The following is a 72,089-nucleotide window of genomic DNA, read 5'->3' on the forward strand; positions in this document are numbered from 1 at the left end:
AAGGTGAAGCCCATGTCTTGTGGCAGACCTTAAATTAGTAAAATTAATAATTAGATATAACCAAATATTAAATACCCCTTGAAGTATCTGTACTGTCTGTAGTTTCACTGCCCAATACTGCACTGATCCAGTGATCTCAGCATTAAAGTAGCATTAAAATATTACCCTAAAGGCAGCCAAAGTTTGTGAGACATCTGTAGATAACTCCAGTAAACTTCAGCAAGATTTGTTTCCCATCTACCAAGATAAGACAGCACTAAAAAACCTCTAACATTACAGCAGAAGTACATCATTAGTTACCAGACAAATCTTAGTTTACAGGCACCATTATACTCTTTAATACAAAATTAGCTGAAAAAAGTTTACAAGCACCATATTACTGATAAAAATTCTTGTCTGCTGTTTACATAGGTTTTCTCTGTTGTTGAGCCCATTCACAGCTCCTGTTTTTATCACATTAGATGCTAAATACTCAGGGCTGGCAGAGCAAGCCATCCATAGACTTGTCTATTCAAGACTGCATTGAGTTATAATCTTCAAGGACAAACCATAAATTTCTCTATAGCTGGTCTGACATAGTGAGCTAAAGAAACCTGCTAGGAAACTCTTAAGTTCTCTCCTTCACCCTCTTGTGACCATTGCCCAGCCTCTTCATTGTTTGTCCTTCCCTTTGTCTCAGTACAGGCATGCTGTAGTTCTCTATGCATTTGAGATAACAAGTTTTCATGCATGTATTGGCATGGAGAAATTATTTCATGTCATAATCACAGTGGTAAAAGACATGCCAAAGTAGAGGGCATCTGAGATAGGATTTTTTTTCTTGGACGACTTTTCTAGTCATGCTGGTATGGTTTCCCACCTTCCTGAAGAAGCCAATCATCATCTTTTTCCTGGCCCACTCATTTCCCACTCATCTGTTCCTCCAGATCCAGGGATGGTGTCCTTCATTTATTTATACAAAGACAGATTTACCACCAAACTGTCATCTCTCACTCCCCTGCACTATCACCAGTCTTTCCAGTTCCTAAAGCCTGAATACCACAGTTAGAAAGCCCTAGGAAAAATGTAGTGCAGATTACCAGCCTAGGAGAGGTGGTGACAGACAGCCTGAGGATAAGAAGTGAAAACCTCCTCTGGACAGCATTTTGCCCACAGAAACATGTCCCCCTCACATGACAAACTTTGAGGGAAGAAGCACTTCAGCCTCCTAGCTTCCAATATTCAGCCCATGGTTTCCTCTTCTGGGCATTCCTACCCACACTACCAGTGTGTAAATTCAGACATCAAGAAATCCTAGCCACAGGAGGGCAGAGATTTGCAAGTCTGCGTGTCATCTCATCCAGTAGAAGGAATGGGGGAGGCTATTACACGCAAGGACAATAAATGCCATTTCAGTTGGTATTCACAGGGTGACATTTCTGACTAACAGAGGAGATTGCTTAAGCCTGTGAAAGTTGATTAGGATGTTCTCCTTTTTGTCCCAGTCACACTGCTCACCATCCAGCCCCTAAAACAACACAGTTTGTAGCCTACTGTTCAAAGACAAGCAAAAATCTGTGAAGTTTACCCTGAAACAAACATCATGTTGTATATACTGCACCAGTTAGAAGCTTATTGACAGTGTCTCATATATTCATGCAGCAAGGGCAGAGCAGAGCCTGGAGGACACAAGCATTTGTCTCTTATAAACCTGAGATCCAAGCATGGATCAGTGATGTGCTTAGCATCTTTTGCAGATGACACCAAGTTGGGCAGGAGTGTTGATCTGTCTGAGGGTAGGAAGGCTCTACAGAGGGATCTGGACAGGCTAGATCAGTGGGCCAAGGCCAATTGTATGAGGTTCAACAAGGCTCAGTGCCGAGTCCTGCACTTGGGTCATAACAACCCCATGCAACACTACAGGCCTGGGGAAGAGTGGCTGGAAAGCAGTCCGGCAGAAAAGGACCTGGGGGTGTTGGTTGACAGACAGCTGACTATGACCCAGCAGTGTGCCCAGGTGGCCAAGAAGGCCAATGGTATCCTGGCTTGTATCAGAAATAGTGTGGCCAGAAGACTAGGAAAGTGATTGTCCCCCTGTACCTGAGTACTGGTGAGGACACACCTCGAATACTGTGTTCAGTTCTGGGTCCCTCACTACAAGAAAGACACTGGGGTGCTGGAGCATGTCCAAAGAACAGCAACAAAGCTGGTGAGGGGCCTAGAGCACAAGTCCTATGAGGAACAGCCGAGGGAACTAGAGTTGTTTAGCCTGGAGAAAAGGAGGTTCAGGTGAGACCTTATTGCTCTCTACAACTACCTGGAAAGAGGTTGTAGTGAGGTGGGTGTTGGTCTCTTCTCCCAAGTAACAAGGAAATGGCCTCAAGTTGCACGAGGGGACATTTAGACTGGATATTAGGAAAAATTTCTTTACCGAAAGGGTTGTCAAGCACTGCAACAGGCTGTCCAGGGAAGTGGTTGAGTCACCATTCCTGGAGGTATTTAAAAGACATGTAGATGTGATGCTTAGGGACATGGTTTAGTGGTAGACTTGGCAGTATTAGGTTAACAGTTGGACTTGATCTTAAGGGTCTTTTCTAACCTAAATGATTCTATTCTGTGATTTGATTCTGTCCTATGATTCTATGATTCTGCATGCTCTCCCACTACTTGTCTCAGACCTCACCTTGAGTAGCTAGATTTTCATTACACCACACAGCAACAGAAGTTCAAATGACTTTCCCAATACATCAATTCCCTGTAACTTGCTGGCTGTCCCCCAGCCCAACTGGTTGTCTTCTGAGAAGTTCAGACTGTCATTGTTCCTACGCAGCAGGCTATGCCACCTCTAGCCACTGCCTGTTCCAAGTCCTGCTTGGAAATCCCCATCAAGTAGCATCTTCATTGCACACAAGTATCACCCCCCTTTTACTGGCTTATCATCCACCTGATAGTTCAAGAAGACTGGTGACTGTGCAAGAGTTCGCACTGCCCTCAGCAAAACTCTCAGCAACCTGTCCAGTATGAAAGGACCTAAAACAATCTGGAAACAAGACTGGAAATCTACTTGTAAGATGCGTTGGCATCACCATCAAAAGTCCCTCTCACTACTTCTCACATATGCCAATGAATGACGTGTTGCTTTCTCAGTGCTCCTCTCTTATTCCAGAGAGAAGTACTTTCCCATCTGAAAATGCTCAGTCTCATTTTCCTGCTCCTACATAGTGCTTTTTCTACCTTGAAACCACTGTCTGCCATCCGTTATAACATTCACTTATGGAAATCAAATGATTCTCAGATACACTGCAGGTAACACATCCAGCATGCATGCAAAAAGTAATCTCCTCCCGGTCCCCTTTAGGAGATATTATTATGAAATACAGCAAAATACCAGACAAAGGCAGAACTCAGCTAAAGCTACAGGATCACATACTGGAGTAGGAGCTGTCTGTCCTGATCACTACACAACATTTAAAGAGCTGTACAACTGTAGTAACAACGCTTGCAGCAAGACTGTGATGAGGCAGCTTCCGATGCTCAAGGAGCATAAGGGAGAAAAGGCTTTCTTCCTGAAGTCCATCTGGTTTCTAGATGCCTAAAAAAGGTTGCAAATGCACAAGCAGAAGAGAGGCAATCCTTTTCTCACAGTAACAGGAGGCAGAGAACATGCTGTACTCTTTCTGACATAAGGAAGTGCTGCCTGTGGTCCCCACACAAGAAGGCACTTCTGTTTTGGAGCTCTCTCTGCTGCAACATCTTGCAATTTCCGAGTCTCATATATCTGATAGTGCCTAGGAAACAAAGCAATCCCATAGCAAACAAGAATCCAAGCAGCTCTATAATGTATTAATAACTTGAGAAGACAGGTGGGTTCTGACCAAAACCCCACATGAGAACACCCACGGGATCTGCAGAAGTTCTGATGCAGATCAAATACTTTGCTGAGCTCTACAAAAGCAGGAAAAATTTTAAGCATGAAGAAAATCAGTAGGAAAGTTGGTGCTGTAACACAGGATGCATACAAACTTCTGTCTGTTACTAAGAAAAAAGAACTACCAACTATTTTTATATTTACACTTCAACGGCTGAGATTTGTATACCGATCCACATGAACCTCTCAACTTGCAGCCCCATCCTAGGCTTCATAGACAGTAGTAGGTAACTCACTGACATTTGAAAGTGAGAAGAACAAGTACAAAATAGCAGTTTTAAATAATTCCATGTTTTTTTAACGCTATTTTTAAAGACGTTTTTGTTTATTATCTCAGTTAGTATTCACCAACAACAACTGGGTTTTGAATTAATCCATCACTTCTGAACAACCAAAACCAAGGTTCTCCCAACTCAACATAAAAACACTTCACTACTGAGATTATCACAAAGGGACGTAGCTCACTAACATCAAAGTCAATGAAGTTTTTGCCATCAAAGCTGTTGAATGCTTATATAATTATACACTAGTAACACTGTATTCACCATTGCGTAAGGAATTCTTTCCATAGGGAGAATTTCCTGCTTTGCAAATTGTAAGCCTAAACATTCAGTACACATGAACACCAGAGGAGAGACAGTGTTTAGAGACTAAGTGCAACTGGAAAATACATTAGAAGATATTTTATCTTTGGCTACCAGAAAAACAGTGTCAATGAGATCAAAGACAGCCTAAGTAAAGGACTTCATATGCCACTATGTCTACAGAGTGGTGTTAAAATGTAGAGCCTTCCAACAGAGCATTTTTTTACCTACTATAGATACTTTTGTGATACACCTACATACCTTGGAAAAGACAACTGGTCTATGTTATAGAAATCTCTCAGTACACTCGAAAGAGTATTGTTCTTTACTATTTTGCAATGGCTCTAGTCCCAAGATGTTTACAGTCAATCCCAAAGACAGTCACATGTGTCTAAGGTAAAAGCATGCTGGCAACTTACTCCTTCCACATGCCCAAACAAAAAAGAATTATTTTCCTGGTAGAAAGCAAGCCATCTTTGGAAGACCAGACTGCACAGCATTTCCTAAAGCTCTTTAAAGAACTTCTAATCCAAAGGAAGATATAATCAACCCAACAGTAAAGCAGACTCCACAGTTCATGGGTGTCTTATACTTTATATCTAGCTCCAGCAGCAGATGTTGTGACTATTTTCTCCAGTAGAAGCACCTTTTCTTGGAAGACAAGAAGAGTGGAAGGGCAGCCTTCCTTGGGCTAGACAAACATGAACCTGTTAAGCACAGCTTTAGCTAGTTACAGAATTTTAAAGTATACAGCTGCTTGTTTACAATTAGAATATGTTTTAAGATCATTAAAAAGCAAGTCCCTCTGTAGCAGGCCAACACCTTCTTTGCAGTTGCAAAAAGTAATAAACACATAAAACAACAAAAATTAAACTGATCCATAGCCATCTATAAATAGACTTATTTCTATCTGTAAAATTGTTTTTGGGATATTTAGATCCCCCACTTAAAAAAAAATAAATTTGTCTTTAAACCCCCAAAGACGTTTCATTTTGGAATGTGAACATTTGAAAATATCAGCTGAAAGCCATGTTGTGTAAGAACATTAACTCTAGACATTAGAAATGTTAATGCACTTGGGAACTTTCAGGAATCTTTGCACCAGATTTAGTGCTTCCAGGTACACAGATCTTCTCATGACCCTTTTTTTACAGTTTCCTCTTCCATTAAGAATAAGAACTTCTACAGTCACTGTGAATGTACATGGGGATTTATAAAACACAGGAGAACACAGGCTCCACTCCAAAGACCTAACATTTAACAAAACAAAATTGAGTACTCTTTGAGCATCTACTTTTTGTATTACAGCTGTTGGATCCTACTAAATAAATGAATTCACACAGAGTAAAAAAAAAAAATAAATTAGAAAAAGCAGCAGCTTATCTTACTGTTTCTTCTGTTTCCACACCACCCACACAATAACAGAAAAAGTCTCCAACACACAGAGCTGACCTAAAGCCAACCTCAATAGCAAACACAGGACCTGACCACCACCCCTGCAGGAGGGAAGCACAATTTAGCAGTCTGTATGCACACTGTCCTTTCTTTCTGTGGTAACGGTTTCTAGGGATAAGAATTTGCAGCAAGAAGGTCCTGGTCCACTGGCAATTTCTGGCTTCTGCAGCAGTAGTTTGCAGCACAGGAATGTGTTAAAACCTGCAGTGGCTGCATGTAAACTGGCCTAGCTTCTGCCTAAAGATGATGCATTACAGTGACCCCAGGATTTTGTGCCTCTAAGGCATGTTTTACATTTTATAACCAGTTATGGTTATCTTTCAGCTGCACGTTGCAATACGCAAATGAGTCAATGGAAAAACTATGACTCATCCCCAGCAGTGAAATGAATGGACAAGGCATATAAAGGCCAAACTCAAAAGAATAACTTTGGAATATAGTTCAGATACTAGTGGTAATGTCCCCAGGGACAAGATCTGGGAATTTCACAAAATCATTCATTTGAGTATTTAACCTCTTTCATTTAGGGGAGGAAAAGCTAATCTCAAACAAACGTAATAGGCTTCAGTACCTGTCCTAAAGCTACTTCAAAAATTTGACTACTGCATTTGAAATCTTGCAAAGCCTCACTTAATTGTTGCTTCAGTCTTTTGCAACTCTTGAATGCAAAAGTCTATGTGATTGGAAGTGGTGCCATGCTAATTTATAGCCTTTCATTTGTTTCTTAACCTCTCCCAAAGTCAAGACACAAAGATACAAGTCTGTTAGATAGGTGATAAAATACCTGTAATAATCAATTCTAAAATCCTTTTACAACCTGACACTTTGTAGTTTAATTTGATGCCCTTAGGGTTCTGTATTATGTGGAATAGGGAATATTCACCTTTTTTATGGTAACTCACAATTTTCCTGGCCTCTCTCTTATCCCCACCAGCTTTCTACTTTCTTCTTCTACAGAAGCAAGTCTGTGCTTTTGTTCATCATTGTCGTTTTTTTAAGTTGTTGTTCAAATGTTTCCTTTTGTCTGAACTGCACACAGTATTCATGATATGGACTTATGGTGAAATTATACATTGACATAGTGGGAAAGGAGGAACATAGGAGGAAAGAAGGGGTGGGGAGATAAATGCCTTGCTTAATATAAGTGTAATTATGAAGATCTACAGTATCTCTGAATAAACATTAAATTCCGTAGGCCAAAATGTCTTAATTCAAATTTATAGGCTAGATTTGAAAGTGGAATCTAGGCACTGTAATATCCAGATGGCTGCTGCCCAGTTTCTTTTATGTTCATTTTATGTCATATATAGGGAGAATTAATAGCCAAAAAAAATGAGCTTTATGGAAATCAAGATATTGATTCAATCTGCTGCTTAAATGTGTTGGGAGGAAGTGCCAGGAAAGGAATGAGACTCTAATCCCATTTGTAAAGAAATGTTAAAGGTCTAGCTTCACACTAGAGAAAGGTAGTATCTTCTGTTTGGGAGTCATGGCTGCAAATCCGTGGGTCTGTGACAAGCTGGATGGTCTCTTTCCTCGCTGAGGAATTCACTGATGCAAAATGTTGTGGATAACAAAGGCGTATTAAAATTCAAAAAGAAAATGGACAAATCTATTGGTAAAAAAATAAAATGTTTAGAGTCAAAAAGCCCCAAACCATACTACTTCTAGACCAGAAAGTCTTTCAGCCTCACACTGCTGGAAAAGCATATTGAGGAAGTATCACCACACTCCTACCTGCCTTTCTTAACTTTTTCATAAGCATTGGCCACTTTCAGGAACAGAGTACACAGGCAGCTCAATAACAGCCTATTCCAATACTTAAAACTATAAATGTATCTTGAGAAGTTTTACAGTCTTCTTGGCTGAAGAAATGGCACTAGAAAAGAAAAATCTCAACAATGGAAGAAAGATGACCTTACACACTGGGTTCTTAAAGTCATTCAGGAAACCTAGCCAGCTTGTTTAGAAAAGGTTAATTAATGCAGTTTCCAAAAAGTTGGCCAAGATTTTTGGATAGAAGACACTCTGAAGAGATACTGAAATATTAAAAGAAAATATTTATAGGAGTGAGCATCAGAAAACTGCCAATGAGATCGCAAATTGTCTATTAGAAAATAAAGCAAGGCAGACACGCTCTAGTCCATATTTAAGTCAGAGGCTTAGGAGCACTGAGGTCAAGCTGGTTTTATTCACGCCGTTTCATAAGAATAATGAGTTGTGTGCATATCCAAATCTGTACTTGTGAAGCATCCTTTCAGAAAAACACACACAACACACACAAATCAGAACAGTTAATTTTTTCTGTCACTGTTCTTTTCTGTTTAATGCCTGTTAGACTCCCTTTTCTGAGCATCTGGAATTCACACTTACTTGTTGCAATACCTGCAGAAGTTAAGACTGATTAGCTAACTAAGGGCATTGAACTATTGAGTGTCATAGCATTGAGCAGCAGATTAAACGGGTTTGTAAGTGACATCATGCCAATTAATATCAGAACCTGGTAATGACAGGGTTGTATTAATTCCATGTACTTGTTTTACTACCCAAAATTTCTGGATAAGGAGCCTAAGACCAGGGCAAAACACTCAGACTTCATTTCTTACTTGAACTGCACTCCAATGCAACTCGCTGGCTGCAGACCAGTTAGTATGTATGCCACCACATCAGCGGCCTCAATGAGGAGGGCACACTGACCTAAGTTGCAAGCCAGCATCACCATACAGATATGTCCAGAGCAACAAAGCCCAGATCATCTACTCCCCCTTAAAATCTCCTCCTTTGTCTCTGCCCACAAAAACTCTTAACCTATTCCATGAGGGCAGAGAGAAGAGGTAACATGCATCTTATTCTCCCTCATTTTGCATTTCTGTCAACACACAGGAGTCAGTAATTGTATGATTCGTTAGTGAGCTAGAACTGCCTCAACAGAGAGCAGGTAGATTCACTGCAGTTCTCTCTGTGCCCAATTCCCTCTGTGGGAGAGGCAAACCTCTAATATATTCCTTGTCTCCTATTGATCTGGTCCCAAAGGAAGCTGCAGAGAATTGGGTTGAATTTATATCTTCCTAGATAAATTATAATGGATATTATGCAGTACTAGGGACATCTTGCAGAGCTGTGCAAATTACTGTGACTTTTACAGCCTTATTTTTTATAGTTGGTTGTCAAGAATAGTAATGATATTGTACATCACCAGAAATAGAAAAATTATAATTTAAATTTGCAGATGACCATTTGTCCACAAATGCAGCTATGGTGCACATGAAAACACTACTATCTTCATCACAAGGTGTATTGCTCCACCCACATGTAACACAAATACTGTATTTCCTTCACTTTAGTAATGCATGTAAGATGTGTCCATTATCAGTCCTGAAAACAAAATCCTAAAAAAGACCTTTCTCTTTATGCCTTTATTAATGTATTTGAAAAACAACATGAGAATGTCACTTCAAGGGGCTGCACATTAGTTCTCAATCAGAAATCAGAGAATCACTCACTCTTCAACCTTTTCTTTGTTAAGCTTGTCGACGTGAAGCTTGTTGACTTCTCTGAAGGTCAAATTTTTCTACAGATATGGAGACATCAGTGCAGATCAGATTATCTCTGCACTCTGTCCCATGAAATAAGGATGTCCAGAAGCCAGAAAGAAAAATTAGGGCTTCCTTACACATATCCAGCAACTCTCACCTTCACCGAGGAACTACAGCAAGCACAAGTATGTCTCCAGCATTATGCTCTTTAACAAATATTTTAACTTTCTTTGCCTCCTTCCCAGACCCTAAAGATTTTGGTTTCTGTATTTCCCTCTGTGGTTGACCAATATGGGCAACTATGAAAGAAACCCTGATCATTTCAAACAGCTGAGGGCACAAGAGCTAATTCTAAAGTTGTTCCATATGTCAAATGAAAATTAGAATTATTCTTTTATGTAATACACTTTAGAAAAGGTTTGTCTTCATTCAGACATTAGCCCCGATATGCTCTAAAATATTAAGAATCAGGCTTGATTTAACACATTTCTTTCCTATTAAACTTTATTACTGCAGCTGGCAGCCGAGACACTTTTCACTTATTTGTGGTTTGACCCCATCATAATCAGACAAACCAGTGATCTAGAACAAATTCTGACAGGTAAGTCATAACCCTAAAATGTACAGTATATTATTGCTCCCTGAGGCAAAGAAGGAAAAAAGGCTAAGCGGCACATTCTTACACACTGCCAAAATGCTGGCAAAAAACATATGCAAGGACTGAGCTAATCAAAGAAATCTGCATAGTGTTAGCAATATAGATCTACTCAGAAGTTCCTAGAGATTCTCCTTGGAAAATAAAATTATCTTCTTCTTTTTTAAGCATAAGTGTTTCTGAGGTAAAATCGCTCTGACCTTTAAAACTTCGATCCAGTAAAGGCACATGTTTCATTTTAAGTGCAGTTTACCTAAAGGCTATCCTTGATGTAGGAAGTACACACATAGTTGGATCAGGACCTGCACACCGATGCCACAAGGCATAGCCAGCTGAAACCTAACTGCAGTTGTCCTCAATAGAAAGCAGAGTTCATCAGTTTTTCCAGATATCAGAAAGAAAAAGGTCAATTAAAGAAATTTCATCTTAAATAAGGGAAGTAAGAGCAGATGGAGCTTGAGAAAAATCCAAGTTAGTTAACCAAATGAAAAAGTCAATTAAATAAGATAGAGAATTACCCAGATGCACTCCCTATGACTGGTCTTGCATAAAAATATTTTGCAAGGGATTAAGGCTTCAATCTAACCTGAATACTAGCACTACTTTACCAGTAGTCATCTAGTCAGATAGTGACTGAGTTTCCAGGAAACAATCATGCATTAATTATGACAACATGTACAGATAGATATCATCACTCTCTTGTGCAAATGTACAAATGTATGAAGAGAGACAGCCCCTGCTAACATGGAGCTAAGAATCTCAGTCTTAGGTCTACAGAAAGGATGGTGCAAATGACACAAAATCACACAGAAAACAAAAGGAGAGTATTAGCTTAATTCTAGTTTACCTAGCCACGTGCCCTGTCCCATCAGACAACAGTGCCACCATCCTGACTCTTTTCAGATCAAAGTTTTCACTTTTTTGAGAAAAAAAAACAAGTAACCAGGAACTTGATGTCATTTTCCCCCTTCCCCTTCTGCCATCACCCAAAAGATAACCCATTCAATGACAAAGTGACAATGAGTATACAAAATGAAAAAAGAGTCTGTGAGGAATCTGCGGTTTATGAATAGCCTAACTACCCACAGTGCATCTGGCATTATGAAAACATTATGGATTCAAAACAGTAAAATCTGTTCATGAACAACTAGAGAACAGAAGAAAAATGAGAGGCTACAATTTGTCATCTGTAATTTGCTTTACCAATAACATGTCATTTAGTGGGTCTTAATGCTCATCCAGTATTTCCAGTTTCTACACAAATAGGAAATTACAAAGGCTTATATGACATGTATTATTTATTGTCCACACCTCAGCCAAAGGTAGCAGTATGGTGCCACAGCAGTCTCAGGCATTTTAAATCCTGAAAGCAATGGTCCTGCACTCCCCTCCTGGCCCATCTTCTGACCTCTTCTGCACTGGCTCTGTGTGGTAAGCCAGTGCAGAAAACAAACCCAGGAAAAAGATATATATATTTAAGTGGCAGTAGTACAGTTTTTTAGCCTAGTCACTTCCCAGTTCATCATGCAATGGAACCAGTGTGAGTACTGGCACAATAAGAGGGACCAGAAAGCATAAAGAGGGGCAGGTTCAAAACATGACAGCTTAGACGTGGACAGGCTTAAACTGATCTGGACTTGTACTCTCAGCTGTACCAGCACAACTGAGAAGGTGACTGGCATGGGGCACATGAACTGTTGGGTTTGGCCAACAAATCCCATAGCTGCATCTCTAGAGGTCCTGTATTTTTCCCAAAGTAACATAGAAAATCTGAGCCAAAGTCAGAATGGACATCCCAGTGCCTAGATACTAGGTCATTACACCTTTTTTACAAAAAACAAAAACAAAAACAAAAACAAAAACAACAAAACCAAAACCAAAACCCAAACATCCCTTACTTTCTTCTGCATTATTCTCTTGCTTAGAAGACCAATGCATTCATCTGTACTCCTGTAGTCACTAAGTTACACACTGAAAAGGTCAGTGGACTACAGACATGACAGATCCACAAAGAAATGAGTGCTAATGGAACACAAACCTTGCTGTCTTGGAAAATACCTGGAAAAAAACATATATAATTGTAAGGTTGAAAATCAGGAAAGAAATAGAATACTTCCAACAACTACAGTATTACAAACTGAAGTGTGTCCATTGAGTCTTATCTAATTCACTATCACAAGAAGATGCCCAACATCTTTCTTGAACTTTCTTAGAAGATTTGACTGGACAATGTTTTAGCTCCCTGTTAAAGAATATTTGTCAACAGAAACATTTAAAACACAAGCTGCAGTTTCACTCTCTGTGATTGGATGAATGGTATCCTGGGTAAGGCTAGAGTGAAACATTTTCTAGCCTCCAATAACAAAAATGAAAGCATACAAAGCCCTAATATTCTACCACTCCTTTTGCAGAAAGCCAACTTTACCATGTTGTTTTCTGTGTTGCAACACTACGTCAAAGTAAGCATGAACACGACTCCTTGCCAGAATTCCTTACATTTCTGACAGATGTTTCTCAAAAAAAGTCACACCCCTACATTTGACTGGAGGATCACAGAGCAGAGGTAGGCTCATTGAATAGATGTGGAAGAGTAACACAGAAAGTGATTCCTGAAGCAATTGTGTTCTGAGCGAGTATTCATTTCTGCATGTGTGAAACAGCTGTTGGATATTAAAGATGCATCTTAAAATCTCATGAATTTGAGTAGAACCAGGTTAATGTTAAGAAGAATCACCCCTCGACACAACTATCCAACATCCCTTACTTTCTTCTGCATAATTCTCTTGTTTAAAAGACTCTCATTTAAATTTTGTGTTACTTAATTGGATATAGTGCAAATTTTTATGAAACACCAAAGTTTCTTAAGTTGGAAAAAAGTGGAACAGTTACAAAAAAAGAATATTTTTATTTTCAAAACTTCTAAACACACATTTAGAACTCAGTTTAGCATAAGTACAGGAGACACTTTCAAATCTTTGTAAGATATTCTATTATTTATGCCCATTTTCAGGTGTTCCATGTTAAAAGGATTTCAAATTATTTAAAATGTGTCACCGTATGTTGGATCACTACATGGTGTCAAAACATAACAACAGCAGCCAAAAAAATAAATTACTTTTTGATTTGGTCTCCTAATGAAGATCAAAAAGACTCCTATTTATAATAAGAATAATGCAATAAAAGGAAGATCTGACAGTTCTCATAAGTCATGACAACATTTAGTCCCTTGGCAAGATGCTTATATAACCCAGTTAAATTGTACCTATCTTAACCACTTATTCCCATTTTTACACATACTCAGTTTAAGGTTATCACTCATCTGGAAAGGATGCAAAATTTTCTTTAGAGGAAAGATAGGATGGGAGCTGCAATTCCCTTCCATCAGTGGAGGCTGTCTCTTTCTGGTGTTAAGATAATGATACTCAGCCTTACAAAGAGACAATAGTTCAGAGCTAACAAAACAATAATCTAAAATATTTTGCACAATAAACACAATTCTTTCTTACAACACAAGCCAGATGGACTGCTTCAATGGCTTAACCAACAGAAGGAAACAATACCAAAAAATATTTGGAGAAGTCCAATATATATTGTCCTCAGCACCATATCATAAAAACAAGGTAGTTCAGTACACTGGGTTCAATACAAATAGACAGTGTGGTCTATGGAGCCCTTATGCTAGGAACTATTCAGGGCTCACAGCACAAACCAGTCAAATACCACGCTAGATGGATGAGACCAGCTTTTGTTTAACGGTGAATTTCAGTTGCAGGATGGTAGGAGTATAGCTGAAATACTGATAAACAAATGCTAGTCTCGTTCCTGTAACACTGAAGCTTGTCTAATTATTTTGTTTATTTCCACCTTGATGACTGCACTGTCTATAAGTGATCAGAAATCAGCTGTGCTTCCTGTGGATTGACTAATTTTCAGGAAATACTATGAACAAATTTTCATATCAGAACCATACAGTAAACCTGAGCTTTAATGTTTTATTCATCACCCTTGCCTAGCACTTTCACTTGTGTCTGTAGGAAAACACCAGTCATGGTCTAGCATACAGATTTTAAGAAAGAGTATTTCCCTAAATTATGAAATTCCTTAATTTCTGCCAGCAAGGCAGATAGGGGATAAAATTCTTCCCCAGACTAAAAAACATAGTTGCCATTATTCTTACTGGGAGAATCTCAGTCACAGTCTCTTTCCTCACTACCACTGGGCTTCATTTACAGAAACTTGCTATCAGAAAGTTGTTGTCAAAACAAGTAGCAATAACACAGGCAGATACAGAGTGGCCTTAGAAACTGAGCAAGATGCAGTTCAGCTCCTCTATTAGGCATGATGCAGAATGAGCTGCACAAAAGCAACAAATAACCTGGGAAAGGATGTTAAAATTGCTTGAGAGCATTTTTCAACCTTCTGATTCTCTGCTATTCTGCAGGGACAAAGAAGGACTTTTTGTAAATCAGACAGTCCTTGTTGTTATCAAAATCACAGCAGCATCCCAAAGCTGCTCTAATTGCAAGTTGTCAGGTTAGAACGGAGGCTGCTTTTCACATACCTTTCCAACTCCCAACTCCACCTCTGGCTCACCCCAAATATTCCTAGATGAGGTCCCCCATAATCTGCCTTACAAGGACATCTAACAGTCTGACACAGGGTCTCCATGCTGCCCTGAGCCTTTTGATCAGCACTTTCAAGCCCAGAGGAATTAACTCTTTCTTTCCATTTTTTAGCAACTACATCCCTGAACGGATGGCAAAAAAAAATTCACCTGTATCAAACAGACTGGTAAACTTTATCACTGACACTACATGGCCAGTGGTGGCAGACAGGTCAAGAACTGAAGCATTCATTAACTATTCACTCTAATGATCAAGTATATTGCGAAGCAGCATAAGGAAGCCTATACTAATTGTAAAAGGAACAAGCTTTAGAAAACTCTTTTCTCTTAGGACATTATTAATAGCAGGAATAATTAATAAATAGATATTGGTTTATAAGTTTAATTAACAGAGCACAGGTGCTCTAGGAACAATACTGACAGTTTAAGCAAATTAGAAAGGCTAGGTAATGAAAAACTAGACATAGATTAAGTATATGTTAAATACAACATTTTGAGTCTTTTCTCAGAAGTCTAAAAGTGAATTATAATGAAGATTGTTCAGAAGATAAGTAACCATGATGACCGAAGACTGCATCAATGAGCAGTGGTGTCCGAAGAGAAATCGGAACGGAATCATAAGAGCTAGTCAAAACTGTGGAATACAATGGACTTTTGAAATTGATGATGAATTGAGAGCTGAAAGTTCCTGGAAAATCACCAAAGATTCCTTGTATTGTATTGTATGTTATGAAGAATCATATATATATAGAGGGCGCTTTTTGTTAGCTGTTGTCACTCACAGAGGTGATGGCCCAACTCTGAGTTGTTAATAAAGCCAGCCTAGACATACCCACAGTCTGGTGAAATCCTTTAACACTAATATACTTCTTTACATACAGCCAACCAAAACCTTTCAGTAGGCTCAGCATTCTGGTCAGCATCTCTGAAATACCCCAAACTAATTCCAATTACATAAAACAGAAATTAGCAGTGAAGCACCTAGTATTAAATCACACACCTAGTTTCCATAGTAATACCTGATACTTTGGTGGATATGGATACATCAACACTCACTTTAAAAGCAGCATAAAAATAAATAGAAAATAATCCATAGCTTGTGTGTGTGTATAAGAGTCCTATTTACAATAGCTATCTGCTGTTTTCTGGAAAAAGCATTCTCAAAATAGCTGTAATATGTGAAACACTCTTAACCCTGCTAACAGCCTCTTTATCGCAAGTGCTATAACTTCCACTTATTAGTAAGACAAAGCTCTTACTAAGGTAATTGTCTGTCTCCTTTCTGATCTCAAGTAGTGCTCTGCTCATTTCCCTGCCAGGATCTGGTGTTAACAAGGTCCTGGTTATTTTCATTTATTAGCAGCGCTGAGTTCTGAATGTCTTACAAAGATTTCTTGTAAGCTCAAATCGCTTCTGACCTGTAAGTGCACATTTTTTTGACACTCCTACAAATGTAGCCTCATGAAAGCTGCCAACAGGATACAAAAGAGGAATGACTCCTATTTTCCCACAGAGGCACTCTGCTAGTATCCGAATACAAAATTTACAAATCAGCTAACAGTTTACTATCAAAATTACCTCAACTGATGATAAGAAAAAGTGTTTTATATTTTAAAAGGCAAATTGAATGCAAAGACTATCCAAAGGCTGCCTAGTAAAAAACTGATTCCTGAACTTCTCAGTTGGTGATAACAGCTCACCAAAAACACCTCTACTATAAAATAATTTTAGTCAGTTGGGCTACTTCAAAATCCATTTCCTGTAAGAGAGTAAGGCTTGGTACAGTCCAAGCTCCTGTTTGATTCAGAGCATACCTACAAGAACAGCAAGCAGCAGCAGCAGTCTTGCTCAGGTCCACACCACTGGGAGAAGAAAAGGGAGTCCAGTATCTTTAAGTATTTAGATATGAACACTGTAGCACAGTCAGTCCTTTTCAAAAATGAGGCAGAAATGAGCAACAATGTGGAGACTCACACATTCCAGCAAGATGTGAAATAGAGCTGTGGCTTTCTGACTGAATTTTTCATGGGAGAGAAACCAGAAGTTTGAGCAATCATTCTTCAGGTCAGCATACACAGGCACTGCCTCTCACAACTGCCCTCTTTCCTGGATTGACAGGCATCTCAAGACTGCATTGTATTTCCCTAGGTGTCCAATGCCTTCATAATTTATTTAGAGGTTCTAGGTAAATGAAAAGTTACTGTTTTCAAATAAATGTTCCGCTTTCTATCTCTCATCCGTATCTGTCCTCCATGAAAACATAAACTTCGCTGCAGCTGAACAGTAATTTTCCCTATTATAGTCATCAAAAGTGTCAAAGCTAAACCAGTGGGGTTTTTTGTTCTGCAGCTTGCACTTAATCTAAAGTAGAAATCTAAAGAAGAAAATGCAACCATTTTATATTTGCAGTTCATTAAACAGCTTATTACAAAATCTGTTCTTTAGTCACAGGCACAGATAGTACTTAAAATAAATTCACTTCCTGCTAGTGCTATTACAAAGCTGAGAAAACCTCAGAGTTTACACTGTTCAGCTAAGGCAATCACAGCCCGGATGTACTGAGCAAAATGGTGGGAACGTGACTCTGTTAATATTTTTGCTAATTCTGACGCTGTCTTCCTTATATCCAATCTAAACCTACCCTCTTTCAGCTTCAGAAAGTCTTTATCTTTCTAGTAAATTGCCCCCTTTATATATTGAAAGGCCACAATAAGGTCTCCCCAGAGCCTTCTCTTTTCCAGGCTGAACAACCCCAGTTCTCTCAGTCTGTCATCATAGGAGAAGTGTTCCATCCCTCTGATCATTTTTGTGGCCCTCCTCTGGACCCACTCCATGTCCTTCTTATGTTGGGGACCCCAGATCTGGATGCACTACTGCAGGTGGGGTCACACAAGAGCAGAGTAGAGGGGCAGAATCACCGCCCTTGACCTGCTGGCCACGTTTCTCTTGATGCAGCCCAGGACACAACTGGCTTTCTGGGCTGTGAGCGCTCATTGCTAGCTCGTATCTAATTTTCCATCTACCAGTATCCCCAAGTCTTTCTCTGCAGGGCTGCTCTCAATCCATTCACCACCCAAACTGTACTGATACTAGTGATAGCCCTAACCCAGGTGACTACCCCAATCCATGTGCAGGACCTTGCACCTCACCTTCTTGAGCTTCACAAGGTTCACACTGGCCCACTTCTCCAGCCTAAGGTCCCTCTGGATGGCATTCCTTCCCTCTACTATATCAACTGCACCACTCAGCTTGGTGTCATCTGCAAACTTACTGAGGGTGCACTTAAACCCACTGTCTATGTTATTAATAAAGATATTCAATAGTACTGGTCCCAATACGGACCCTTGAGGGACACCATTTGTTACTTGTTTCCATTTGGACATTGAGTCACTGAATTAGTGACTACATCTGCCAGTTCTCTTAAGACCCTGGGATGCATCTCATTGAGTCCTATGGACCTGTATATGTTCAACTTCCTCAGATGGTCTTGAGCTTGATCTTCTCCCACAGTAGGTGGGACTTCATTCTCCTAGTGCCTGCCCTGACATGAAGGGACTCAAAAGCTGGAGGAAGAGCAACTGACAGTGAAAACTCAGGCAAAGAAGTCACTGAATACCTCAGCCATCTCCATGTCAGTTGTCCCAAGATCTCTTGTGTCATTTATCCAGACGGGGAGGTAGTTTACAATTTCTTTTGTCTTCTTTTCTGACTAATGTACTTGTAGAAGCCCTTACTATTCTTCACAGACTGCCAGATTTAGCTCCAGATGTGCCTTAGATTTCATGATCCCATCCCTACACTCCCAGCAGTATCCATGTATTCTTCCCAGGATGCATGACCCTGCTTCCACTGCCTATGCATTTCCCTTGTGTTTCAGTTTGACCAGGATGTCCTTACTCAGCCATGCTGGTCTCCTGCCTTCCTTGTTATGATCTCTTGCACATTGGAATCAAGATTTTTTGTGTTCTGGGAAAAATGTCTTTAAATAGATGACAGCTCTCTTCTGCTCCTTTATCCCTGAGAGCAGTTTCTCAGAGTGCCCCAGCCACTAGTTCCTTAAACAACTGAAGTTCACTTTCCTAAGGTTTGGGTTCTTGACTATACTTTTCACCTGGCCCGTATACCTTGAGATCTTGAATTCCCACCAGGGCATGATCACTGCAGTTCAGGCTACCACCAGCCCTGACCGCTCCAATAAGTACCTCTGTGTTGGTAAGCAACAGGTCCAGTAATGCATCTCCTCTGGTTGGACTTTTTATCATCTGGATTAGGTTGTTAATGCAAGTAATCATATAGTAGAACACACTTGCACAAACACTTCTACAGCTTTTACACCAAACATGAAGAGAGCTTCTGAGAACAAAAGCTGGTCTGTTTCTTCCCCATATCAGCTGCTTTAATATAAATGCTAAAACCTCCCTATAACACTTCTTATTTTACTAACCACACTACTTTGTAAAGAGACACTGGCTATTTTTGAAGCAGCTGGGTAAAATTAAAATTGTAAGATCTTACTTTGAGGCCCAAATATAGTTGAGATTTCACCTTTAGTTCGTACTGCACCGACCATGTACAAGTAGGAAATAAAATTACACTCAGACATTAGCTTCACCAGCAGCATCTTTTAACGGTTTTTTAAAGGATTACAAATGCTAAGTGGAAAATACTTTTCCTGAGCTGCTGTTACACCTCAAAGTTAGATGCCTTTAAGTTTCACCTATTTCCCAAGTCTTTCTTGCTTGTCACCTACCACTCTGTGACATTCTGAAAGCACCTGCACTACAGAGAATGGAAGATCTTGACTTAGGGTATTTAAAGCAATGCATTTTCTTTCGAACCGTTAGGAGCTTTGTTGAGTGCAGGACACATGTATAAATGAAACAGCAAGCCCTGACGACCTTTGTAAATCAGGTGTCTGAAAAAGCTGCAAGGAGTCAACAAATCCCCACAGTGAGGGAGGGGAAGCCACAGAAGTCATTCCTGGTATTATAGGGTCAAACTGTACATATCAGGTTTCACTACCTTTTTTTTTTTTTAATAACAAAACTCTTAAAACAAGGCACATCTTGACAGAAGTATTCCCAAGGTATTTTGAATTAAGATTCAGAAAATATATCCTTTTCTACTTCTTTTTTACCTTTTTTAATCATTGGCATCCTAAAGCCAGACATGAGATATGCATTGTGTTAAAAGTCTCATCCAGTTTATGATTCCATGAATAAGTCTTATGTTGTTGGTTTTGCTTTTTTAACAACAGCAATGTACAGAAATGCATATACATGCAGCAATTAGGAAAAAGCAAAAGAAAACAGAATATATTTTTCTTATACACTGAAAAGGATATTTACAGATGATGAAGCAGTGTAGCCTGAAATACAACTCTGTCATTAGTTTTCATTACTTATTGTTACAACTTTCAACTTCAGAATTACAAAAGACTTCTTCACTGTGCTTTCTACTTAAATACAGGGCTGCAGCTAACTTAAAGCTAGCACTCCTGCATTATTTTTTCCGTTAATCTGGTGTAATTTATTTAGCACCACATATACTCATGATGCTCTGGCAAACAAACATCTGCTTAGAAGAATATACAACTCAAGGACCTCATCTTGCAAGCTGCCCCATACTTGCAAATCTCAATGTGAACATGAAACTTACTGAGAAAAGCAGACTGACAACTCCAAAACTTCACTGGCCAGCAACAGGTAGGTAGGTAGCAAGGGATCATCACTAATAGTCACAATAGCCACAGACAGGATCTGACTGTATTCAAGCAGATGTTCTTCCTGTTCGCAGAAGTTAAGGCCCAGCCCATGCAGCACAGAGTTCAGGCAACAATTTTTTATCATTTAGATCTTAGAAAGTTAATTCTTTATAGTGAAACTTCAGAAGAAGAGAGCCAGAATATGGTCCTTTTTACTCTAAGCTGTAGTTTCCCAAGACAATGGGACTTCTTACGGGATAAAATAGTCTCTGATTACTTGAGTTACTAAACCTTGGCAAAATAACAAGAATTCTAGTCAAACCTGACTCTTATCTGGTTCTAGATTCATATTCCTATTCCTGCTTTAGGCTACAATATTTATTTGTTTTCACTTTCTCATTCTCTCTCAAAACCAAAACTGTTTTCACACAGCAGCTTTCTTGTTCAATCCTTGTAGCCCAAAACCTTTGCATACAATCATCACTGTTTAGCAGATACTATAAATTGAATTATTTCTTCCCTCAGTTAATTGAAGTGTTTGCCCATGAAATACACAGGATTTGTTCCTGTTTCAGTAAGGTTCTGAGGCATGCATGGCACCACCAGCAGTTTAATCCAAAACGTATGGAAGGAGCTAGTAAATCAGATACCAGCAGCCCATTACAGGGAGGGAGGGAAACCAAGCCATTAAAAGAGCCAATGAGATTCAGTGGCATTCAGTCCCTCATTTTATACTTTAATGCTCCTCCTGATTGAAATGCAACCCTCCATCTAAAGAGTGATTTGAAAAAACTTGATCAATGTTAAGTGACTGACAGCATTATTCAGTAGGAGTTTTTATAATACTGTGCATAAATCCAAAGCGTTTCTGAAAGAAAGATTACGTTGATATATATAATTACAGTTAAGAAGAAAACTACAGTTAAGTGGTTGTTAGTCTACTTCTAGTTATTACTCAGATATTTTTTATGACTCTTTCCCTATGAATGTTCTGAATACAGTCTTAAAAATGTAATGATACACTGCAATAATCCAGTACTTGCCTGAATAATGAGACAGCAACGGCAGCATTTCTACAGGAAAGTGTTATGTAACCACCTATGTTTTATGTGCCTGCAGTGATGATTTATTAGATGTGAAGATAAGTTTTTTTACACGTTCCACCTCTAAAACATGAATCTATAATTTTGGTTAGCACTTACATTGATAATTCTTGGAAAGGACCCTCCAGAAGACATCAAGTTCATATAAACACAGTGTATGCAATAAATTCTCAAGGACAATCAATGCACCGTGCACGAGGACACCAGCAAGATTTTTTTCTGAACTATCACACAGCAGTTCTTAAGGTTGCCTCAAACTAATTAAAAGCTAAAACCCTGAAAAAGGCTATCTATCCATATTAACCATGCTGAACTGATGCATGCTGTTCTGCAAACAAGAAATTTTGTGCATCAGAGAAGAGGCCATTTAAAAAGCTGAATCACTTTTTACCTTTGATATTACTATTCACATTGTGTTACAATGAAGTGAAAAGTCAAGACACTCAAGGCCCCGGTTGAAACACCAGAGGCAGAATTTAACAATAGTATTACGCTGCCCTCAAGTGGTCCGCCCTAGGAAGTACATTTAGGAAAATGCTCAGAAAAATTATCTGCTGTTTTAAGGGATGATTCTTTCACTGAAAATACAGCATGATGATTTGTAACAAAGAGACAAGGACATTTCACCGTGGATACTTGAGTGTGGCATTTTTCATTTTACCCGCTTACAAAGTACACATTATTTCAATTATAGAACACACACTAGAATCAGATGTCCTTCATTGGGTACCTGTATGTTTTTCACTGGGTACCAATATGTTTTTCACTATCACAAGAATTTTATGTTTCAATATGCCATGGTGTAGTCAAACAGGACACCAGGAATTCTGCTCAAGGAGAGCTGAATGTGGTTCCCACTGAAACCAGTGTGTCAAAGGCCAAAATTTGTTAAGTGCCTTTGAAAAATACTTCAATAAAATATACATAAAAATTATACTTACTGCAATACTCTAACATCTGGACTGGAATTCAAGTTCAGTAAACCATATTTATTTAATCTCCTATCGCTCAATCTCAATTTCCCATCATCCCATTATCTGTCTTGAAATTCACCACCTTCTTTTTCATTACACCACATAATTATTAGAGCTGTGATTGTCCTAGTCTTTCTTATCCCATTTTGTTCGGTTACAAACTGTTCCATTTACAGTGCATTCATTCTTTATAATGTATTACTACTTTTTTACCTCATTTTGTCACATTACCTTTGAAACACATCAGATCCAGTTCATTTCATAAGTTTTAGCAGCTTAAGATAAACAACTAATAAAATATTTCCTTGTGAAAGACTGATTAAAAGTTATTTTGTTTTTAAATCTATCCCAGTGTTTCTCAAAATAAGAACTGCAAGAAAGTTCAGACTGATCACAATGATCATCGTAAAAAATGTAGTGCTAGCCAGCAATAACTTATTCTGTTTGGGGCAAGAACAGAAGAATTTTAATGGCTGGCCACAATGTCTAGATTAGCCAGGGAACTGCCACAGATCAGTTCCTTCAGGACAGTGAAGAAAATTTTAAACAGCTGCACCCACCAAATACTGTCATTTTTCAATTCCTTAATCCAGGTAAACTACACAGCTTCCTGAATTAGAAGTTCAAAGACAGAAAAATCCAGGTGACAGAGGAAATAATAATTTTTCCTGTTTGATTACATCACAATACCAACTAACCAAATTAACTTTGTAAATCTTTGCAGCACAACTTACAATATTGGCAAGTATATTTACATGATGTGTACACCTTTGTTTCCCCTTTCTCCTAAATATAAGCAAAATAGGAGCTAACTTTTCTAAATAGTCTAGATTCAAGAATACACAAGAGAACTAAGATTCAGCCTGAAGTTTACGGGTTGGAGCTTCAGACTCCAATACTAACAGAAAAGCTTTTTGTTTGGCTGTAACCACTCCCAGACAGCTTATCATTAATAAAACATCAAATTCATCCGCTTTCTGTCTTTTAACAGTCAAATTAAGTATACGTGCTGACACTTCATCATGCGTATTTTATAGAAGTTTATTATAAAAGTATTGTGAAAAAAACCTACCCAAGAATCTACCCACATGTAGCCATTCACTCATTTTTTCCTATAAAAATTTTACCATTTTGATGTCATAATATTTAAGTCTATGCAGCTATGTAAAACAACAAAGGCTGGGAAAAAAACAAGAACGCCAGACAGAAGATCTTAAAACTCAAACACATAAAACTGACCAAAACCTTTTCTTCCAAGATCTGCTTCTCTTGTCAGCCAGAAATTTTGACCTGACTTGGCAGCAGAAATGTTGAGGTTCTCTTCAATGCGGGCAATCTGGCAAGCAGTGCAGAACTGGCCTCTTGCTATCCAAACAGTAATCAGCTGTTTGGATAGCAAAATCCAAAAGTCCAGACATTACTGTATAAAGCCAAACAAGAACTCATATATATTATATCCTGCTTCACTTTTTAAGTCAAGTAACATGTACATTTTACACATACATTTTAAACCAAGCAAGCATCTGAGATGGGCACCACCTCACACAACTCTAAAAATCTTTTATAAAATGAAAATTTTAGATAGACTAGAAGTTGCACCATTTTAGGTTTGGTTTTTGGTTTTTCAGTCACCATCACTAATTATCTGAGCCTGACAACTTTATCAGTGTCAGCATAGTTTCACATATCAAGGTCTTTCAGCTGAGAAAATGAGAGAGCACTCATTTCCAGGTAACAAGGTTGAAAATTGCACTACTGTCTGAGTTCACGCAGGGATTAACAGTGGCTGACTGACATCCCAAGACAGCTGCAGTCCATCAGGGGCTGAAAAGAGGGAAGGGGACATTATCCACACTTCTCTTACTACTTATGTCCTGTAAAGCAAGAAACAATCATGCATTTTTCAAGACAAAAGATTCAGTCTGTTCATAACAGCTTTGATTCTTTTTTGTTCCATTTCTTTTCCTCTGGTGTTCAAAAAGAAATGCATTCCACATTCTGATTAATAGTTTCCAGTCACTGATTTCTAATTAATTGTGGATAACAATGAGCCACTTAATATGGCATTTCTCCCACTCTCGAAACAAAAGGAGTAAGACACGTCATAAATTCTATACAAACATATGAAGTCTTATAAATGCAAATTTATACTTTCAAAATTACAGGATTTCAAATACAGCTGACTCTTCTCTCTCACATGCTTTTTATTTCCATTCTGCAATTTTGGTTTTTTGCTTTTTTGCCTTGTGGTTTTCTTGTTGTTTCCATCACTTCATTTTGAATCTTCTTTGAAGACATTTATGCTGCTGTTAATGGAACCACGAAACAATGTTGGAAGACTGACTAGTTCACTTTCCTGCTCAGACAAGAGCCCACTTTGAAGTCAGATTCACATTGCTCAGCGCCTTATCAAGTCAAGCTTTGAGCATCTCCAAGGATGAAGACACAGCCTCTCTAAACAGCCTGCTCCAGAATTTGACCTTCCTCACTCTGAAGATTTCTTTTTTAATATCTATTCAGAATTTCTCCTGCTGCAACATCAGCCCATTGCTTCTCACTCTTTCCATCTGCACCTCCAGGAGCCTGTCTTCTCTACGACCACCCATTAGATAGCTGAAAACAGAAACTTGAAAGGTCCTGCCAAGCCATCCCTTCTTCAAGACAAAACAACCCAGTTTCTCAGACTCTCTTTGTATATCAAGGGCTCCAGCCTCCATCTCAGAGGCCCACCACTAGACTGTCTCCAGTATGTCCGCATCTTTCCTGCACTGGTGAGCCTAAAACTGCACACAGCCCTCCAAATGCCATCTCACAAGTGCTGAATTGAGGGGATTATCGAATTCCCTCAATTAAGATGCTGTTAATGCTGCCCGAGGTGGGCTTGGCCTTCATTGCTGCAAGGGCACGCTGCTGATTTTTGCTCAACTTTTTGTCCACCAAAATTCGCAGATACTGATTTGCAAAGCAGCTTTCTAGCCATTCAGTCCCCAGTGTACCTGTTGCATGATGCTGATCCCTTCCAAGTGTAGAACTCTGTGCCTGACTATTGAACTTCAAAAGGTCCCCATCGGTCCGCTTCTCCAACCTGCCGAAGTGCCTCTGAATATCAGCCCTGACCTTCAGCTCATCAGTCATTCACCTTCTCAGTTTGGTGTCATCTGAGGACTTCCTAAGGATGTATTCCTCCCATTTTCTAGGTAGCTGATGAAGACATTAAATTTTAGCATCCCTAATATAAACCCCTGAGGAATGCCATGCCTAACTAACCATCTGAACTCCTACTCTTTGAGCCCACTGAAACCAGTCAGTTTTCCGCTCACCTGGTAACCTGCCAACCCAGTGCACATTTCTCCACTTTGGATACAAAGAGGCTGTGTCAAACGTTTTGCTCTCCCCACACCCACACTGCTAATCACACCATTGTACAAGGCAATCAGGTTGGTCAGGCACAACTTGCCCAGGTAAATCTGTGTTTGCTGTTCCTGATCACCTTCTCCTGATGTGTCTGGAAATAGCTTCTAGGCAGACTGGCTCCACAATCCTCCTGGGGACTTCGATTAGGCTGCCTGGCTTGACATTCCCCAAATCTACCTTATCTTTCTTCAGGATAGCTGTGATGCTTGCCTTTTCCCAGTCATAATGTACTTCACTCAGTCATCTTGCCTTTTTGAACATGACAGAGAGAGGCTCTGCAATGACACTGACTAGTTCCCTCAGCAGCACTGGCTGCATCCCACTCAGTCCCATGAATTTCTGTGTGATAGATAGTAAACTATTTGTTCATCAAATTCAGTTAAAAACAATGGAGAAGTAAATTACCACATGAGCTATGTAAAGCTAATACTGCTACATTGTATAAAACTAACCGACTAACAGCAAGCGCTTAGCTGAACTAACATAATAAATCAAGGCTGTGTAGGGGGTAGGTAGAAGACATAGTGGTGCGTCCTTATCAGAGCTTTAACAGAGACATGTAGAGACAAGAGGCACGCAGAGACATGTCAGAGAACTACGGAGACTGCGCAGAACCTTGGGGTGAAAAGTTCAACGGCGAGGAAGAGGAGATACTTCATCTCTGCGACCACTACTCAGGACTCTGCGACCACCGCCCAGAACTGTTGAAGTTTACTGCGCAGGCACAAGTAGGAGGAAACCTCATTAAAATACGAAGCGGGGGTAGGCGGGGATAGATTATGAATATGTATGAGAGTCTCATTAATATACATCACTTTGTAACACATAAGCAAGGCGAAAAACTTCGGAAGTGCGCGCCGTTGGCAGAGTTGAACTCCCTGGCCGCCCAGCGCTGTTTTGCTTGTTGCAGCTTGCTAAATAAACAATTGGAATTTTTATTGGCCCTGTCTCACATCAATTTGAGAATTTACTTATAACATTCTGAATAAGTCTAGATTGCTTAAGAAGTCCCTAACTCAATCTTGCTTTACCATGGCCCAGACTTAGCCTCTAGGCACACAGATCTAGGGTACCTGACAGCAGACCTTGCCAGTAAAGAAAGAGCAAAAAAGCTGTTGAGTAACTCAGCCTTTTCTACTTCCTTTGTCACTAGGCCCACCACCCCATTCTTTAGCAGGTCTGCATGTTCCCTAATTCGCTCTTGCCACTTAGGCAGCTGTAACAGCCCTTGCAGACCTTCTCATCCATCACAAATTTCAGTTCCAGCTGAGCTTGGATCTTCTACTCCATCTGAGCATCTAGCCCATCCACTTCCACCTATGCACAGGTGCCTTCTGCACTTGAGTTCAGTCAGAGCTCTCCATTCAGCCATGTGGACCTCCTGCCACATCCCCTCAGTCTGTGAACTTTAAAACAAACACTTTCTACGCCTGACAGAGGCTATTCTTTCCAGTCTTGGGCCAATCTGTCTTGGGCCTCTTTATTCTTCACAGCTGCCTCCCATGGGCATCTACAAGCTCACTCAAGAAGCTGAAGTCCATTCTTCTGAAGACAAGGGTCATTGTTCTGCTGCACACTTTCTCTTTTCCTGCAGTAACACCTGGGAACGAACTCAGGAAATCACTTTCTTAACATACTGATGAAGAAGTGCTACTACTAATCATAAATACAGTCTAAACCAAAACCTCTTATAAAGGCAAATGTACCCATATAAAGGTCTCAGTTTCATAAACATAATTTTTTATTTCTTTGCAATAGAAAGCACATTCTTCTAATTATGCAGATGGCTTCTGTAACACATAGTCTCTCATTCCACTCTGAAGAGAACAATACTAATGACGACACAGATACATAACTCACCCATGTCCAAAAAACCCAGACCGAACACCACACTTGCCCTTCAAGTGCTTAAATGTGTAAGGAACCCATTTCTTTTACCCAGTTATCTCCAGAAAGCTACCTGTTTACCCACATTTTTCAAAGAGGGTGAGTGTGGTAAGCCTTCTTACAGCATACTTTATACACCCCCCACCTCTCAACAAGATCAGGACATTCATAAAACACAGTCAGAATTATTTTTTCTTCTTTAAATTAAGAAAAGCTGTCTGAAGGAAAATTCTAATTATTACAAAATGTCTACCCTTGCATCCTATACTTTGCATTTAAAGTAGTCAGCATATCATATCCCATATGCCTTTACCATGGGACAGAGGACTTGAATTTAAAGTACAGGAATACAATTCTACCTTCCCGTTGCTCCCAGCTTCCTCTGCAAAACGGTCACATCAGCCTGACCCTCATGCTGGTGTTCAACATCTCTTCTGGGACCAAGGATGACAGTGTTTTTCACAATTTGCTAAGCTAAGCTTCACTGGATATAAATAAGTATCCTAACCACTGGACTACAGTCACGATGCATCTTGTTTCGACACGAAGCTCAAATTCCATTTTGTTTGCACGAAAATAACAGAGGAAGGCCCTAAACTGGCTTACGATTTAAAGATAACTGGAGTCTCCAGGGAGACCAAGATGCAACCCAGAGAGGTGTCTCAGAGTGAAAAGTGAACTGTACCATGTCTCCCACTTACTTCACATCTTTTGATTCAAAACTTGAATGTCTCTATGTCACAGCTGGAAAAGCAAATGCATGTTGTTTGCTCTACTGTGAATAAAAGTGGAAGCAATTTTGTGGACACTGCTGAGCTGTTAAATGATAAAAAGGCACAATATTAACAATCAAATGAGGTTTTTCTAACAACAAAAAAGGCAGCGACAAGCTGATTAATTCCATCAAGCGTAAAACCAAGTGTTCTTACTAAAGTGAGATCCAGGCGCAATTTATGGGGTAAAGTTTTTGGACTAAAAATTGTTAAATCCTTTTGCAGAAATTATTGTAAAGAAAAAGAATGAACACTATCAATAAGAAGCAGTGTCATTTGCAACCTAATCACTGAATGCATTCCAATTGACAGATTACAGAAAGGAAGACCTATGTAAGTACTGTGATGTTAGGTTTGTCACCACAGCTTATTGGAAACTCACCTCTGTGCAAGAATACAGAAATTTTACAGACAGCTGGATGAGCTCTGACACAAATCAAGGCGCTGAGCCTCCCTTGGCTTGCACTGGGTTATTTGACAGAGACAGGTCCTAGCATGGACCTGAATCAGAGAGGAACAACCACTCTCTAGAACTATGCAACTTCACCTCCAGGTTTCTACACCTGTGCACTGAGCAAAGGACCCAGAGAGAATGCGGGGAATACAGATGCTCTCAGTGCCACACAAGAAAGCAGAAGGTGCCTTTCATGACAATATCCCCCTTCCTGCCCTAACACAACATAAACAGGCACAGATTTTCACTGCAGCATCACCACATTCAATTTACTCTGTTTCTTTTTCCATCACCTCTCCCTTTCCTTTTCCCCACAGATATTTCTCTCCTGAAATGAAGCTTCTGGAATTGTTATTCCACCCACACCACACACCCCGTAGTCTACATCTTATTATAAAAATGAAATAGAAGCATAGGGATAAATAGCATTATTTCAACTCTGCAAGGGTAAATGACCTTGTAAGAGACTAAAACACTGTAGCTCCAACTAGCTGCTTCAGTGTTAGCTGCTGTGGTCTCAAACACTGATCATACCTCCTTGCTTATGTAAAACAGCATTTAGGGACTGGCTACTCTTGGAGAAGGAAGAAAAAAAAAAAAAAAGTACCTGCAGTACAGATGTACATTTTACTAATGAACTGATAGAACTGTTCCTGTTTTGCAAGAGGATACAACTCCAAGACCCCTGACAGCTTTAAACAAAATAGAAGCCATAAGCAAGGCAAAACACTCTCCCTCCTCCCTATTACGAGATAGTAGGGTGGGGGGTTTCCACATCCAGTTTTCATCTTTCAACCAACATACACTATCAATATGATGTTTTATCAAGTTTCTAGAGAATTTGCTGTCTTCTTCACAGTAACAGAATTTTTATATTGACAAAACTTGACAGAAGCACAGCTACCACTACAATGATCATTTTGGAGTACAGTTATTCTCAGCTGAGAGTCTCCTCTGTCATTGAAATTTCTGTTATAAAAGATTGACTGGTACTTAACCTTCAGCCAAACAAACAGTACAAATCATTCCTGACAAAGGGGTCAGAAACTACAGCTCCAGTCTCACTTACTGTCCCTTTACCCTTCCTGAATCTTCAGGGCATTCTCTCCTCTAAGGCTATGTTTTGACAAAGTTTAGCAAGACCAAGTTCACCAAGCTCACATCTACTCAGTAACATCTTTACAGGTGTTGCTGGGTTTCCAACACACAGAACATCCATGAGGCTAATACATTTTTCACCCTTCGCATGCAGGATTGCCAGTTCTTTTTCACTTTTACCACAAATTGAGAAGAGGTAACTTCTTCACTGTGGAACCTCTAGATGCTTTTTCTCTCAAGAACCTTCCGTTTCTCAGACAAAAAAATATTTGCTCTCTTGAAACTTCCCCCTCAAAGGGGCTGGATCCCCAGATCTTTCACAGGTTTCCTATCACTGAAGAGTCATATTCCTACCCCAGTCATTAAAGCAGTCTCCTTAAACCACCACCCCCCCTTCAATTTCTACACAAAAGATGGCATTTTAGGCTTAGATACAAGTTTTTTTCCACCTGGCAGCCCTGTAACCAGCCCAAGTGTCAGGTGTAAGCACATTACAGTCAAATAAAGCCCACATCTCCTTTTCAACTCGTTCATGACTGGTATAGGGCATACACCTAGTGGCCAACCCTGCAGACAGCTCTGCCCAACAGTGTCAGCCCAGCTTTTGATTCTTCCCATTTCTTCAAGCTCAGCTATGAATTGGCTAGAGTACGCTATTACAGTTTTCTAAGAGGACAGAAATTTGCAAATGGCAATAACAATAAAACAAGATTACATTCTACCAAGTTTATTAAAGACGTTCCCTGTCTGTTAAAACCTAAAGGACATTGTTGCCATGGCTGTTTTTTTATGCAGTAACTGGAGAAGAAACAGACAGAATGAATAAAGAACCCTGTATTTAAATCCATAGCAAATACAGCCATAATCAGATAAAATATTAACACAGTGCTCTTGAAAGAAATTCAGTCTGGTCCACAGAAATGAGTTCCAACATACATGAAAATAACAAACAAAAAGGAGAAAGTAGCCTAAGTCAGGATGGCTTGTCCAAATCTGCAACAGTTACTGTCATGGGATGTGCTGGGTTTGTGTGTGTGGCAGGGTTTTTGGTAGCAGGGGAGGGGGCTACAGCAGTGGCCCCCTGTGAGAAGCTACTCGAAAGCTCCCCCGGCTCCAAGTTGAACCTGCCTCTGGCCAACACTAGGCCAATTATCAACGGTGCCTGTGCCTCTGCAATAAAGTATTTAAGAAGGGGAATCTGGGAGGAGGGGTGGCAATTGTGACAAGGACACCTGTGCAAACACAGAGGTCAGTGGAAGAGAAGAGGAGGAAGGGAAGAGGGCGCGCCAGAGCAGAGACTCCCCTGCAGCCCACGGTGAGAGGGCAGGCTGTGCTCCTGCCACCCATGGAGGTCACTGGTGGAGCAGATGCCCACGTGCAGCCCATGAAGGGCCCCACTCTAGAGCAGGTGACTGCGCCCAAAGAAGGATGGGACTCTGTGGGAAGCCCCCCAATGTTGTAGTTCAGGGCTAGGAGGACTGCAACATGGGGGAGGGCCCCATGCCAGAGCAGCTCAGGGAGGGCTGCGACCTGTGGGAAAGGCTCATGCCAGAGAAAGTTCATGGAGGACTGTCTCTCATGAGAGGGACTCCATGCTGGAGCAGGTGAAGAGTGCAAGGAGTCCTCCCTCTGAGGAGGAAGGAGCAGCAGGACTGACTGCACCCTCCATTCCATGACCCCTGGGGAGGAGGAGGTAGAGAAATTGGGAACAAAGCTGAGTCTGGGAGAAAAAGGGAGGGGTGGGGGAAGGTGTTTTTAAGATGTGGTAATGCTTCTCACTGTCCTACTCTGTTAAGCGGTGTTGTTGTTAGTGTCTGAATTAAATTTATGTTCTTCCCCTAAGTCTGTCTTTCGCCCATGACTGTAATGGGTAAGCCATCCCTCCCTATCCTTATCTTCATTCCTGAGCCTTTTGCTTTATCTTCTCCTTCCAATTCCTGAGGGAGAAAGGGTGAGTGAGCATCTGCATGATGCTCAACTGCCCTCTGAGCTCAGACCACGACATGGGATTTTCGAGAACTGTGTGGCTACACGCAGCTTGGCTCAACAGGACCAGACAACTTAATACCTAAAAGAATACATAATTTCATACCTAGGAGGTGTTAGTTCAAACTCAGTGACTGACATATTAAAAAACTTGACATAAATGTCACATGTGTAGTTTAACTCTCTCTCTCGGACACTCATCAGAGGGTTACGTGGGTCTCTGCATCATTTTAAATCCCAGAACCAAAACAGTCTAAGTACAGTCACTGGCTTTAAAGAAAAAGGAATTCTCTTGTAGCTCCACAGCAACCTGGCGCTAGCGTGGACCCTTCAAAGTCTTCCATGGCTCTTTCAAACATCCCTGCCATTCATTCCTGAGGGAAACCACATTTTCACCTAGTTTAATTCTTAAAGAACATGCAGCAGAATCAAACAAAACCTAAACACACAGAGGGTTTGAACATAACCATGCTCTTGCTAGTATAACCATCACTTCAAGCTGAGTAATAATAATAAACTTGACATTCACTCTCTTGAATGTGTGAGTGTTGTGTGATGCTCTGTAAGCTGGAGACACGTCCTTTAAAGTGGTCAGTTTACTCTCTGCATTTTTCAATTGTCCTCAGGACAACTAAGTATTTTCAGACCAAGCTCACCCTCTATATGTGATCCCCTCACAAAATCCAAGTCCTTCTCAGTCCATGATCTTCTGAGTTTCACATTGTACTTACTGTGTAAGCTCTGCCTCTTTTTCATACCTTTATTGCCATTCCCATGGACATCACCTTTACTAGAAAAACTACATTAGCAAGCAGTACAGATCAATAAGAGTCAATCTGTAAAGCTAATGTGAGATAACACCCCTACTACATAGACTGGCATTTTTCATTTTGTTCTTTTGTCAAGCTCTGGTCTGGATACACAGACCAAAAGCCTGTTCATGACTGGAGTGTATGTAATCCATCCTGGCATGCATCTTCCAGTTCATTCAAGAAGAATCCAATCCACACAGCCCAAGGCCACTCCAAAACCACAAACTAAAACACAGCCAAATTCACTTTGAAAGAAGAGTTCCAATACAAACTAAAATACTGAAGTATTCATATCTCTTCATTACTGTTTTTTTAAATCCTTAAAAATTGTATCATAAACACGTGATACGTAAGCTTTCTCTACCAGTAGTTTTCCATGCCAAGCTCTTTTTCAGTGGATTATTGCTTAATGTCCATATGTTGTCTTTGATTTGAAACTATTTAACAGTGGTATTACCTGCAAGATGAGACATAAATTCCACCAGAGACCACTAAAACACTAATAATCTAGTCTTCCTGAATTTATAAACCATATCTAGCTTCTTCAAAATTCCCTCTATTACTTCCCAACACATTCCCCACTCCATCCCTACCTCTGAAAAACAGGAGTACCTTCCAGATACAGGGAATTTACATCGACATAACAATAGATGTTGCCTAGTTCAATCATCCAGTTAACTGGACACAAACACTACAGCAATTCAATTGCAGACCATACATCAGCTTCTACCTACTTCAGGTAAAACACTTCCACCTTCTGCCCATGAAGATTAAATAAAGACAGGTTACTTAAGAGACTTTCGCCATCTAACTGCATTTGAGTATTTGGAGAAATAGAAGAGACCAAGACATCTTCCAGTGGGTTTCTCAGATCTGTCAGTAATGTACAGTTAAAGGGCTATGAGGGATAACCCTATTTTCCCATACCCATCTGTGGTGGTGCAATTCTTATCACCCACCCCACACCCCCCCCGCCCCTCTTTGTTGGGCTGCTTGGTGCTAGGTGCGATTCCACTAAGGACTGATAACGTTAACAAGCCTGGCTCCTGCCCCTCCCGATTGCTCGGAAACAGCTATAACAGCCCATCAACTCCTAAGGGCCTGGCACACCTGTGCCTGGGATGTGGTCAAATGGGAACAATAACAGAGTCGCACATTAATCAAATTCTTTTGTAACTGCTGGAAGGCACCAGAAGGTATTTGACAAAAGTCAATTATCTTGGACCCTATAAATGGCGATCACCAGGGAGACCCTTTGAGCTCTCCTGGATCGCAGCGGGCCTGTGACCAGCATCTCCCCTGAGCTGGGACGCCTCTCAGGTACCAAACCCTTAAGGTGTCGTCTGCTCCAGACGGAAGGCCAGGGCGAAGTCCCCTGCTCGAGTCTCAATTATCGCCCGTTGAGGAATGCCAAGTGAGTATTTGCTCTAAACTCGAGAGGGAAATTTTCTTTGAGCTTGCTTCTCTTTACTCTGTGTGTGTGTGTGTGTGTGTGTGGGTACGTACCCTTGTTTCTGTGTGTGTATGTCTGTTCTGTGTTCATTCTACTGAATCCAAACACCTTTGTTTCTGTATGTTTATCCGTTTTGTTATGTGCATGCATGTATATATAAAGGTACCGTTAAGTAAGTTAGTGTGAATCTTGTCATTTTAGAATCTGAATAAGTCGCTTTTCTTTCTTTTAGTATTTCTGAATTATTTTATAATAATAAATTGCTGTTAGTTATTAATAAACCTAGATTTCTTACTAAATATTACCGTGTCAATACTTTCATCCACGACACCATCTCCCTTTTTTTTTTAACATCTAAGATGAAGTTTCCTGTCTCCCTGTGATGCAGTTAACATATCTTACTTCATAACCAGTCTTACAAATTACAGGACAGAGCAGCTGTACCAGAGCTGATTACCTAGCCACAGAAGTAACAGACTGCAACTAAAGTGGAAGGAAACTGATGGCAAGGAGTCTGAAGTCTACCTTTTAGCAACAAACTGACGGGTGCTTTTAGGAACTAGAAGAGGGCAACTAATACCCAGTTCTCCCATTTCCTGATGGTTCAATGGTATCTTAAGAGCCACAAATTAGGGAAAATAAACTTTTCTTTCAATTATATCTTTCCCACATCGTGGTCGTGATTGTCTGACAGGTGTCTTGAGCTCAGTACTACTACTCATTTGAGCATTGGTCTTTGGTTTTCAAGGTACTGGAGAACACTCATCTGAAACTGAAGCACAACTAAACTGCTTAGCAAGCTCACCTCCTGGCTACCTTTGCACAACTCCATGGTTCTGCCTTCACTTGGAATTCTTCTTACCTTCCTGAAACACATACATCTGCAAGTCACACTCCAAGTAAAGCAACAAAAGCTTTACTGGGTTACTTCCACACAGGCTTCAGCAGTGATGCAATTAGCTTCATGTGTCATGAATTCACAAATGCCAATGTTGGTATAAAGCATACACATAGAACAGAAATTAGAAGCACGAAATTATGCATGCACCACATGCCCTTTCCCACATTTGGGTGCCATTGGTTAAACTCAATATCCTTGTGTCCTTCATGAACTGGTTCCAATAGCAGCCTTCCCAGCCATAAACCTTTACTATAGCCCCACCGATTCTGCTACTGATAACTTTCTTGTGATGCACATTCAGCTGTCTGCTCAGGGACACCATACCTCTGGGGGTTGGGTGGCCACCTTCTTCACTTCTGCGCAGGACATCCAGGAAAACAGCTGTCAGGCTACCACTACAGGATCACATTCTTCTTCCTAACTCAGCTATATGCCAGCTGCCTTCAGAAGCGCTAGCTGATTTTGCAGTTGAAGTCATGTCTTAGGGTAAACACTCTGAAGGTTCAGAACCTTCAGAAGTACTTACAGAATACTCTAAGTTAAATTAATTCAAATGCCTTTAGCAAACTTACAAGTTTTTATCTGAATAAAAATCACAATTCACAGCCTTTACCAGTCCACTTTCTACACTCCCATATTTCTTTCTCTAACACCTTTGTTGTTAAAATTGCACTCTGGAGAAGTGGTGCTCACAAATACTCCAGTTTTCCTTCAGGCATCTGCCTAAAGGCTTCCAACTATCTTCCATCATAAAAAATGGTTATCTCGGACTTCTCAATTTTAAGAAAAAGAAGAGTTGCTTTATATTTTCTGGCAGACACATCCGTAACCCTTAACTTCACGCAACGCTGTCATCAAATCTTCCAACACAAGGAATTTTCCTGAACAATGTTTATGCTTCTGTATGCAGCAACATAAACCACTATCCACTGAAGGACAAAGTCTGCCCAATAAAATCTGGAATCTAAAGTGTATACATACTACATCATGCTGCTTATGTGCCAAGATGAAATGTCTTGAGCATCTTACAAGGCCCTACAGACACAGTTCAGTATTTTCATTTCAACGCCTCAATTCCATCAAAATCACAACATAGAAGTAAATACCAGTGTGCTATGGAACTATCACAGCTGCTTGTTTTACCCCTCCTCATCAGAAAGATACGGCTTTATAAAGCAGCCATTGGCAGAGGGTTCCAACAGGAGCTGTATGTTTCCAGCACACCACACTGTACTGACACAGCCCTTGCATGGCATGTTCGGAATTTCTCATATAACACTTATTAAAAAAAGTTTTAGCAGCAGCCTCCATTGGCTTTATGAATATTTACATACCACATTCAAAAAGCTTAGATGCTTTCTTCACAAAAGACATGAAAGACTGCTAAGCAGTTGCACCTTCAGGTTTCAAATACCTCAGGGAATCACTCTCTACAAAAGATTGTTAAGAGCAGACTGAAACATGCTACATACTTAAAAATATTTTAATTTGCAGAATTGTTTCCAGCAGTAAGGCACACCAGACAGAGACGATTCCCACATGCTAAAATCTTTATTGTGCGAATGTTGTTCAGACCATTTATTATTCTTTGTAGACACACATTAAAAAAAAATACATTAACAGTGGCTAGATTGATGGGCAACATATTAGATCTATTTGGTGGTAATTTGTATGCATGCAGTTAACTCTTGCGGTGTGAAAATCTTAGCCAGGAGGCCAGCCCAACTGACGACCACCCAGAACATGGAGATGTACGTGATAGACAGACTGCCCACCCTCAGGCCCTTCATTCACAACCATCCGGAATCCATTGGTCAGGCCCAGGTTAGCAGCACACTTCTTGCCAACAATCATTAAATGCCCAAGAAGCTGGAGGAGAAAAAATAAACAACAAACAAACAAAACAGAAAACACACAAAAAGGGAAGAGGGCAGGAAGGAAAAGAATGAGAGCAGAGAACTATTCAGATAAGCCAGTAAACTCATTCTTAGAAACTCAGTCACTATTCTTCAAATTGTTGTCTGCCTGCAACTGACACTTTCCAAGAAAAGGTATAAAGACTGACTATACACAAAATAGGGCAAAAAAAGAGCTATAGATTTTTTTCAAGCTAGACAGTAACACACTAAGAAGTGTCACGGAAGCTAAATTTATCTCATGGTTTTTAAAGTCCCCATTACTTCTTCAGGCAACATATATAATTCTGGTGGAAAAGAAACTTTACCTTATCATGTAAAGGTTTACAAAATATTTGAACTTGAAGTTTATAGTTACAAATGAAATATTTGGCATCTCTCAGCTAACTTTCCCTTTCTTAATCTCTGACCTGCCAAAAACCCCAAGCCCCTATTAGAATAAGTACTACTGCCTGTAAACCAAGAAAACAGACATTGAGAGTGTACTCCAAAATAACAATTCATTTTGCACTACAAATACACATCCCAGAAATACACTTTGCTTTATATCACTACTTTTACTGGAAAACCTTAACTCAATTCCCAGTCTAAGCTAGACAAAAAGGATTATAGTACTGGAAAACTACCTCTTCGAAATGTCAAGAGGAAAAGGGGGAGAGTCTAGTAAATTATGAAGAATTAGAGGTACAGTTTGGTGTACAGAACGTTTCTAGAGTACTTACAGATTCATCAGAATCTTCCGCTTCAGATAACCTGACAATTGGTTTCTTAGGAATCACTAGGAAATGTGTTGGAGCTTGCGGTGAAATATCATGGAACGCAAGGCACTGGAGGAAGAGCAAACATAATTTGCTTCAGGTAAGGTAAAAGTTTAAGTAAATCAATATACCCCACTAAATACACACTTAAGCAGATTATCAGATACCCCAAACATAAGCAGAGATATTGATTTTTCTTGAGCGATGTATTATTCCAAGTCCTCTAATTTCTAAACACAAAACATCTACTTACCAAGACCGGTTGGTATGAAGAAAAAGAATTACTATTTTGTGTTAAATATTATTTAAAAGCTATAGTCTTCTCAGCAAGTTAATATGCAACTAGGTTCATGATTTATTATTTCCACATATACATAACAACTAACAGAGCTGATGGCATGCATGCCTGTAAAAAGTACATTTATGCGTAGTTTGCTTTTCTGTTAGCACCCTGTTTAATAAAACAAATGGCAAACTGTTGCTAATCATCTTTCAGTTATGTCTGAATATTGTCTTGGTCAATGATAACAAGGCAATTTCAAAGAACCTGAAGTTATGTGATTGAGGCCATACTACATTTCTGTTCTCAATAGCACCACGTATTTCAGAAAAAGACTATTTCAAAATAATGTATTAAGGCTGGCTCTACTTCAGCCATTCTCAAATTGAGGAAAAGGCATCACTTTTGAAATATGAACAACACTCTGTAGTAAGTAGTTGACTCCCAACTAATTTTATGCAATTACCAAAATTACTATCAATCAGAAACTGGTTGAATTATGCCACAAAGAGTGCATACTTATAAAGATGTATTCTTCAAAATATATATTTCCTAGATGCTTTCAGTTATTTCTGAATCAATAAAGTGAATTTTCTATGTGACTATGCTGCTTTTTGATTCTCCTGAGAGGAACTGTGGCTTTTGCCACGCGCAAAGGTGGTGAAAAACCTGAACTTACATTACTTACATTACAATGCCTTATCTTGTATACCTCCAACCTGTCTTTCATAAACCAGCTTTGAGAAGATAATGCCCAGTTTTAAAGCTCTGATGAACTGCTTGTTTCTTCCAGAGAAGGGTGGTAAGCAAAGAATGGATGAATAAAACTAATTTGCACCTAGGTAAATAAATCTTACTTTGAGTTGATCATTTTGTAAGCAGTTTTTCTATCCTGTGTGGTCCACACAGAGGCAGAATGCAAATGGCCAAACTGAGTCAAAGAATTTAATGAGCAGAAGACCAGTAGCAAGTAATTTTCTATGGGACACAGACCAGAAGTGTTATCGAACAAAAGCACAATCACAGAAAGTCCATGAGTGCATGGGAAATCAAGCTTCATGTCAGCAACTTTAAACTAAAACAACAGTGATAAGGCTTAATTCCAGAGACTTTCTACTTTTTAATATCTCCTTTTCTCTGCACGTCAGTTGGTGATTAAAAGCCTTCCTTACGTTTCTCCTTGTAACATTTCCAGCCACCTCTAAAGAGGCCTTCATAGGGTCAACAAAATGCATTAAAGATCATCCACTATAATCAACTAAATTCTAAAAGCAGTTCTACATTTCTGTGTAGTTTAAAGTAAAAATCAACTGAGATCCTTCAGGTAATTACTCTTCCAGAAAATACTGTGCACTAATGGCAGTCAGGGTAGGTTATATGCTCTCAAGTCGCTTATCAAAGTCAGTGGCTAATTCTCAATCAAGCACAGTGCTCAGGTTACACGGCTGTAGCCATTAACAGCCGAGGAAAAACCTCCACCAGCTTTGACCCGGATAAAGAAAGGACGCACCCCCTCACGCTTCAACATAAACATGATTTTCGGAAAACACTGAAAATTTCCAGTATTCTCGAGAGTAGATGGCAGCTGCAACATTTGTGTATCTATTAAGAAAACACTGTTCCAAGCTATGCATAATTTTTAAGCTCACAAATCAGACAAACAGCATCTTCAGTGAGTCTACACTGCAGATAATCCCTTATTTCAAAAGCAAAACCCCCTGTTAACGTTCAGTATTTCAATTTAAAAAAAAAAAAAAAGCTTATACTGGATATTAGTTTAGTTTACATCTTCGAGATAACAGTTGCATTTTTTCATAAACTAACAACTTCACTTAGCTCCTAGCATGCTGTGGTGTACCAGCATCACTGAATGCTATCAGTTCCACCTCACCACAGAAACCGATTTTTGCAGCCTGCGGTATGACCAGTTCGACTTTTGTGAAGAGCAGAAAATGCTGTAATTCTCTATAATTCTTTAATAATCCCTCTCAGAGGTTCATAACCAAAGCGTGGCAGGCACAGCTGTATTATCTCCATGATGCTATTGAGAGGCACATCAAGACCTGCATTTCTGGCGTGCGAAAGCAGCTAGTTTACGGTGTCCCGGAATCCACAAGGAGACTGCCTGCTGGTCGTTCATCGAAAGTTTCACGACCACCCTCCTACACCAGGAGCGAGAGCCCCCGTCCCTCGCAGTACAGCCCGCACAGCCTGCAGTGCCGTAAGGCTGCGACACGGCGAATGCCAGCGGCCGCCGCCGGCTGCGTGAACGCCAGCGGCCCTCCTCCATACACAGGCCGGTGACACAGCGGAGCTGGGGCCAAGCAGCACCTGCAGCCCTGCACCCGCCCTGCACCCGCTCAGGCACCCGCCGAGCCGGGCCGCGCACCGAAGGAGACCGATTCTCTATGGACACTGCAGGAGGGTGTGGAGAGGCCCCGTCCGTCCCGCCCGCCCGCCCCGCCGCGCTCCCGAGCGCTTCAGCGGCACCCCCCGACCCGGGCGGCTGCGAGCGAGGGGCCGCCGCGTACCGCCCGCACCTGCTCGTCCTCATAGATGATACTGGCGGGGATCTCCTTGCGGATGATCTTCCCGAAGATGGTGTCGCCGCCGGGACGGGCAGCCTGCGCCCGACTGATCTCGTCAGCCATGGTGGCTGCCTCCGCGCGCGCCCGTCGCCTCGCGATTCCTCCGGAGGCCACGCCCCCCGCGGCGCTCATTGGGTCGACAGATCACGGCCTGCCGGATCCACCTCGCGATTGGTAGTTTCGCCTGTCTTTTTCGCTCGTCCCCGCCCATTCGGCTGGCCCGCCCTCGCTGACCCGGCGTGATGGGGCTCAGGGTGCGCGGAGGGATCGGGGTAGCGGGACGGTGTGCTCTGTGTTACCCTCCGCGGAGGATTCAACGCTGTGAATGGGTGTGGCGCTGCTGGCAAGGTCATGTGGTCCCAGGAGAGGCTGATGTGGCCAGAAATGCCTTTTATTGCCGCATCAAGCCCAACGCAGGTATCTGTGTGACCTCTTGTGACAGCACTCTGCAGCCAAATGACTGCTTTTGGCAGGGCTGCCCTAGGCTTTTCTGTGCAAGTTCGGCCGAGAAACACAAACTGCTGCAAATCCTGTCCTGGAGACCCTGCTGCCTTGGCAGAGGTTTCCGAGGTGAAAGCTGTGTGGCCCCTGGCACGGAGCACTAGGCAAACAGACTGCACCAGTGTTTCCAGGCCTTTTGGGGCCGCAAGGGCTCATCAAGATAGGGCTTGGCCTGAGCCAGGTAGAGGGCTTTTATAAACATCAGTGCTGTCCCCAAAGCTTGGAGGGTAAAGTCACAAAATACATAGGGTTCAGTTTGAGGTGTTGGGTGCTGCTAGCACTGGGATGACTCTTGCAGAGGGGAAATCAACAGCCCGTTTAATGTGTCAGCCTTTCTGCATGCAAGCCATTTTCTATGAAACCGACCAATGAACATGAGCAGACAATAATTCACTGAGGGCAACACAGCTACACATGTAGTCATCGGTGCTTTTTTTTAATATATATATGTATATATATATGACACCAGTCATGAAATAGAAAAGCAGAAAAAAAACCAAAAACTAAAAGAGTAACAACAAAGCTTCATTTTTAGAAAATGAACTTCCCGGTTAAAATGGCTTGAATCTGATTTCCCTCAAGATTTGTCTAGGAAACTTTTAATATAGACATTTATATATTGAAACGAAGAAATTCACTCAACAGTGAACATCACTGTGATGCATGAAAGTTTTGCTTGTGTTTGTTTCCCAAGGACTCCTCAACTGTTTTCCCTAGGCCTCTTTGTCTGTCTAGACAAAAGTAAAACGCTCCCTATATAACTCACTGATCGCAGCCTTCAATGGGCACTTGGGCAAACTAAGATAAGGGGAATTTGAACAAAATGACACAGAGATACAATCTAGGGAGGGTGACCTCACCGATTTAGGAAGAAGACACCTGGACTTCACCTCACAGCGCATGCCCTGGAAAGAGCAGACACCGTGAAGAAGATCACGTACTTCTTCCCTCGACCACCAAAGACCCTCACCCTATTTTTACCACGCATGCTCAGAATATGTAAATGAATTCCGGGAACTCATCATCGTAAGACACCCCTTTCCAGGAAATCTGATGAATATGTATGATTTGTATGTAAACTGATGTCCCTTGCTAGTTCTTGGGAGCCCTTATGGTGGAGAATCCCCAGGGCGACCCCAGTGTTGCTAATAAAGAATATCTGCTTAACAGTTACATTGGATTCTGACTGTTAATTTCTTTGTTTCAGTTACATATTGGTTGACATATACTTTTGTCTCACCATGTAAATGTCAAATTTTGTATTATTTTCAATATAACAAGGCCTTTTCAAAGGATTTAATTAATTCATTCACAACTGCAGTAATTATTCCTGCAAACAGATCTATGAATAAGGATCATGTCTCCTGCTAACAGATCAAGTTTCTTTATGAGATACATAGTCCAAAATACATGCATTTAGGAAATTTGAAATATTAAAAATAATTAGTAATAATGTTCCCACACTTCAGTTAGCTTTGAATGTAATTGCAATTAATGAAATAGACTATATATTGAAGCTAGCGGTCTAGCAAAGCAGTAAAGCTGATTACTTTTAAAATCCTTAAGCTGCCTTTAGCTAATGCTGGATGATGTGTTATTGAAGTATAAGCTTGGTTGGCTGGTTTTCTAGAGAATGGCAACTGAGTTTTAAAGTACTAGACACAGCCTTGGGATGGCCAGGCTGAGGCTGGGCTGGTCAGTCAGGCTGTGGGCAAGGCAAGGCAGGGCTGTAGGGAGCTTGATGTGAGCAGCCAAAAAGGTGACCTGGCTAGAAAGGGAAAATGACTGAAGAGAAGACAATGTCTGTTGAAGAACACCAGCAGAGCAAATGGCTGCCAGCCTGGAAACCGTGAGCCTGGGAACCAGTCTTACTGTAAATCCAGTCTCAAAAGAACCCTCTTAGTTTGAAGTTTTAGAAGGCAGGCATTCTTTATTGCAGCGCTGGATGGATGGGGGATCACTCCACCTAAGATGCATACACTAAAACAAAAGTTCATCTTTTATGTACCTTAAAGACATGAATATTCATACAATTTTCCAAGAAGTCTCCACCTTTCCGCCTGTCTACTATGTTTATATAAAGCTGGCATTGCAAAACTACACTACACATGCACGGGGGTCTCGGGTGGTCATCGGTGGTCGTTTGGGGAGTTAGCCCCCTACTCCTTTTTCCCTTTTATGGTCACAAGTCTTTGAGGACAATTGCTTCTCCTTGGATGTTTCCCAACTCTGTTGTCTGGCCAAGCTGTTCTTTCTTATCCGCCTTGTTTGAGCATTTCTGCCAGGATGTATCTATTCTCAAGGTTAGGCTATCTTCTCTGTACACTTTAATGGCTCAGGCCCTGTTAAATACAAAGTTAAACATTGTTTGGTAAAAGAATTTTTTAATATTTGATGTGCAGAAACAAACTCTACAACTCAGAGAGTTATAAAGCAGGTATGTTTACTCCAGCGCTGGGGTGCAAGGGGATTTCTCCACAAAGCTTGCACACCCACCGCACATTTTAACAGAAGAGAGTGTGGATATACATATTCATTGGGTTACATAACACAAACATACATATGCATGAGTAAGGCTGGGTTAGTTCAAAACACTGGTGTCAGCAGTTTATGTTATCTTTGCGTCTGCACATTGCCTCCTGGGGGGCGTCTTTGAGGGTCTTTTGGAGGAAGGCTCGTAGTCTTTCTCACCTTGTACTTTTCCTCAGAGCACACACAGATTCTCTTGGCCAATTTCTTGAACAACAAGAGTGGTTCCAACCAGTTTACCACTTCTAACCTATCTAAAAACACTAGCTTATTAGTTTCTACTGTCCATAGATAGTCTACAAAGACTCAATATGTTAGAGCGCATCTGCTTTCCAAGGACATGTCTCTTACTTTCGCCGAACATATTAATTCTTGGTAAGTTTCCACAGAAAACTGCTTTGCTTTGATGAACACTGTAGTCCTTGGTAAGCTTCCACAGAACAGTCAGGGCAAGCAGGATTAATAAGCAATATTCAGAAATCATTAGAAGCTGCTATGAGTAAATAAGTTGCAAAGCAGGTGATCATTTCCTTGTATCATATTCCCCCCTTTGAGACTTCCAGGTATACACAAGTGGGTACACCAGGACCACGTAAGGTATAATGGAATGCTTCTCTTACCACTAAATGTTACAGGCCTCAACTTGCAGGCACCAACTGCTTGCAGGCAGCTGAGAGCAGGCATCAATAGGTACACTTGCTAGTGGTGAATTTTGCAGTAGTACACTTGGCTAGTGGTGATTATTCTGTAGTAATCTGTAACAAAGCAGAGAAATTTCGAGGATGAAGCCTCCCTGTCTCTGGGTATTACAGAAACGTGCAAACCCACAGTCACGATCTCCGTACACCCGCAGGCCGAGTCACCCTTCAGGCCGTGGCAGGGCAGGGCAGAGCTGCCCGGAACAATGGCGACCGTGAGTCGTGCTCAGCGGGGCGGCGTTGGCGGGCCGGCGTTGGCGGGGCACCGGCAGCACCGCCAATGGGGGGGCGCGGACCGTGTTCCATCGTCACTTCCGCCTCCACCACTGCCCCGCTCCTCCAGACCGGAACAGGACGGCGGTCACCATGGCGAGGCGCGGGCAGGCGAGTGTGGTGCGCATGCGCGGCGGCACGGGCGGGAGGCGGCGGGGAGAGGGCGCCAGCAGCCGCCGCTGCCCGCCGAGGGGGGTGCTTGGCTTCTCTCGATCAGGCCCTATCCTGGCCGCGTCTTCTGAGGTTGCTGGCGGGGAAGGGTGTCCCCTCCCCGGTACTCGGGGACCGCCTGGAGTGACCTGGAGCCGGGGCCGGTGGGAAGGGACGGGGAGCGCCCGCGGTGCGTCGGCGGTGGAGGCTGCTGGCGCACCCTCTCCTTCCGTCTCCGGCCTACGGCGGTGGCGGGGCCGACCGTGCCCTTCCCCGCTTGGCCTGCGCCCTCCGTGCGACGGGGGTCACTCGTGCTCTACAGAGTGCCGCAGGCGTCGGAGGGAGGGCTGCGGCCCACCGGTTGTTGCCGCCGTGCGGCCGGCCGCCTCCGGCGTTTTTGTCCTTGTTGTAGTGCGTGCAGCACCGACAGAGTGTGCTGTGTTCCCCCTCAAATTTGCGGCCTTAGGCTGTGGATGGTAGCTAGACACAAATTATATACTATGGGGAGTTTTTCCTTGTATGTCACTGGAGGGTAGTAACGTTTCTTCTAGCAATTCCTAACATAGCATCAACAGGCAGAGGCTTTCAGGGCAAGGAGGACACAAAACTAGGTAATAGAGTTTTGCATGCAAAAACCGTTGTAGAGAGATGACAAGTAGAAGTTAAAATACATCAAGAGAATGAATTGTGATGGGAAGATGAAGAAAAGCAAAGACAGAAGGATTATTTAAACCTTGCATCTTTACAGTATAATTTTAATGGTAGTTGAGCCCCTGTTTCAGAAGTGTTCTGAAGCCTAGTATTAGGGGTACTAATAGACTGGGGTATTAGGTGGTGTTTCATTAGGTGACCGGAGCTCAAAAGAGCGTGCATTAATATATTTTTCTTCAAAGTCATCTAATGTACCTACTCTGTGGTTGGTGTGCTGAAGAACTTTCCAGGAGGGGTTTGCAGAAATAGGCAAATAGCAGAGGAAGGTGCCTGAAAGTTGTTGATCAAAGAGTTCAGAATAACCATAAAAATTTCTTCAGGTTTCGCCATACAAGTCTTTGACTCAAAACCATTTGTATTGTTAACTTTACTAGTTTCAAAGATGGCAAAAATATTATGGGGTAGAAATATTTCAGGATGTTCTGTCCAAATAATTTAGTCAAACCTCTTAAACTACACCTACATAACAAGAAATTTATTTGCTGCCTTTTAATTCTGTTGGTTTACTTTCCACAGGTTCATCCATCTAGGGAATGCTGCAATTAAAGGCAACAGGGTTCTGTTCAAGTTGCTAATTATTAAGGACACAAAAGCTGAAAAGGAGTTAGCAGACTCCATGTTCTCTTTTAAATGTCTCTGCTCGGATTGTTTTAACTGATTGTCAAGTCGTATACTAATTCTTGTAAAAGTGACAAAAGCTTTTTAGTTAAACATTTGTGAGACCCTTACTCAATTGAGCGTTTGTCCTCATTCCAGAAAGATCTGTAGTGCAGTGTCATACACAACAGGATGCTAAATCATAAATTACAGTAGAAATTATGACATGGTCTAATCCACGTGGTGAAGCAAGATTTGGATTTGTTTCTGTTTCTAAATTGTCCCTTAATAGCACTGAAGTTATGGTAGTATTATCTTAAAGAAGCACTAGTGAGCTGGAAAGTTGCCTGTTCTTACAGTTTTATGTCTTCTTCCTTTTCCTCAAAACTGTGTTTTTGTGTGTGTACACTTCTGGATGTATTATCTCAAGATGTAGCCAAGTGACCAGCTGAGCAGAGGGTGAGAACTTAGATTGAAAATCTAAAAATATATCAACGTCTGTTGGAAGTAATAGCTTTCAGAGAAGCTTACCGTTTCTCTCTCTGTCATTGGCAGATCTAAAGCAGAGGCAACCCTTTTTTTCAGGGCCCCACCAGGATGTTTTTATTGGCCTTTTAGGGGACAGTCTTCTTTGCATCTCCAGCTCACAGATACAGAGCATGCTGATAAAGAAGATGATAATTTCACATTTAACAGCCCTGTGTTTCCTCTGCGTCTTTCCAAGAAATTTCTTTTGACATTAATTGTGAGAAAACAATTTAGGATTGTCATGAAGTACTTGAAATTGTGCTTTCTAGAGATGCCAAAACACACTAGGAAGTACTAGAAGTAACTTCAAAAGGTATCTCATTATCAAGATTTTTTTTTAAATTTTTTTTTTATGCTTGTCAGAGATCCTTGTCAATCTCTGACAAACACCAAAAAATCTGATAAGGACTTGAGGATTTCTGTAATCGTCAGTATCTGTGAATAAACAGCCAAAACCACATGACTGTGAGCTGTGATTTTCAGGGGTTTTGCTTTACATACATACTGAGGTGTGTCATCTTTTGAAGAATAATTGTTGAATTAGTTAATAAACAGTTTGAGTTCCTTTTGAAATCCAGTTTTCTCACTCGACATTGGCTTGTAAGTGTGAGAATACTTTAGCCATTTACATAATCTTTTTTTCATAATCAGAGAATATCCAGTGATGTACCCTTGATAGTCCCTTCAGGTGACTTGACTTTTAGAGTTACTCCGATTCTGTTGGGTTTATTTGATATTGGCATAATAAATACATTTGCGTCAATGTATTTTCAGCATTATATTCCCGTCATGCTAAATAATTGTTTAGGAGTGTGGTGCTAGTACTCTCTAGCATCTTGAATTAATTTGAAACATCTAGAACTGTGGAGGATTTTGATTTCCTCACATCTGCTTTGGCTGCAAGTTATTTGGTCAGGAGTTGAGATAAAGCATCTTAGACACTGATTCCAGACTTTACTAATGGAAGAGAACGTGAAAGGTCGACCAGAACACTCCTAATCGCAACATGTTCATTTTAACTAAGAATCCTGCTAGAAACAAGCTAATTCTATTGATGTTGTATCATCAGGTTTTGAAGCTTTTTAAATTATTACACAGAACCCGGCAAGAAGTTTTTAAAAATGATACCAGAGCCCTTGAAGGTGAGATTCTTTTTTTTTTGGTGTGGTGCATGCTTACCTATATTTCTGTGGAACTTCCTTTTCTGGATACGCAGAAAGAGAATTCTTAACATCATTTTCCTTTAAATTATTCCCTTCCACATTTTATAAGTAATCATTGGGAAAACTTGTATGTCCATAACCAGACATCCTTTAATTTGAAACAAAAAACTAATTGTTAGACTCAAGCACTCAAGCCATATTTCATATGGAAAACATCTCATTTTGGAACTTCAGTGATCTTCCTGGGATTTTTTAAAAAAGTATGTTCAACTGCACTAAGCATTTCAGTTGATTCTCTTTATGTACAGTTGATCTTCAGGGGATAAATACTTCTTTTTTAGAAAACCAACTTATTCCAGTCAACTTGAAATAAGACATCACCTGAATTCCGTGGGAATCTTCTAATCAAATACTTCAGGCAGAATGCACCAGGAACGTGCTGTAAAGGACTTAGGATTCTGAGCTTTGAGGCAGCGACAAAGACAAGATACACTTTTTTGTTCACACTTTTGTTTTCTTGTTTATTTAGCTGCAAGACAGAAGATAAATGAAGAATTCAAAAACAACCAAGATGAAACATCTGAAGAGAAGATAAATGAGGTACTTCTTGTTTTCATTGGTTTTTTTCCACTTTGCATAACAGTACTTATATAAGAACTTTTTACTTAAAGGATCTCTGCTTAAAGGAGTGTAAGTACTCGCTGTGTAAGTTACCTTTGCTCAGTTGTTATCTTAACAGTTTTTACTGAGCCATTTTTCTGAAACTTAATGAGATCTGAAATGAAACTTCTGTATTTTAGGTATTTTTAGTTCTTAACATTCATAGAGAGTGAATAATTTAGTCCTTGTCATTCAGCCTTTTAACAGACTGTATTTAGACTGTTACTGGGCACTAGTTGGAAGAAAGTGCCTCCATCTGCCCTTTGCAGAAGTAAATCTAAACCTTTGCATCATACTAGCCACTAGTCAGTAACATAAATAGTTCTGAGCATTTAGTTTGGACTTTCTAGCATTTCTGCTTCTTACCAGACCCCTATAGTAATACTTACATATTTGTGTTCCTGATGTCCGATCTCTTAAATTGTATGTTCTTTTTATTACAGATGTACAGGAAAAAACTTGCTATAATTTTTAAATCTATATTTGTTAGGAATGGCAACCTACAAAATACACATGTAACTTTTTTATATGGTTTAATTGATATCTTGATTAAATGTGTCAGTGGAAGAAATTCTAGACTTTAATCAGAACTACAGAATCCTAGAACATCATAGAGGCTGTCATATTTATTGTATGTGTATATATATATACACACTGAATAGACTTGGTTGCAGAAGAACTGAATCAAATGATATACAGGACTTGTGAGAACCTGGGCGCTTGCTTGCATAAACATGGGGATGTTAGTGTTCAGTTTTGGACAGCAGCTAAAAAAATTAATACTGACCAACCAAATGTGCATTACTTTGCCAGAATAGAAAGCTGCAATGTCTTCTAATATGACATCAAATACTTAGTTATGTAGTGACCTAAGGAGGCAGGAGTAACTATCTGCAGTATTAGAATGTGAGATGTTGCAGCTAAATCTACTGCAGTATTATAGTTCAGATCAGGAGTGCACTTCTGAAGTTACCTTGGTTATCTCCACTTCCTGTGAGTTGGCTTATTTTGTGAAGCAGTCTCAGAGCAAATGGCAGAATTCCTTTAAGATGAATCTGAAGGGGAAGGTGTGCTTCCAGAGCATGCAGCCTAGTTGCTGATGAGCATTCAGTAGGGGTACTGGAGGATACCTAGTCTAAACCCTTAAAAGGGAAAGGGGGGAGCAGAAATTCAGTGTAGAATTCAAATCTTGAGCTCTAACTCTTGCAAAGATCCACTTCTGTTGGTACACGCTACTTCCTAGTGTAAGCTTATCTTCCGAAGTGTCTCACTTGTGCAATTTCATTTATTTCTGACACAGGTATCATGCAAGCAAGTATTAGGCTTCTCTTAATCGCTCAGCAAAACTAGCAAGGGTGCTTCTGCTTATCCTCTTAATGAGGGAAGGAATTCTAGGCCTTTTGCCAAATAGTAATGTCTCTACTAATCTTTAGGTAGTGCCTTGTTCCTGTACTGCTTTTCTGTGAAACCTCAGTGTTCTTAATTCTTGTCATGCTTTGTCCTTAACTTTGCCTCCTTATTTCAAGAGGAGGAACGTTACAAGAACCAATTGCCCTTTCACTAAATGTTATTGAGGCATTCACCAGTGTCTTTGATCACTGAAAGCTGGTTACTTGTTTTGGTAGCTGCATTCCACCTTATTCCTTTGCAGTTTTAATTGCCTATGTAGATCTTACACTGCTGTATGTTACTGAGCAGAAGTTTCATTTCTCTCGTGCTGTATATCAAAGTAGCTTATATATCAACCTGTAAATTATTCCAGGATCCCCAAAGTAAAAGCTATGTATATATAGTGCATAACTAACTGAATAATAGAACTGACTGTCTTTATTATTTGAATAACTGCCTAGTATGGAAAATACCTCCAGGAATAATCACATATAATTTAAATTACTCTGTTGTGTTGTTTGTGTTGGGTTTTTTTTCCTTTTTCTAGCTTCTGAAAATAGCTTCAGATGTTGAAGTGATTCTCAGAACTTCTGTTATTCAGGCAGTTCACACAGATTCCGACAAAATATGTGAGTAAAGCTGCATGCTAATAAGATGTTTAAAAATGTTGTAGTTCACTAAATAACTATAAATTTTGAAAAGTAAGTAAAGGGATAGAGAGGGCAAAAGTCTGCCTATCTGTCATTCTCTGCACAAACCCTTAATTTAAGCCCATTGTCTAATGACACTACCTAGGACAGGTGGAGATTTCAAAGTTTTTACACAAATATTTTGAAATACAGAGGGTGATAGAAAAGAGGCAGTGACTGCATTTAATGCCCTGATTGAGAGAAGTTATAGTTTGGTACCTTAACTATGAGGAATAACAGCAATTAGGTAGCAAGTCAGCATGTGGGTGGTGGCTAGTCAGTGAGTATATGTCTAAATGTAGCGGCCACAGAACCTGTAGGTGCTTGTTCTACCAAATAGGTAGAATCTGTCGAGGAGAAATAGCAAATGCAGTATGTATGCTGTCCACAGAGTAGCTTTTTCTTTGAGGATTGGTTGTTCTTTTCCAAATCTTTGTTCTGACAATTTAAATTTCAGATTATGCCTTAGAAAATTTGTGACACAACAATGGCCTTGATGCAAAACCTATCAAATTCTCAAATTTTGGTTCCTGGTTTTAGAAGCTCTTTTCTCTTAACAGTCAAAACCAAGAGAAATAGTAGGTTCAGTGTACAACTATGTGGTAGAGGGTAGGAGAAACCTTCAGCTCTGTACATTGTTTCCTTTCGCTTCTATTTAGTGGTGTCTGTAAAGCTTTGTAACTATTTTCAGCTTTAGGTTTGGTAAAGCATTTAACTTTAGGACAGCCATTATGATTATGGCTGAAGTGTTGAGTCTTCCGCAGTGATCCTAGGCAAGTGACAGAAGAGTAGGAACAGAGCAAGTGAACTTTGACATCTTCCAGCTGTTTATACCTGGCAGCACTTCCTGAGTGAGGGTTGGTTTCTGTTTTAGTTATCTTTGGCGTGTTTCTCTCTAATGAACTTGTTCCTGTCAACCTAGGCAGATTTCTTGCATCCAAAAACCTTTGACGAAGAATTTTTTTGGAGAATTGCTTGCTGTAGTTTTGAATCTAGTCTTACTCATCAATTACTATCTATTTTCACCAAGCTGTTCATGAGTTTTTAAGCCCCTTATTGCTCCTCTTTTGGTTTTTTTCCCCCTCTATGGAACAGCTTCTCTGTGAAACAACAAATAAATGCCTGTGATCATTCTGTTGCTATTCTCTTCACCCTTTTCAATTCTACTATCTCTCTCTTAAGATGATTAAGAGCTCGGTCTCTCAATCAGAGTTGAGCACAGTCCAAGCTATGGGCAAATCAGGCATTTATACACACAATGATGGCACAATGATGTTTTGTCTTTCATTTTCAATTAGTTTCCTAGTCATTCCTAATTATGAATTTAATTTTTGGCTGCTGTGCGTCCATATATTTATTTATTTTTACAAAATTATCTTGTATTCATTATACCCATCTGAATGGTCATAGTCAGTTTTGAACCTATGACTTTCTTTGTGAAGTCAGTTTGGGTTTTTTTGACCTGTGTGCATTGCATGGCTCTACAGGTAATTTCATCTGTCGTTTTACTTGTTACTCAGTCAAGTTTTAAGTTCATCATGCAATTCTTCACAGTAAACCATTTTCTTAAAGAACTTATGCAGGATGGTATCATTAAAATCTGTTCTTTTCCTGATTACTTACAAATATGTTGAACAGCACAGATGCCAACAAAAATACCTGTAGAACTCCACTTTTGACATCCCTCCATTGGCACACCCGGTCATTTATTGTTCACTTCCTACAGTTTAACCAGTGACTTATACATGTAAGACATTCTATCATAATAAGGCTGTTGTTTCCTTAAAAGCGTTTGCTGAGGGACTTTTGGGAATCCCCAAGCATGTTGTGGCAGCTCCCCAAGAGCTGTTCAGAGAACTCCATCGGGGACTGTAAGGCAGAACTCCCCTTGCAAAAGCCACATGAAATTATGTTCAAATACTAATTTATATTCTAATACTGTGTGTGTAGGGATGGGGTTAGAACAGCAAAAGCCCACGTGGAGGATGGCAAGAAGAGCAGCTACAGGTATATCAGCAACGAAAGGAAGAGGGGGAAAAATGTGGGCCCACAGCTGAGTAGGCGGGGGACCTGATAACAAAGGACACGGAAGAGACTGAGGTACTCGCTACCTTCTTCACCTCAGTCTTTACTGCTAAAGTTTGCCTTCAGGAGTCATTGGCCTCAGACCCCAGGGAGGACTTGGAGTGAGGCTCTTAGTTTTGGTAGAGGAGGAAAAGGCTAGGGAGCAGATGGGTGCATACACAAATTCATGGGACCTGATGCACTGCACCCATGGGTGGTGAGGGAGCTGGCTGATGTCATTGTGAGGCTACTCTCCAATCAACTTTGAAAGGTCATGGTGATTAGGGGAGTTGCCTGAGGATTGGAAGAAAGCGAATGTCACTCCTCTTTCCAAGAACGGCAAGAGAGAGATCTGGGAAGCTGGTCAGCCTCACCTTGATCCCTGGGAAGGTGGTTGAGCCAATCCTGGAAGCTGTTTCCAAACATTCTAAGAACAGAATGGGGACTGGGAGTAGTCACCATGGATTTATGAAGGGGACACCTTCTCTGACCATTCTGATACCCTTTTACAGTGAAATGACTTGACTCAGCGAACGCGGGGAGAGTAGTGGTGATTGTCTCTTTTGACTGTAGCAGAGCTTGAATGCTGTCTCCTTTAAAATTTCCATAAACAAAAAGTGATAGAATTGCTCCTACCTAATTTTACAGACTTCTTAGAGAAATGGTAGCAATGGGGTTTGTGTGGAAGAAGGAGGACTTCCAGAGTCTGGTACTGGCCAGAAAAACTGTCCTGCAGCAAAAAATCTGGAGTGCATCTGTACACAGGGTGCATTTGACCTGCTTATGAATGCAAAGGATGTCATTATGCAGTCTCCTGCCCATTTTTTTTTTCTGTATCTGTTTTGGATATGTCTAAGCTTTGCTTCTCTGTAATTGATCTTACTGCAGTAAGAACAAAACAATAGTCTTGAAAACCCATCAGAGTTCAAGAGCTGTCTGTTTTGTGTGTGTTTGGAATATTTAGTCTTGACAATGTAGTGAGTCACCAATTAAGGGATCAAGAATTCTTAGAAAAGAAGTACAGAGAATCATGATAGAAGGTCATGGAATAAGAATGAACAGTATTAAAAAAATGTATAGAATGGATAGATATTCTTGCTTGTCCTGGTATAATTAAAATGTAAAGAGCATTCAGTGGAGTTGGAATTTACATTCAAAGCTAATACAAAATAAAAAAGGCATTTTTATTTTGCACAATAAATAATTCTTAAAGGTTGTAGCAATGAAAAATCTTTGTGGCGAGGAGGAAGGTTATTATTCAAAAGTACAAAAAAGCAGAAGATCAAACTTGATGCTTAGCTTGATCCCATAGTGAAAGAGTAAAAGCAAATCTCCTTATAGAAAGAATATACAGACCTTTATACAATGGTAAAGTGATAAGTAACAGAACATTATTCCTAAGTGCCATTTTTTGAGCAGGCTTCTAGTGTGTTTGCACCTTTCCTAAGAATCCAGCTTTGATTAGTCAGCACTCTGAACTAGGCAATTCTGATATAGCTTTTGTTACACTATTAATATCACTAGTAGCACAGAGTATGCTATTAGAAAATTCCCAAACCAGAAATTCAGAATTTTTAGGGAGTTGAAATAATTGTCACTGTATTTTGATAGTAGTTTATGCTGAATTGCATGGTCAGTACATTGTGTGAAATTGTACCTGTAAATGGGTGTGGTTTCCACTGCTGTTCCATTGTGTTGAATATCTTACTGTATTGTTTCCATCCTTTCTTGTTTGTAAAGAAAAATTGTCTGAGATTAAAAAGCGGAAAAAAGTTGGAAGTGGGACTTCAGCTTCCAGTTGAATCTGTGGCTAGGTGTTGTCGTGGTTTAACCCCAGCCGGCAACTAAGGCCCACACAGCCACGTTCTCACTTCCCCCAACTGGGACAGTTTAATAGGTAGAGTGAAAGCTACGTGCACAAGCAAAGCAGAGAAAGGAATTAATTCAGTACTTCCCATCATCAGTCAGGTGTTCAGCCATCTCCAGGAAAGCAGGGCTCCATCATGTGTAATGTTTACTTAGGAAGATAACTGCCGTAACTCCGAACATCCCCCTTTCCTCCCTTTTCCAGCTTTTATTGCTGAGCACGATGTCAGATGGTATGGACTATCCCTTTGGTGACTTGGGGTCAGCTGTCCTGGCTGTGTATCCTCCAAATGTGTTGTGCATTTATATGATGAAAATACCAAGTGGATCTTCTCACTCCCCTTTGGTTTTTTTGTCTCGTAGGAGCCAGTTTCTGATGGGAAGTTTGTTGTAGGAAGGGCCTGTGTGTGTGTATGAGTCTACTTAGGTAGCACATTGAATGGGTATTCAATTCCAGTACAGCTTTGATTAAAGAAGTTTTAGCAGAACAAAATCAACCTTTTTGATCCTTAATCTTTATGCTCTATGGTAATTACAGTGCCAGTAGAATTGCAGTTAGCTCCCTCGTTGCTTTTATGGTATCATTTTGTATTAAATGAGAGGCTTGGAACATATTTATTAACAAAAAAAACAAAAGAAAAAGTGGAAGGGCAGCCCTTAGGTGGCTGCTTGAGTTGCTGTTTGTTAGCAAATAAAAATAAGCAACCTCAGTTGAAAAGTTTACTTTTCATAGTGCTTCATCTTAGGTGCTACCTGTTTGTTTTGGAAACTTTGTAGGTGAAGATTTACTTTGCAGTAATAGAAATCATATTGGCCTATTTGTAAAGAAAGAATACTTACATTTGGGCTGTATTTAAATTAGTATTATGTTTTTGCTTCATGCCCAGCCATTGCCCCTCCCACCCCAAAAAGGATTAAAGTGATCAGTTGCTATATTGTAGGAAAGAAGAGCGGGGATGGGGGGGCAGGCACTGGGAACAGGAAAAGAAACTAGGTACCATGTTTCAGAAACCTGTTCCCACAGGTGCTTTCCTCGAGTTACTGTCAAAATCTTTTGGCTCTAACTTTTCATATTATAGCTGACAGTACACACAATTTAGTTACACTTGGTGTTTTTCTCTTTTTTCTTTCTTCTCTTCTCTTCTCTTCTCTTCTCTTCTCTTCTCTTCTCTTCTCTTCTCTTCTCTTCTCTTCTCTTCTCTTCTCTTCTCTTCTCTTCTCTTCTCTTCTTTTCTTTTCTTTTCTTTTCTTTTCTTTTCTTTTCTTTTCTTTTCTTTTCTTTTCTTTTCTTTTCTTTTCTTTTCTTTTCTTTTCTTTTCTTTTCTTTTCTTTTCTTTTCTTTTCTTTTCTTTTCTTTTTCCAGTCCTGCATCTCTAAAATAACTATTTAATAACTGAATAGAAAAATCCAAAGACTTGTGTTAGACAGTGAGAATAAATATTGGTAAGGGGAATGTTTTCCCTAATCAAATGAAATCATTCTGTGCTGTCATAGAAGCAGTGCACAGGGCAGTGTTATTCTTTAAAAAGAATTTGAGATGCAGTGGTATACGCTTATGTTGGGATTCACTGGTAGATCTTTAAAAAAAGAAAAAAAGAAATTAGGCTAAGATTTTCTTATTAAAGAGAAGACAATTTAAATTAGGAGCTTGTTAGACAATTTTTCTGATTTTTTAATGTTTCAGTCTGAGTTATGTTAGTATACAAATGTCTTCGTTCTATTCATTTCACTTTAGTTTCAGATTAAGTTGACACAAGTAGATCTTACATTTTTGTAATATATCACACATGCAGCATGTTCTGATGATTTTGATCTGGTGTGTTGGCAGTGTTTGCTCAAAACTTACCTTTGAAAAGGAAAGTTAAAAATTATTCTTTCAATCTTTATTTGTTTGGACTTTTGTTTTTCATTACTTTATATCCAATTCTGTTTTTCTTTGGTATTTCTGTTTCATGTACCTATTCTAGGTGTGTAGATCAACATGTTTTGTCATAAATTTACTCATGTTTTGTCATAAATTTACTCACATTTTGGCTAAGAGAAATGCAATTTAAATTTTAGTTAAGGCTCTTAGAAACTTATTGAATGCATCAGTATCAGTACACAGATGCAAAAGGAACATACCTTCAAGGAAATCAGTTTTCTTGTAAGATATGGGATATCAGTGCACTTTGTACAGAATGTTACTCATTAGACACGTGCACACAAACACACACAGTTTTACAGGTTTACTGTACCTTTCGCAGCTGTCTGACCTAGTCAAAGTAAAGCATTATGATTTCAGGTGCTTGTGCTTTAGTTTTTACTCCTGGAGCAAATCTGACATGACACAACTCCTTCCCTTCATGAAGAAAGGACAAGCTGATTTCTGAAGGGCTAGAAGGCAAGAACTTAGAGTCAGGAAGAGGTTAAAATTATGTATAATTAGACAAACCCTAACACACCACACATAATTTTCATTTGATGCTTTCTTTTCGTATTGGCCTTTAAAACAGGTATGACAATGAATATTACAGATCAGATTCCAGGATGCTGGGAGAGAAGGCTAAATCAAATTAAGTATTAATTTTTGGAGCTGTTGAACTAAACATAGTCTGATTTAGGCATGATAAAATTTCCATTCTTTCTTGCTAAAAGTTATTGCAACACTTTACCATTTTTTATGGATTCTTAATGCTATTAAAATATTTTCAGTGCTTCAGGAAAAAGGGAAAGCCAATATTCTGTCCAAGAGAAAGTAAAAATCTTAATATAATTTTGTCTTGGGTAGATACCATGATGCTGCTCGTATGCTTACCAGAAGTTCAGATTCTCATTTTAGTAACCTGATTTTTTTTGTAGTAAACTGTTTTTTTGTTTGTAAATGTAAAAACAACTTTAGAATGTTAAATATTATTTTCCATAAGATTATATTCTTACAGGGTTTTTTTTCTCTTATAGTGCTCATACCCAGGAAAGATCTGCTACAAGACAACACTCCTTACTTTGATAAACCAACAAAAAAGCATGAATCCTGAGGAAAATATGCCCCTCTCCCCAGAAGGTTAATATCCTGTAATGAGATCTCTGAAAACCAGTAGCGGATACCTGTTTTAAAGCTAATTTGTAAAAACAGTTAAATGTTGTTATCAGGAAAACAAAACTGAAACTGAGTCACCAATTTTATTGTGTGCTGTGATACCATCATGCACTTCTTCTGTGGAAGATACTAATACTTCCACAGAAACTCAAGACGCACAGTTCTATTAAAAATAAGCTGCTGAATTGTGTTACTTCAGCCAGGAGTGTTTGTAATTATGACAGCTGTCAGACAGATTGTTTCCTAGCAATCCAGAGTTTTAAAAACTAAATACAAATTAAATGCAGTTCTTAATCCTGATAATACTTGTTTGTAAGTTTATTGTCAACCATATGCTGCTTTGAAGTAATGAAGAACAGTCTTGTGGCACTTACCATTAAATTTATGCTTTGAACCAGAAGCATGATTTCTGAAGTTGTCATTAATTGTACACTAATATACTGTGGTGTTTGAGAGACTTCTTGAGATTTATCTGAATAATTTATTCAGGTTTTACAGATGGGAGAGTGTGTGTAGTGTTTTTCTTCTCCCTCACACCTTTGAACGACCAGGAGTGGCAGGGTTTGAGTTCTTAGATGACAGTGGAACAAGACAACCCAGCCACAACCTAACCTAAGGATGTTGTTTTAGATATATGGTTTATGAATTTAAGGTTTCTGTTTTACCTTGTGATTATAGAGTGACTTACTGAGGCATTTTCCAAAGAAAAGAGGCTTGTTGCTTAGTTGCAAGTGATCTGAAGTGGAATTCATCACAATGATCTGTTTACTTCCATTTTCATTGGAACCAGAGACAACTGTAGTGATATATAGAATCTTCTCTGTGAAAATGGTAACAGGCACCATACGAGGATCTAAACACCTCACACAGGAGTGAAGTAGTCTAGTGTCATGGTTTGAGCCCAGAGGGCAACTGAGCACCACGAAGCCTGTTCACTTACCCCTCACCCCCCACCGCTGGGAAAGAGAAAATGAATTAAAGGCTCAGGAATCGAGATAAGGATAGGGAGGGGTGGCTCACCCATTAACAGTCATGGGCAAAGAGAGGAAATAAAAAAAGAACATCAATTCAAACACTAACAAAGCAACACTTAACAGATAGAGTGGGGGACAGTGAGAAACGTTACCACATTTTCAAAACACCTCCCCCCACCCCTTCCTGCTTCCTGGGCTCAGTTTTGTTCCCAATATCTCTACCTCCTCCCCTCAGCAGTGCAGGAGCAGGGGATGGGGAGTTTTCAGTCAGTCCACTGCTTCTTCCTCCACTGCTTCTTCCTCCAAGGTTGGGGGAAAACACTCCTCTGCATTCTTCCCCTGCTCCAACATGGCTCTCTCATGGGAAACAGTCCTTCATAAACTTTCTCATCGTGAGTCTTCCCCATGGGATGTGTTCTTCTTGAGATGCTGCAGCATGGGTCACCCCTGTTATAGACTATCTTGCCAAAATGATGCAAGTTAGGACAAATTAAATTTCAATTATTTATTTTAGCAAGCGGCAATAAGCAAAACAGCGCTGGGCGGCCGGGGAGTCCCTGCTCCACCAACGGCGCGCACCTACTTCCCGAGGGTCCGTCTTTTTATATCCTCCGCCTTCCGTTATCGGGTCTCTCTGAGAGGTGTATCCTGCGTCTGCGCACTTTGCAGCTAGGGGGTCGCTCCATCCGGGTCTTCCTCACGTCACCAGCTTCTCGTATTTCCTACTTTCCTGAGAGTGGCTCACAAAGTCTTTGTTTATATCTTACAGAATATAGACACTACCCCCTTTTTTTTTTTTCTTCTTCTTCTTCCCTTTGTCCTTCTTCCCTTTCTCCCTCTTTTCAGTCTTTTGCCTAGTAGGAGTCCTTGCTTCAGCATTTCAACTTAGATAAGCACTTACAGTCAGTTAGTCGTTACACAGTGTAATAGTTAAGATTAAGCTTAGGCCAACATAGTTTATGGAATAACATGTCACGAGCTCCCAGTATCTTCAATGGAATTTGATGAACAAACAGTTTACTGTCTATCACAACCCCCACATGTTGCAGTCCTCCCAGTGCCAAACTACAACAGCAGGTGCTGCTTCTACCTATAGAGCCCTGGGAGTTCTCCACAGGCAGAACTCTGCTCCTCTGATGACCTCCATGGGCTACAGGAGGACAGCCCTGCTGTCTCACCACAGGATACAGGGGGTCTCTCAGCTCCAGCACACCTCCTCCCCTTCCTCAATCCTTCCACTGACCTTGGTGTTCACATAGGTGTCCTTCTGGTAACTCCTACTCACCAGTTACAAGTCCCTCTCAGATTCCCCTTCTTAAATGCATTATTGCAGAGGCAAAGCCACTGGCTCGGCCTTGGCCTGAGGCAGGTCTGACTTGGAGCTGGGGGAGCTTTTGAGAAGCTTCTCACAGGGGCCACTGCTGTAGCCCTCTCCCCTGCTACCAAAACCCCACCACACAAACCCAGCACACCCAGTAATATGTCTCAGCTCTATTTCAGGTCCCAGTGATCTTGTTTATTTTTAATAAGCTTCCAAGATGTCAATATTGCATATCTGTTTGGATTCTGACATGGTTTCAATGACTGACTAAAATGGAAAACTAGTGCCTGCATCCTGCCTCTTTTCTTCACAGAGCATGTCAGTGCGGTAAGTTCTCCTTTCTTTAAAACTATTGCTTCTGGCTGCCTTGGGCAGGGTAACCATCAGAGAATATGTTGTCAGTATCCATCTTTCAGTTGCACTGATAGTCCCTGCATTGTAGCTAGAAGGCAGGAGGCAAATGATGGGAGGTAGAATGAAAAGAGTGCAGTTCTTGCTATTTGTTGTGGTTGAGTGGCTCCACTACAAAACAAACATGTCTGTCTGTAGGGGATTTGCTGTTCTAGGCCTCTTGTGTTGCTTACTTCCCTAAGGATAAGGCATATTCTATGTCTGGTTTCCCACCACTTTGCAGCTTGCCTACATTGAAATTTTTTTTTCCCATAAGGAGCGTAAGAGAGGGGTATGCAAGGAAGGGAAAATAGAAGGTAGTTGCAGCTGCAAAGAGACAAAACAGAACATTACCTCAAGTGAAGTGACTGATTTAATAATCAGCAGAAATAATTAAACAGAGGTCTGGCAAGAATCATACAACCATTAAAGTCAATATCCCATGGCACACTGGAATTGGGGGGAATTCATCTCTCATAGACCCATTGCTTTAGGCTATGGGAGTAGTGTATCAGTGATTTTATCCTTGAGATTGATTTCGTAGAACTGAGGCTTGGTCAATCTTCAGTCTTGGTACTGATGTAAAATAGTATTGCTTGTTACCATGCAAAATATGTATTAAAATACTTAGTGATGTTGGCAGTAGATGGCAGTCTTTTGTACGATGTTTGAGGAAACAGCAAGTGGAGAAAATATTTTCATGTGGCTACTGCTTCAGTATTGTTCTGCTGTCATGTGTTTTAGGTTTTTATTTTTAACAAGAATGAATAATTAATAGATAGTATGGAAATGTCAGCTGACAGGATCATCCTTGGGATTTGACAGGCATTTGTGTGCTTCATCTTACCTACATCTTGAATACTCGTAATAAGAATACAGAAAGAGTCATCCAGATAACATACACAACTGCTAATATAAAGGACATGATAAAAAAAAGTTGGTAGAATTTAATGGCCCCCAGAACAATTCTCCTTACACTCCTGTGCAGTATGTTTACGGTCTGTGCATTAACATTCCATGTTCCTGCTATCTTTGTGCATTCCTGGGCAGCAAAGATAAACTGAATTTTGCAGTACCGAGATGAGTAAAATCAAGCTGATAGGCAAAAGACTGCTAATGTAAGAGACTGACAGGCCTATTTATTACTCCTGTTTCAACGTGATCTTAAATAGGAATCGAGGGGCTATCCAGACCAGGATAAATAGGAATCCAAATAAGGAATTGAGCCTAGAAGTATCTCAGACTTGGTCACTGTCTGGGCCCAGCAGGTGTTTGCTTTCTGCAAATCTAACCTTCCAGCCTTGAAAGACTCACAAACCTGCTTAATGAGCAGCTGGTAATCAAAGGCTTCTCTGTGCTAGTTGGTGGTAGTGACTGTTCTTCTTCCTGTTATTCCATGCTTACCTGTTGGCTCATGTTCCAGTACCCAGTCATCTCCCCAGCTTCTGTTTCCATTTTCATTTCACTCTGCGTGTGAATCTGTTCTTGATACTGCTGGCTTTGTGCTCATATATACCTTTATTTTCCTTAATATCAATAGTAAATAATGTTAAAAATACAGGAAGTATTGTTGCATTCCCTCTGCAAAGTTTGAAGTGTTATCTGAAACTGCTTAAAACAATACAGGGACTTTCACTTAATGACTTGGGAGGAGAAAAGGTTGATTCTTTACAAGAGAAACTGTAATTTAATAGGCTCACAATAACACGATTCAATCACATTCAACTTTTTCAGGTTACTGGAACTGCAGATTTTTAGAGCAGACATATGTGCCTTTCTTCCAGACTATGCATCATCAGTCTTAAAAGATAAGCCTTAAAGGTAATAGTTCTTTAAACTGTAATTTAACTATGCCTTAAATAAAAAAAATCTGTAGGGATCTTTTGGAGGCAAGCAGGAAATGTTGCTGAAAAGGGCTCACTGCTTGTTCAGATCTGCTACAGTTCTGCTGCTACAGCCAAGAGATCAGTATGGTGTAACTGCTGGGTGTCTCTAGGTGCCTTCATGACCTGTACAGATACACTAACAGTGCTGCTTAGCAGGACCTGGTATTTTAAAAGCGAGTTTCAGCTCTACTTGAGGTAGTCACATGCTTACACAGAGTTTGGCAGAACAGATGTCACCTCAATGATCACACGTAAAAAAATTCTAAACACATCAGCTTTTGACATCATCATCTGATGTGTCTGTTAGAGCCTTCTGCCCTGATATTCTGCATGAAGTGTTGACTTGGTGTACACTGTAGCTTTAATGAAAGCATTAAATTCAGCCAGGGAGTATTTCCTGTTTAAATATTAAGTTTTGGTGTTGTTCTAATCACCTTTCCCTCTCCTTTATTTAACAGTTTCAAAATAAAAGGTTTCTTCAGTTTTTTTCTGCAAGCTATAACCTAGGTTAGGGATCAAGTATGGTATTAGTAGATGTGCTATAGCCTGATGTTCATAAAACCCAGGTGACAGATTTAATCTATGAATTGATTTTGTTTGCATGGGTAGTATTTGTGTTGAAGTTTTATGGTCTTCAGGTGAAATAAGGTGGCTTTTCTAATTTAGCAGGGCCAAATTAATCCCCTTCTCTGTTCCTCTGCATTTTGGTAAAGGAAGCATTTAGTTGCTATTTTTACAGGGACTGCTGTTGTACACCACAAAGTGACTCCACAAAGAGTTGATCTGGAAGTAGCATTAAAAGTTTAATCTGGAAGTGTGGCCTGTACCTTCCTCAAGGTGCCAAGTTCTCAGGCAGTTTTTTAAGGTAATATGATATGAACAAACCTGTGGCAACTTCAGTGACTAAATCTAGCATTATCATTTATTCTATTTCTCAGAGGTCATGTGAGCTGAAGGAGCTGAACTAGTCTGAATGCTGCATAGCATCATCAGTCCTGTTTGTAACATACTGGACCTGTAAATAAAGTAATTTAGCTTCAAGTACTGGCAGTTCTTTACACTTCCTTTACAAAAGGGAAAAAAAATATTGACAATTGAAAACTAAAAATAAAGCCTGACCAACTTACAGGAAGAGCTGAGTCCTAGTACTTCCCTGCCTTAGGCAATCTTTCCAAACTACTTCCAACTATTTAATCCTAAATCCTATGGAGTTCAGTGGGCTGTCAAATCTCTGATCTTTAGCTTTATGGGAATTTAATTACTTAAAGCACAAATTGCAACATGAATTCAGTATTAAGGCTGGTATTTTACATCTACAGAAGTTTGATGTTTTGATAACTCTAGTAGAAATGCATTAATCTTTGAGGGTAAAATATATGTTGCTTGCATGGGGTAAATCTATGGTGTAGATAGCCAGATCTCTCTAATTCTGTTGAAAGACTTCAGTAGTGAAGCTTTTATGATAATTTTATTCAGGTTTTTAAAAGTTTAGCTTTCCTGTGACTTTCTGTCAGCAAGAATAAATCTGATGAGAGGAAAAGAGAGGAAGGGCACATCTTTATACTTTGATAAATAGCAATAAGTTTAAATAATTTGCTCTTCTTATAAGCATATATTTCCATTCCATTAGTACTTCAAAAATCTGGTTTGCATCAGATGGAGGAGTAAAAGCATCTTCCTTTCAAATTATGCTCTCCTTTTTCTCAGAGTATGTGCTTCAGCTTTCCATCTCATCTACCTGAGAGCCTATGGCTTGAGTCCAGAATTAGTTAGGATTAAATAAACAGCTGGCAAAACTATGGTCTGTAGAAGCTGGGAGGGAGGATGGCATACTCTAGTTTAGGCCATAAAAATGGGAACAGTTTTACTGTTTCACCTGCTGCTTTATTAGCAGCAGCCCCATTCTCTGAGGTCAGTGGTTATGTGTGAAGATTGATTCAGCTGCCCCTGAACTGCCTTTTCCAGCTGAAAGACATCTCCGTAGCTGAGCATAGGAATTTTGTCATTCTGTTCTCTGTGCAGTAGAACTGTGGGAGTGAAAGCAAGCAGGCAGTGACCCATACAATATTCTGCACTTTTTCCAGTCAGTTTGTAAAGGAAAAAATGAAAACGTCATTGCAATGCTTCCTTCCCTCTCTAAGTATGTATTTAAGATAAAAATCTTTGGTCCATTGCTGTCCACCTGCAGGTCAGCCAGCACTGATGCTTCTGTGTAGATAGTTATCAGTCCATTCATACATTTTCTGCTCAGGAGGGCTGCTGTCCTCTGCTTCAGATTTCTTCCTGACATTTGCAGCCTGAAGTCAGTTTCTTGGAGGATTTTTGGAGACCCAGCACAAAATCTGCCCTCAAAAAACAAGTGCTTTTAAGGAGAAGGAACAAACCTGCACTTTTCACAGTTAGCTGTGAAAATCTATGTCACAACACAAAGAGTATGGCTTTCAGGCTGTAATTCCTTTGGATGAGATTTCAAAGGCTAAATATACAGTAAACTTTCTGTAGCAGTTTGACCAACATGTTATACTGGATCAGCAGGGAAGAGATCTCCTATATAACAACATAGTACTGAGAAAGGATAAAGAAGGAATTCTTACCTGGCTGGAAATAGTCCCTGAATGGATTTCCCTTTAATGTTAAGAAAATGACAGATTTTTTTTGGTCACTAGTATTTAGTTATGCATGTGGTCTCCTCAGTAAATTTCCTCTGAACATGCTTAGTGGAAATACAAGAAGACAAGTGGTCTCACTGGACCCTGCAGTGTTGTCCAAGAGTAGCTGAGGTGAGCCTGGCCCCTGTGAAACAGATAAATGAAATGTGAAATGAATGAGCATATGAATGAGGATGAGAGCATTAAAATTCATACAAGGAAGAGCAAATTAAATAAAGGGATATTAAGGACAGCTTTTGCACTAGTGAAATAATAATGTCAATGTACTAAATGGTTCTTCCAACAATTTTCCACTGTAAATAAACGTTATGTTTTCATTGTTTAGTTATAGTCTGCAGTGCAAACTGGAGGTGAAAGGAAGACTGATTCTATATGGAGTGAAGAGAAAAAGGGGATTGAATAGAGAAATCATAAAGGCAAAGCATTTATTTAATTTGCTCCTGATTAGTCTTCATTGCAGTCATAATTAGGACTGCAGCATGTGCAGTAAGTAACTGAACAGAAAGATTTAGGGTCAATTATATGTTTTGCAGCTATTTTTCTGTATGATTTTGCCTTAGTTTTTGCTTTATTTCAGTTGCATTCAGTGGGACTTAGATAAATAAATACTCAGCTGCAATGACTTACAGAGACTTCTGTCTGTATTTTTATTCCTTATGGAGAATGAAGGAAGATAATTTCCCCTATAAGGGAACCATAAAACTCTTAAATGTTATAATGAGGAGGATCATATAAGAACTTCAAATTGTACCCCTACTACTTTCTGATAACATTGTAGATATGCACACATTAGGTAGTAAGGTTACAGCTTCTCACAGCTTCATCAAAATATGGAATGAAATAGATTATAAGCATGTTAGGTATGAGAAAATGAAACATGGCAACTTAATGACAGACTAACAATACGAATACTTTCTTAAAAAGAAAAGAAAAAAGGACTAGAAATCGTGAGGTTCATTTTGCAGTGCCTCTAGTGTGTGTTTAGAGAATAAGCCATGGAGAAAGGCCTCAGCCGGGCAGAACTGTGGCAGGTATGCTCTTCAGTAATGCTTTGCTTTAGCTACTGTGTGAAAGACAGAATTTTGGAGATTTATGGCCCCAAGGACGAAAGACCTGAGACAGAGTTGTAAACAGTGTATTACCTGCCTTTGTCAGATGGGAAATGTGTTATGATGCACCAGTTACATCAAATGACGAATCACACTTCAGATGCTGTTTGATGTACTTCCCATTCCCCTACAACAGATTCATAGTGTGAAATTCTGCTTTAAGATGCACATTGGGATTTCTCTCACTATTTTTTTAATCACGTTTCAATGAATGTTTGAAACTTCAAACACTTAAAATGGAGAAAAAGCATGCAAATGCTGACACATGCATTCTATCCTCATTTCAGGGCAGAAGATCCCAAATACACAAGAGAAAAGGAGTGCAAACCCCCCCTCCTCAAAAACAGGCAACAAAGTATACAACATCGTTTCTGTGATGAAGACATCCAGTAAACCTTGCTGCAGATTTCATCACCTTGTTCTTGTACAATTCCGTTTATTTAAAACTTATTTTTCTAGCAGATGAAGTAGAATCATAGAATCATAGAATGGTTTGGGTTCAAGGGACCTCAAAGATCGTCTAGTTCCAACCCTCCTGCCATGGGCAGGGACACCTCCCACTAGATCAGGTGGCTCAAGGCTCCATCCAACCTGGCTCTGAACACTTCCAGGGATGGAGCATCCACAGCCTCCTTGGGCAACCTGTTCCAGTGCCTCACCACCCTCACAGTAAAAAACTTCTTCCTTATATTTAGTCTAAACCTCCCCTCCCTCAACTTCCACCCATTACCCCTCATCCTATCATTACAGTCCCTTGTAAAAAGTCCCTCCCCAGCCTTCTTGTAGGCGCCCTTCAGGTACTGGAAGGCCACTATAAGGTCTCCCTGGAGCCTTCTCTTTTCCAGGCTGAACAAGCCCAACTCTCTCAGCCTGTCCTCATAGGAGAGGTGTTCCAGTCCTCTGATCATCTTGGTAGCCCTCCTCTGGACTCGTTCTAACAGTTCTATATCCTTCTTGTACTGGGGGCTCCACACCTGGACACAGTATTCCAGGTGGGGTCTCACGAGAGCCGAGTAGAGGGGCAGAATCACCTCCCTCGACCTACTGACCATACTTCTTTTGATGCAGCCCAGATTCTGGTTGGCTTTTTGGGCTGCAAATGCACACTGTTGGCTCATGTTGATCTTATCATCCACCAACATGCCCACATCCTTCTCCCCAGGACTGTTCTCAATCCACTCATTACCCAGCCTGTATCTGTGTTTGGGATTGCCCCAGCCCAGGTGTAGGACCTTACACTTGGCCTTGTTAAACTTCATGAGGTTGGCCTGGGCCCACCTCTCCAGCCTGTCCAGGTCCCTCTGGATGACACATCCCTTCCCTCCAGCGTGTCAACCACACCACACAGCTTGATGTCATCAGCAAACTTGCTGAGGGTGCACTCAACCCCACTATCCATATCGCCAACAAAGATATTAAACTGTACTGGTCCCACCACCGATCCTTGAGAGACACCACTTGTCACTGGTCTCCACTTGGACATTGAACCATTGACCGCAACCCTCTGAGTGCGGCCTTCCAACCAATTCCTTATCCACCGAGTGGTCCATCCATCAAATCCATGTCTTTCCAACTAGGAGACCAGGATGTCATGCAGGACAGTGTCAAAGGCCTTGTACAAGTCCAGGTAAATGCCATCATTTGCTCTTCCCTTGTCTATTGATGCTGTCACTCCATCATAGAAGGCCACCAAATTTGTCAGGCAGGATTTTCCCTTGGTGAAGCCATGTTAGTTGCCACCAATCACCTTCACATTATCCATGTGCCCTAGCAGAGCCTCGTAGTTACATAAGTAGTTACCTAAGTAATTCAAATATACAGTAACTCAAACCACAGAAGTTAAGTCAGGTGATTTCTCAGGGGTTTCTCCTAAGTGCCATTTCCTGTACTCCATGTCAAAGAAAGAAAAGGAATAGGGAAAGCTGAAACTGTAAAGAAATAAAAAAGTACAAAAGCATCTGAACAGAACTCCTTGTAACATCTGGCACAGTTTTGAAACTGAAATCTCATTGAATCCTAGAAAAACAACCTCTAGTAATGGGACTCTGTAAATTTTAGCAAGACAAAAAGAAATATTAAGAATTTTCTTATTTTATAATAACTGATTATGTTATTTCATAATTATAACTGATTGTGTTATTTTATGTTACCAAGCTGTGTGGTGTGGCTGACACGCTGGAGGGAAGGGATGTGCCAGCCAGAGGGACCTTGACAGGCTGGAGAGGTGGGCCTGTGCAAACCTCATGAAGTTCAACAAGGCCAAGTGCAAGGTCCTGCACATGGTTCAGGGCAATCCCAAGCACAAATACAGGCTGGGCGATGAGTGGATTGAGAGCAGCCCTGCAGAGAAGGACTTGGGGGTGTCAGTGGGTGGAAAGCTGACTCTGAGCCAGCAATGTGCATTCGCAGCCCAGAAAGCCAACTGTATCCTGGGTTACATCCAGAGAAGTGTGTCCAGCAGGTTGAGGGAGGTGATTCTCCCCCTCTACTCTGCTCTTGTGAGACCCCACCTGGAGTACTGTGTACAGCTCTGGGGCCCCAACATAAGAAGGACACAGACCTGCTTGAGCATGTCCAGAGGAGTGTCACAGCGGTTGTCAGGGTGCTGGCACACCTCCCTCATGAGGACAGGCTGAGAGAGTTGGGGTTGTTCAGCTCTGGGGAGACCTTATAGTGGCCTTCCATTACTTAAAGGGGGACTACAGGAAAGATGTGGAGGGACTCTTTTGTCAGGGAGTACAGTGATGAGTGGTAACAGTTTTAAACTGAAAGAGGGTAGATTTAGATGAGATATAAGGAAGAAATTCTTTACTGGAGAGTGGTGAGACACTGGAACAGGTTGCTCAGAGAAGTTGTAGCTGGCCCCTCCCTGGAAGTGTTCAAGGCCAGGTTGGACAGGGCTTTGAGCAACCTGGTCTAGTGGAAGGTGTCCCTGCCCATGGCAGGGGAGCTGGAACTAGATCAACTTAAAGGTCCCTTCCAACCCAAACCATTTTATGATTCTATGTTTATTTAGAGGACTGTTTCATACTTGGAAATCACTAAGGGTTACTAAACAGAGGTGCAAGAAGGTACCATAATATTTATTAAAACAGATCAAGAAAGAATGTTTTATATCCATTCTAATGTGAAGTTAGGAATAAACTAAGATTAGCTAAACAGTAATCTCCAAGGAAGGATCCATATACATAAGGAAATTAAGAGGAATAAACTGTGGTTCTGGCTGGTGTAAAATAGCACACTTTGGCAATATGATTACCCTTCAAATGTATGCCCTCAGAAGGTATGGTAAGGCTGCAATGGTTTGACAGCCTGCAATGGACTAAGAGGAAGTGGGGAAAATATAGGCTTAATATCAAGAAAAGCATGAAGTGCAGTTCTCACTGATGTCAGTTAGGCTCTGCTCAGTGTCTTCTCTTAGTGAAGTATTGCCTTCAGGAAAGTAGACACCCTTTTTGTTAGGGTGTTTGAAGTCTTACCTCCCACAATACTAAAGCATACGCGGTAGATACATTAGAATGAGTAGGAATGAGGACTCAGCTGGGTGCTGGGAAAATAATGAGTTGTGCCAGCTATATTATATGTATGTTAAAGTAATTTAGAAGCAATGTGCTCGAACCACACCAAAGGCAGCAGAAGCTGAAAGGGAAGGAGATTGTTATGCCTCCTCCATTGCTTACCAGAAAATTAGGAGACAAGGAGAGAAATAGTACAAAAAAAGATGTTGTGCTGCACTTGGTTCAGTGGCAGTATACCCCTCTGTGGCTCATGGTCTCTATGGCAGGAAGTCTTCCTGCTAGGTGTTTTAGGATGAAAATTGTATGAGCTGCTGGTCTGCTTTTTTTGTCTTAATAGTATATGTATGAACACTGCACATTTGACTTCTCCTGGTCGTGCCCTTCAGGAACTATCTGCAGAGCCAGTTTCACCAATGTTGTTAAGTACTAACTGTTAACAATTAGTATGGGTTGTTTAATCCTTAGCCAGCAGATGGGTTCTGAATATTCTACCCCTGAAAAAAAATCATCTAGAAATAATTTGTAGGGGCTCTGCTGATATTTCCATCAAGTTAAACGTGAGGAAACTCAATCCCACTTGAATTAGTGGAAGCACTCTGCATGTTTCGGGTTCCTTTAACAGCTATTCTAGGGTTGTGAGAGGGTTTCTTGTAAGTCTGAAATTCTAGTTCTGCTTACCTACATAGTATTGGCCCACAGCAAACTCTGACCTGGGTACAATAAACAGATCAGTCTTAGCCTGGGTACAGAAAAATGCCTTTTTTCTCTATCTGTTCTTTCTGTTTGCCACTGTCTGTCTTGGCCTTCTTCCCTCAAGACTTCTGTCATTCTCTTCCTGTCTGAGAATCAAAATGCTCCTTTTTTGTTAATATACAGGGACTGATGCTAACTGTGTGCCAGATATCTCAGATGTTTCCTTTTGAGAGGTTGATGTTTTTTTCTGCCCCTGCTGAACTGCAAGAAGAGTTAACAGCAGCCTGTTGTGTGCCAGATAGCTTCATATGCAACATGTAAAATCATTGTGGATATCCCGAGTCCATTAAAACCAGAAAGGCCAGTGCTTCTTGTTGCCTTATCTTTAACCATCAATCTCACAACAAGGAAGTAGAAAGGTGCTGTGTGGAAATACAGGTTTAAAACCCCTGGGTGTGTAGCCCTCATCCCCACCATTATTGCTGCAGCAATGGGAGAGGACTTTCAGTAAGGAATGTCTTACCTCCTTAAAGCATGACCTTATATGAGAATTCCAGCTATGGCATAGAATTTGATCTGGTCAGCATTTGAGCAGATACATGTTCCTGCTTATATAAACAGACCAATTAAATGCAGTGCTTAAATGCTTGCAGAACTGGCAGCATGTTTTATAACAACAGTTTGCCAAGGAAATAAGGAACTTGGGAGTAAATCTTTCCTGCCTTGTGCACAGAAACAATCTCATTGAATTCACCTCTGTGTGTAAACCAAGCAGGATGTATCATAATCTTCAAAGTGTGCCAAGCTCTTGTTTACACTGGGACCCACTGAGTAAGTAGTAGCCTGAAAACAATACAGAAATCAATAGAAAGAATGTGTAACCACCACTCATTTAATTTCTGGAGCATTTTAAATTTTTACCCTGAAGAATATCTGTATAGATCTTCACAATAGTGACTGATTCCTTTCCAAAGAAAGTAGCTTTGTGGGTCATATCTTGTGTGTTCTGTCTCTACTGACAATAGCTGTTATCTAAGAAGTTATCTAGTAGAGTTAAGTAGAGGGAGAGAAAGAGAGAGAGTATGGGAACAGTCCAAAAAGATGCAGTCACAGAACCATCTGCAGAGAGCACAAGCAGAGCCTTCTTCAGACCTTCTAACCTGCACTTGCACATGGCATTTTGGTATGGAGCAACAAAATTGTCAAAGAAACTCAACAAATGTTCACACTACTCAGTACTTGCACAGCTGTGCCACTGTGAACACGATGCTTCAAAAAGCCAAGTTATATGCTGTTTCAAGTGTTTTAACATCCTTGTTTTGTAAAGCTCATCTTTATGCCTTCACATATGGTACATTAATGTTTTAACAGATATTACCTGTCTTAAGAAATAATTTGATCAATGTGTTTGATTTTTTGAACAGTACATTTGACGTAATGAAGTATTCTAGTTTTCCGTCCATCTGTGTACCTGAATATCGTCAGATAACCTTAGATGAACACCCAAACATCAAACACAAACACCAACACACAAGTGTTTTATGGCTTTTGTCTGTGCTCTAGGCTCATTTATTGTATGTAATAATGTGTCCTTGCAGGAAAAACAGTAAAACAGAGGCATGAATGGAGAATTGATCCTTGGAATTCTAATTAAAAACCCAATTCCATATTTTAGAATTGCTTTCTCAAAGTTCCAAATGGCAGACTGTATTCTGGCCAATTTGCAGCAGACCATAAGGAGCCCTATCTCCTGTCCCACGGATGAAACCA

The 72,089-nt window shown here is 40.4% G+C and overlaps 2 protein-coding genes and 1 long non-coding RNA gene across 4 annotated transcripts; 1 reads left to right on the forward strand and 2 right to left on the reverse strand.

Moving 5' to 3' along the window:
• Positions 1-36,852: 36,852 nt before the first annotated feature.
• HINT1 (histidine triad nucleotide binding protein 1) lies at positions 36,853-40,975 on the reverse strand. Its single transcript, XM_074813105.1, has 3 exons — positions 40,815-40,975; positions 37,959-38,063; positions 36,853-37,189 (listed from the first exon to the last, which is right to left on the reverse strand). The coding sequence occupies exons 1-3, from the start codon at positions 40,923-40,925 to the stop codon at positions 37,025-37,027; spliced, it is 381 nt and encodes a 126-aa protein (XP_074669206.1). The 5' UTR covers positions 40,926-40,975; the 3' UTR covers positions 36,853-37,024.
• An 807-nt stretch (positions 40,976-41,782) lies between these two features.
• LOC141918120 (uncharacterized) lies at positions 41,783-44,857 on the reverse strand. The gene is made up of 2 exons (XR_012621575.1): positions 44,513-44,857; positions 41,783-43,705 (listed from the first exon to the last, which is right to left on the reverse strand). It is a non-coding gene; the product is annotated as an uncharacterized LOC141918120 (long non-coding RNA).
• A 78-nt stretch (positions 44,858-44,935) lies between these two features.
• LYRM7 (LYR motif containing 7) lies at positions 44,936-58,159 on the forward strand. 2 transcript variants are annotated; one of them, XM_074813233.1, is made up of 5 exons: positions 44,936-44,974; positions 47,919-47,991; positions 48,542-48,612; positions 50,609-50,690; positions 57,621-58,159. In XM_074813233.1, exons 1-5 carry the CDS (start codon positions 44,957-44,959, stop codon positions 57,695-57,697), a joined length of 321 nt encoding a protein of 106 aa, XP_074669334.1. In that variant the 5' UTR covers positions 44,936-44,956; the 3' UTR covers positions 57,698-58,159. The 2 variants fall into 2 exon arrangements, with proteins under 2 accessions (XP_074669334.1, XP_074669335.1); XM_074813234.1 differs by lacking the exon at positions 50,609-50,690.
• Positions 58,160-72,089: the final 13,930 nt, after the last annotated feature.

Source organism: Strix aluco, chromosome Z (assembly GCF_031877795.1).
Source record: "Strix aluco isolate bStrAlu1 chromosome Z, bStrAlu1.hap1, whole genome shotgun sequence".
Lineage (NCBI taxonomy): Eukaryota > Metazoa > Chordata > Aves > Strigiformes > Strigidae > Strix > Strix aluco.

What these genes read in the sequence shown, in the direction of transcription:
- LYRM7 (XM_074813233.1), top strand. An exon ending in TGATACCAGAGCCCTTGAAG is followed by an intron (nt 47,992 to 48,541) that starts GTGAGATTCTTT and finishes TTGTTTATTTAG; the next exon opens with CTGCAAGACAGAAGATAAAT. An exon ending in CTGAAGAGAAGATAAATGAG is followed by an intron (nt 48,613 to 50,608) that starts GTACTTCTTGTT and finishes TCCTTTTTCTAG; the next exon opens with CTTCTGAAAATAGCTTCAGA.
- HINT1 (XM_074813105.1), bottom strand. Translation starts at nt 40,925, where the DNA reads ATGGCTGACGAGATCAGTCGGGCGCAGGCTGCCCGTCCCGGCGGCGAC. An exon ending in TCATCTATGAGGACGAGCAG is followed by an intron (nt 38,064 to 40,814) that starts GTGCGGGCGGTA and finishes CTCTTCCTCCAG; the next exon opens with TGCCTTGCGTTCCATGATAT. An exon ending in CGGAAGATTCTGATGAATCT is followed by an intron (nt 37,190 to 37,958) that starts GTAAGTACTCTA and finishes TTTCTCCTCCAG; the next exon opens with CTTCTTGGGCATTTAATGAT.